This window comes from Cheilinus undulatus, linkage group 23 (genome assembly GCF_018320785.1).
Source record: "Cheilinus undulatus linkage group 23, ASM1832078v1, whole genome shotgun sequence".
Classification (NCBI taxonomy): domain Eukaryota; kingdom Metazoa; phylum Chordata; class Actinopteri; order Labriformes; family Labridae; genus Cheilinus; species Cheilinus undulatus.
Window position 1 is genome coordinate 32,170,634 of NC_054887.1, and position 72,089 is coordinate 32,242,722.

The 72,089-nt window shown below is 38.9% G+C and overlaps 1 protein-coding gene across 1 annotated transcript; it reads left to right on the forward strand.

Annotated features, from left to right (window-relative positions):
- Positions 1 to 13,437: 13,437 nt before the first annotated feature.
- LOC121505822 (tetraspanin-8-like) lies at positions 13,438 to 20,848 on the forward strand. Its single transcript, XM_041781374.1, has 8 exons — positions 13,438 to 13,497; positions 15,904 to 16,023; positions 16,113 to 16,187; positions 16,320 to 16,394; positions 16,553 to 16,672; positions 16,868 to 16,900; positions 18,278 to 18,361; positions 18,966 to 20,848. The coding sequence occupies exons 1-8, from the start codon at positions 13,438 to 13,440 to the stop codon at positions 19,056 to 19,058; spliced, it is 660 nt and encodes a 219-aa protein (XP_041637308.1). The 3' UTR covers positions 19,059 to 20,848.
- The last annotated feature ends 51,241 nt before the right edge of the window (positions 20,849 to 72,089 follow it).

The following is a 72,089-nucleotide window of genomic DNA, read 5'->3' on the forward strand; positions in this document are numbered from 1 at the left end:
CTGCTTCCGCGTTTGAGGACTCATTCCTGCACCACTCTATGAGTTAAATAAAAGAGGCTGTGACTCTGTGAGTAACGCTGTTGTTTTTTTTATTGCATGACTGCGTGGAATCTTTGAACTAAACTGATTTGTCTTGCGTTAAAACTGAACTGTATTACATTTAATTCTGAACTGAACTTGGTTGTTTTACGTTAAACTGCGGTGAATTGTGTTTAAGACTGAACTGAATTAAAGAGGGGTGAGGGGATTTAAAGAACTGAAATCAATGAACTGAAAAAATTAAGAGCCTGTAAAGGTATTTTTGAGTTCTTTGGTGGAAAAAACAGACTCATTTTGCTTTAAGGGTCTTTGTTTCATTATTATTGTTTTTTGTGTGGGTTTTTTTTTTGCTTTCAATTTAATTCAAACTTGATTCTTTAACTGAGAAAGTTGGTACATGTTTTGTTGCTCTGATTGGCCCGTAGAGATATGACAGACAGAATGTTCATCCAGTCACACTCCAAGTTTTTTTCAAAGCCTCTGCCTTTTCCCAGACATTTCCTGTTGAAGCTTTCCCAAATGGACGTGTGAAACAAATCCATCTGGCGTGTCAGGTTAGTAGATCGCAGCATGTTCTTGTCAAAGCTAAAGGCTTATGGGGTATCTGGCGTTGAGCTTGACTGGCTTAGAAGTTACCTGCTTAACAGAAAACAATATGTTGTTTGGAACAGAGCTAAATCCTCAGACAGTAATGTACAGTGTGGAGTTCCACAGGGCTCCATACTGGGCCCACTTCAATTCCTTGCATCAATGACTTACCTTTCATATCAAGTGATGCATTTTTTTTTATTTTCTATGCTGATGATACAAACATTTTCATCACAGATAAAGATGAAAATAAATTTATTGCTTGAATGAACAGTGTTTTAGACAGGATTGACTACTGGTTCAAGTGCAATAAATTATCTCTTAATTTTAAAAGAGTGCTTACATAATCTTCAAGCCTACACATGTGGAAAAAATTGTTGGTACTCCTCTGTTAATGAAAGAAAAACCCACAATGCTCACAGAAATAACTTGAATCTGACAAAAGTGATAATACATAAAAATTCAATGAAAATTAACCAATGAAAATCAGACATTGCTTTTGAATTGGGGTTCAACAGAATTATTTTAAAAACAAACTCATGAAACAGGCCTGGACAAAAATGATGGTACCCCTAGAAAAGACTGAAAATAATGTGACCATAGGGACATGTTCAACCAAGGTGTGTTCTCTAATTAGAATCACAGGTGTCTACAAACTTGTTATCAGTCAGTCGGCCTATTTAAAGGGTGACAAGTAGTCACTGTGCTGTTTGGTGACATGGTGTGTACCACACTAAACATGGACCAGAGGAAGTGAAGGAGAGAATTGTCTCAGGAGATTAGAAAGAAAATTATAGACAAGCATGTTAAAGGTAAAGGCTATAAGACCATCTCCAAGCAGCTTGATGTTCCTGTGACTACAGTTGTACATATTATTCAGAAATTTAAGATCCATGAACTGTAGCCAACCTCCCTGGACGTGGCCGCAGGAGGAAAATTGATGACAAATCGAAGAGACGGATAATACGAATGGTAACAAAAGAGCCCAGAACAACCTCCAAAGACATTAAAGGTGAACTCCAAGGTCAAGGTACATCAGTGTCAGATCATACCATCCCTCATTGTTTGAGCCAAAGTGGACTTCATGGGAGACGATCAAGGAGGACACCACTGTTGAAAACAAATCATAAAAAAGCCAGACTGGAATTTGCCAAACTGCATGTTGACTAGCCACAAAGCTTCTGGGAGAATGTCCTATGGACAGACGAGACAAAACTGGAACTTTTTGGCAAGGCACATCAGCTCCATGTTGACAGACGCAAAAATGAAGCATACCAAGAAAAGAACACTGTCTCTACTGTGAAACATGGAGGAAGCTCTGTTATGTTCTGGGGCTGCTTTGCTGCATCTGGCACAGGGTGCCTTGAATCTGTGCAGGGTACAGTGAAATCTCAAAACTATCAATGTATTCTAGAGAGAAATGTGCAGCCCAGTGTCAGAAAGCTTGGTCTCAGTTGCAGGTCATGGGTCTCGCAACAGGATAATGACCCAAAACACAGCTAAAAACACCCAAGAATGGCTAAAAGCAAAATATTGGACTATTCTGAAGTGGCCTTCTATGAGCCCTAATCTAAATCCTATTGAACATCTGTGGAAGGAGCTGAAACATGACATCTGGAGAAGGCACCCTTCAAACCTGAGACAACTGGAGCAGTTTGCTCATGAGGAGTGGGCCAGAATACCTGCTGAGAGGTGCAGAAGTCTCACTGAAAGTTACAGAAATCGTTTGATTGCAGTGATTGCCTCAAAAGGTTGTGCAACAAAATATTAAGTTAAGGGTACCATCATTTTTGTCCAGGCCAGTTTGTTTTTTAAAATATTTCTGTTGAACCAAAATCTAAAAGCAGTGTCTGATTTTCACTGGTTAATTTTCATTGAATTTTTATTTATTATTACTTTTGTCAGATTCAAGTTATTTCTGTGAGCATTGTGGGTTTTTCTTTCATTAACAGAGGGGTACCAACAACTTTGTCCACACGTGTAAATGTAAAACTCTGCCAGATAATATCCAGCCTATTGCCATAGAGAATACTGTGCTTGAACATGTTCCAAATGTTAAGTTTTTAGGTGTTCTTATGGATGACATCTCATTTGGAAAAAACATTTATAATTTGTATCCAGTAAATCAGCTAAAAATATTCGGATTTTGTGTAATGTGTAAGACACATCTTGTCAAGACAAAATCTTATGGATCTGTATTATAGTATGGTTTATCCTTTTATTTCTTATGGTAATATAATATGGGCCACCTCATGCAAAAGTAATCTTCACTCCATTTTTTTCTATTGCAAAAATAATTTGTTACAATTGTCACCTACTCAAAATGGAATGCTCACACTGCTCAATTATTTAAAAGCCTGCTAATATTAAATATATTTAATATAAATATAATGCAAATAGGCACTATTGTTTTTCAGTGCCTTCATAGTTTACTTCCTGAATCTGTCAATGGCTTTTTTGTGACTAGGTCTGATATCCACCAGTATGATACCAGATCTAGTGATCTTCTCCACAGTCTGCTCTACAGAACCAGCCTTGGACAGTTTTCAATCAGGTTCAGAGGCCCAGTAAAGTTGGAACAGATTTTCTGCCTCACTCCATGGTCACACTTCTATATCTGCCCTCAAAAGACATCTTAAACGTTTTTAACTGCATATAGCAATTTTTAAGTGCATTGTACTAAAGCACAAAAATTATTTTCCTGTAAACTGTAGTATGTTCTTGCTTTTGACTTTGAGAATATAAATTTGTTAGTTTTTGTCTCCTGACAGAATCTAGCGAATGTTTATGTTTAATATTAGGTGGGACCCTCTTTTAAGCCCTTAGGGGTTTCTTTTTTCCCACCTGTGCATTTAATATGTTTCATGTATTCCTTTGTATTATTTTTTAAAATCTTTTTCTTTTGCACAAAAAAGAAAAAAAAAAAAAAAAAAAAAAAAAACTAGAAAAGCATTCACAGAGCGCAGACTGCCGCCATTAGCCCTATCTCCCAATAGTGAAGAATCCTTTTAAAAATTTCTGGATCAGTCCCCATGTGCCCCCCACCACAGCATTTGCTGATTACTCTCTCCCCGGTGGGGTGGAAACATGGTGAGGCAAAGGGTTGGCTTCGCTACAGTTGGACTGTCATGGTTGAAGCATTGCCTGCTGGTGCCAACAGATTCACTGACAGTCTCACCCATGGTCTCACTGGACGACTGGAAGTCATGGCAGAGGGTGAATATTCCTCTATTCCTCCCAGCATTGTGGGTATTCTCGCTACAATTCACTGTCTTTCTCTCTGTTACGCTCTGACTCGTCCCCTCCACCGAGCGTGTGTCTTTCAAACTCTTTAAACTCCTTAACTTTGAATAGAAACACACCCACAAATGCTGCTGGGATTGAACGTACTCATGTCCTCCATCTCCTGGTGTAAAATGGTAACAGCACAGACCTCCGCCATTAGTCCTATTTCCCAATAGTAAAGAATCCTTTAAAAAATCCTGGATCCAGACGGTGATCCGGATCACTCCCAAAATCTATTCAGTTCTTCTTTATGCTATTTCTGACATTCCCTGAAACTTTAATCAAAATCCGTCCACAACTTTTTGAGTTATGTTGCTAACAAAGAACAAACCCACCTAATCTCATAACCTCCTTGGCGGAGGTAATAAAATGTCACTGATCTTCTTTTGGACATTTGTCAATCCAGCAGTCTTCCCCATAATTTAAGTTGTGTGTACTGAAGCAGAATGAGAGAAACTGACAAGAAATCTGACTTTTCAACAATATTCCAATATTTTCAGTTTGTGGATTTTTGTGAGCAGAAAGTTGCAATCATGGAGTTTAAAGGTCTTGAAACAGAGAAAGCAGAAATAAACTTTATGATGATATTTCAATTTGCTGAGCTACACCTGTGTATCGCCCCCTGTCATGAAACTGGATTTGAAGATCGTCCATGAGCGACAGATAAGTCATGGTTGGCTCTCAGTATTCAGGGATTTATTGGTATTTAAAACTGGCCTTGTAAATATGAAACATGTTAATCAGTGCAGCTGAATTTAAAAAGCAATGCAAATAATTTACAGTGCAGTTATTTTTTTTTAACTCTATGATGTCTCTGCTGCTCTGACGCGCATGTTTGCACATACATCCTGTTTGTTTCTGAGGTTGGTGCGAGTGTAGATCTGCTCTATGCGCTGCAGCGCTGTGCAAAACTTCACTCACATTCAGTGAACGGACAGTTTATCACGGCACACACTGCTGCACATCATCACACACACAGCTTCACCTCTTCATCTCTGAGAGCAAAGCAGCAACAAAGCAAAGATGACAAAAATTGACAGATGTCTAAAACATGTCTTCATTTTCTTCAACTCGCTCTTCGCAGTAAGTAAAATCACTTTTTATTTCTATTTATGACTTTTTAAAAACTTTACTGAAATGTAAGCATGCTTTTTTAAGCTTTGTGAAAGTGTTGCTTTGTTTTTTCAATGATAATTCTTACTAATTAATGATAATTAGAGTCTGGAATAAGACATTCAAACAATAAAATGGAGAAAGTAATTTAATGAGGTGTTACATAACACTTTTTCTTCTAATTACTTATGTATTATTCTGAATTTTTGCTTTATTAACAGGGTATATACAGCAATCCTTAAGTTAAATTTAATACCTTTTTTACTACCTTTGAAATGTTTTTAAAACCATCACGACACTGAGTTGCAAGTGTTTTTATCAGCGACCTCTCTAACGTTTATGCAGATTTTGACACATACAGTGGTTAACAAATTTATTAGACCACCCTAACCCTAACCAAAGTAAGGTTTATGCCACAGCTGCCCTAAATAAACAGCATTGGTAATTACCAAAATCATTTCTTATGTTGATGCAATGGTTAATACACCGATATGTAGAAGCTCTTTAACCCAAATCATATTTTTAATGCTAAAATATAATTATTTTTGTTATCCATGAATTTTCAAATTTACTGATTTACAAAAAAAAATGAAAAAGTAGTAAAGCACATTATTATTTCTTGATTATTATGTCAGATTATAGTTATTTACTTGCATTCCTGAAGAGAAAGATGAGTTTTAGTGGTTGAATGTTATGCTTGATTCATTTCTGACTTCTCAGAGAAGCCCAGTGAGCCGGCTCAAATTTGTGTGAATTCAGTTTGAAATCCCTCATTCCTGTTCAAAATGGTAAAACGTTGAGAGCTCACTGAAAATGAAAGCGTCCGCATTAAAGCACTTCATGATGCTGGATGGTCTTTGAGACAAATATGACAGGTGCTCTAATAAATTTGTTAAGCACTGTATGTAACACTATACACAACAGAATAGATTTAGAGACTCACTGATGTTGACCACATATTACACATTTATTTCACCTCGTGAATAAAAATTTTAAAAACGACATAAAATGTGCAGTAAAGAGATAGTTCCAGCACACTGGCTGGCATTCACTGCATGAACTGTTGAGCTGCTATTGATTTTAACATAAACATGTGCTATAGGCCTAATATGAACTCATGAGCAAAAGAATCTTATGACAAGTGTCTTAATTGCACGGCTTTTTCTTCAATAATTTTGTCCATTTTAACCAGTTCCTCTTTTTTCTCTAAGTATCTGATTCTGAGTATTTGGATTTAGTGATTAGCTGGGCCGTTTTTGACGAATGGCCCAGCCTTGTTGATGCCATCAACAAGCTGTTTTTTGAAGAAGGATGCTAATCCAAATCTGATGATGTAACCGGTTTTGTCTTTACCACACGTGAATGACTTTGCGATGTCAGAGTTGGGAAACATTTCTTAAAACAGCTCCACAATTCCTTTGTTGGAGTTCAATGAATGGTGTTTAACTGCAGTATTTCAACACCACACAGACTCCGCGCGCAGTGTTGGTGTGGCGCCAATACTCACCCGGAGGTCTGACGCAGTTGCTGGAGCCGTAACGTTGGCTAGTACCATGGCACTAGTTTGCGGTGGTGGTGGTGGTGCAGCAACACAGAAAGTTGAGAGTGGTAGAGTTAACTGCTTTCGCTGACCACACATTCCATTTTTATGTCTAGTGGATTGAATATGCGACTGAAATGCGTTAGCTCCCATCCAGTTGACGATGTTTTTTTTTACAAACCGAACAATAAGCCTGCTGGTCACCCCCTACTACAGGCCTGAGCCAGTCCTTAAATGCTGGGTCTTCCACCCCGCTGTCAGAAAACTTGCATTTGCATTTGGTTGTCTGGACACTGAAGATAAGCCAGCCAGTTGGCTACTCAGTTGCGCACCCGACGTGTTTACAACCACTGAATATGATGTCATCAAACTTAGCCTACAAAGTTGAGACTTCAGGATTGAGACGAGGATCTTCAATTATGTGCCCAGACATGCTAGCCCACGTTTAAACGAACTAACGCAAACTTTAGCAGATAGAATTTCAGTCAGAATAGGAATAGGACACCTCATAGCCTGTAAAAATAATACCTATTTTTAAAAAAATAATACCTCTAAAACCACATTTAACACTTTTAATGGCCTTAAATTTGGCAATTCTAATTTATCACCTTTTAATACTTTTTAAAACCCCGCGGACACCCTGATTAAACATTATTATGGGTTAAAAACATGAAAAAACGCACAAAAATGTCACAAAATTTGAGAAGACCCTTAAAGAGAGAACTTTGCGACTTTGATAATTAATAATAATAATAATAATAATTATTATTATTATTATTATAATACTAAATTTTATTTAAGGGCGCCTTTCATGACACTCAAGATCACCTTACAAAAAGTACAAAAAAGTGCATTAAAACAGGCATAAAAACAGGAATAAAAACAAACAGTAATACAATAGACAGTGCAAAAGATCAGAGGGAGTAGGAGAGTTTGAACAGATGGGTTTTGAGTCTGGTTTTAAAGAGGGGTAGGGAGTCAGTGTTGTGGAGGTCAGGGGGGAGTGAGTTCCATAACTGGGGAGCCGAGCGGCTGAATGCTTGGCCCCCCATGGTGACAAGGTGAGCAGAGGGGACAGAGAGATGGACAGAGGAAGAGGATCAGAGGGTACGGGTAGATATAGAGATGTTAATGAGGTCAGAGAGGTATGGAGGGGCGAGGTTGTGGATGGCTTTATGTGTGGAGCAGGATTTTGTACTGAATGCGGTATGTGATGGGGAGCCAGTGGAGCTGCTGCAGGATGGGTGTGATGTGATGAGTGGATGGTGTCCTAGAAATGATACGAGCTGCTGAGTTCTGAACCAGTTGAAATTTATGGAGGATTTTCTGGGGGAGACCAAACAGAAGGGAGTTGCAATAACTGAGTCGGGAGGTGACTAAACTATGGACCAGAATGGCTGTGGTGTGAGGGGTGAGGGAGGGGAGGAGACGGTTGATATTTCGGAGGTGGAAGTAGGCTGACTGGGTTATGTTGTTGATGTGTGATGTGAAGGAGAGTGTACTGTCCAGGATGACACCCAGACTCTTTACCTGAGGGGGAGATGGAGGAATGGTCAAATGGAATAGAGAAACTTAGATTTGTTGAGAGTGGATCTGGTGCCAATTAGTAACATTTCTGTTTTATCACTGTTTGAGGAAATTGAATGTGAACCAGGACTTTATTTCAAGGAGACAGTTGGTGAGGGAGCAAGGTGGGAGGGTGGAGTCAAGTTTAGTGGATATGGAAAGCTGGGTATCATCTGCGTAGCAGTGAAACTGAATGTTGTATTTTCGGAGGATGTGGCCAAGTGGGAGGATGTAGATGATGAAGAGCAGGGGCCCCAGGACTGAGCCCTGGGGCACACCTGTGGTGGTTGGGAGTGGGTAGGAAGTGAATGATTTGAGCTGAATGAACTGAGTGCGGCCAGAGAGATAGGATTTAAACCAGGTGAGGGGTGTCTGTGTGATGCCATCAATGAGAAGTCTGTCCAGAAGGATGGTGTGGGAGATCGTGTCAAAGGCCGTGCTCAGATCAAGCAGGATGAGTATGGATAGTAGACCAGAATCAGCTGCTAAAAGCAGACCACTGGTTATTTCAGTAAGGCTGCAGCTTTGACAAGGACAGTAGGAAGGGGGTCCAGTTGGCAGGTGGAGGGTTTTGATTTTTTGATAAGATCAGTAATTTCAGAGACAGAGGGTAGAGTGAATACTGAGAGAGATTGAGAAGAAGGAACAACAGGAAGAAAGGAGGGTGTATTAGCAGGTATGGTAGGAATAAGTTGCTGATGGATGTTAGTGATTTTGTCCGAAAAGAAGGAAATGAGGTTATTACAGGAAGCAGTTGAATACATGTGAGGAGGAAGTGAATCAAGGGGCTGAGTGATACTTCTGAGTAAGAAGAATAAAGTCCTGGAGTCTCCTTCACTAGGGTTGATCAGACTGGAGTAGTAGGTGGATTTGGCTTGGGAAATATAATTTTTATAGTGGGAGAGATGGTTGATATACATGTCCTTATGAATGGATAGACCAGTTTTCCTGCAGAGACGTTCTAGTTGGCAACCTTTGGCTTTAAGCTGTCGGAGAGTGGGGGTGAACCATGGTGAAGAGCGGGTGAAGGTGACAGATCTGGTTTTGAGAGGGGCCAGGTTATCAAGGAGACTTTGAAGGCTGTTGTTGTAGTGAGAGACCAGATTGTCCAGGGTGGAGAGTTTGAGGCTTACACTGAAGGAAAGCAGCGTGTGATCAGAGAAAGGGAGGGCATCTGCCTTACAATCAGCAGGAGTAAGACTGGAGCAGCATATTAAGTCCAGGGTATGTCCTTTTGAGTGTGTTGGGAAAGTAGTGTATTGCTGTAAACCAGAACTGTCCAGACAGGATGTAAAGTCGCAGGTAATGGGATTATTACTGTTGTCCATGTGGATGTTTAAGTCTCCCAGCAGAATTACATTTGAAGAGAGTGTGGTAAGATGGGTGAGAAATGCAGAGAATTCAGTTAGAAATCCTTGTTGGGCTTAGGAGGCCGATAAACTGTGGCAATGATTGTGGGAATAGGTCCAGGAAGCTGTGAGACAATGCATTCAAATGAGTTTGGAGCTGGATTGGTGGGCGGGCCGTTAGGTTGACCCAAAGTTCAGTTGAGACCGCTATTTCAATATGGAAGCCTCCGTTGATAAGCATACATTGCTTAAACTAATACCGCACAAAAAATATGTTTTCATGTTTTTATTGAACAAAACATGTAAATATCCACAGTGCAGGGTAGAAAAAGTATGTGAACCCCTAGGCTAATGACTGGCTGGCCCTCCTTTGGCAACAATAACCTCAACCAAACGTTTCCTGTAGTTGCAGATCAGACCTGCACAACGGTCAGGGGGAATTTTGTACCATTTGTCTTTACAAAACTGTTTCAGTTCAGCAATATTCTTGGGATGTCTGGTGTGCATCGCTTTCTTGAGGTCATGCCACAGCATCTCAATCGGGTTGAGGTCAGGACTCTGACTGGACCACTCCAGAAGGCGTATTTTCTTCTGTTGAAGCCATTCTGTTGTTGATTTACTTCTACGCTTTGGGTCGTTATCCTGTTGCATCACCCATCCTCTGTTGAGCTTCAGTTGGCGGACAGATGGTCTTAAGTTTTCCTGCAAAATGTCTTGATAAACTTGGGAATTCATTTTTCGAGAGGCATCTGGCTGCAGACTTCGAGTAAACCTCTACGCTGGGGCGTTCAGCTGGAGACCTGCATGCTGGGGCGTGACGGTACGTTGCCCGAGCCATGGACCTTTACGCTGGGATGATGACGTATATTACCCGCGACAAAATTTCTGCTCTATCCGCTTGCCCACAGGCTTACCCTAAATCTAACCAGTTGGGTTTTAATGCCTAAATCTAACCAGTCGGATTTGAATGCCTAAATCGAAGCAGTCGGGTTTTAAAAGCGCAGACCCATACGCCCCAGCATAGAGGTCCGCCCCAGCGTAGAGGTCTCTAGCTGAACACCCCAGCGTAGAGGTTTTGTTGAGGTCTGCAGCCAGACTCTCTTGCATTTTTCCGTCAATGACAGCAATACGTCCAGGCCCTGAGGCAGCAAAGCAGCCCCAAACCATGATGGCCCCTCCCCCATATTTCACAGTTGGGATGAGGTTTTGATGTTGGTGTGCTGTGCCTTTTTTTCTCCACACATAGTGTTGTGTGTTCCTTCCAAAAGACTCAGTTTTGATTTCATCTGTCCATAGAAATGACACCGCAGGTTGTTCCTGATGAAAAACAGTTGGGAAAAAATGTTTCAGAGGGAAAATTAGTTGAGAGTTCCTCCTGCAGCTCTTATCTTGTTCTGTAATATGTTTCATTTTTGTTGTTTAATGTTTTACTTATTGTAGATTTGTCAACGCAAATATTAGGATGTGCCAGAAACTTCTGTTAGTCTTTAGCTGACACTCTAGGATTCTTCTTCACCTCATTGAGCATTCTGCGCTGTGCTCTTGCAGTCATCTTTACAGGACGACCACGCCTAGGGAGAGTAGCAACAATGCTGAACCTTCTCCATTTGTAGACAGTCTGTCTTACCGTGGACACATGAACATCAAGGCTTTTAGAGATACTTTTGGAACCCTTTCCAGCTTCATGCATATCAACAATTCTTGATCATGGGTCTTCTGAGAGCTCTTATGTGTGAGGCATGGTTCACATCAGGCAATGCTTCTTGAGAATAGCAAATTCAAAACTGGGGTGTTTTTATAAGGCAGGGCAGGTTTAACCAACACATCCAATCTCATCACATTGATTGGACTCCAGGTTGGCTGACTCCTGGCTCCAATTAGCTCTTGGAGAAGTCATTAGCCTAGGGGTTCACATACTTTTTCCACCCTGCACTGTGTTAACATGTTTTGTTCAATAAAAACATGAAAACATATTTTTTGTGTGGTATTAGTTTAAGCAAACTGTGTTTGTCTTTTGTTGTGATTTAGATGAAGATCAGAACACATTTGATGACCAATTTATGCAGAAATCCAAGAAATCCCAAAGGGTTCACATACTTTTTCTTGCAACTGTATATCTGTATGTCTGTGTCTGTGTGTGTGTGAACATCCAAGAAATCATGTCTGGCCCTCGGCTTTCTGTCCTTGAAAGATTTTGGCCCCCAGGAAAAACTAATTGGGGAACCTTGGCATAGGGCCTCTTCATCTGGAGGGGAGGAGGGCTCACTTTGAATGTCTTTTTCCTTCTCTCTGCACATAAGACCAGTAATGTGTATACAAAGTCGGACAAACATAAACTTTAACTTAGCATCACACATTCAAATGTAATTAAGAACTGCTTCTTTTTATGCAAATATGTCAAACTAAATTACAAATTGCAATTTTTTTTTATTATTGTAATAATATATTTTTCACCAGAATATTTCCCTTCTTTCAAGGCACAAAAGTACTTTTATTTTTGCACTTGGCATGGTTGCAAACAGCTAAAAACTGGCCTTTTTTGAAAAAGAATTTATTTATGCACAAGTCCCTACTTGTTCCTCAGTGGGAGTTCTCCAGTACTGCATGATGTCATCTGCATAGAACATTCAGTGCCAGTTTCATCGTCTCAGAATTCCAGATGGTTGCTAGGGAATGATTTCTGCACTATCAAAACACCAGTTTTTTTTTTTTTTTTTTGCTGTTTTTGGTTGTGCTAACCCTTCAACTGGGACTAAACAATCCTGAGCTACTTTTGAATCCTGAAAGTGTTGGCATCTTCTGGTAAAAAGTTTGAAAAGCTCACAGAGAAATGACGGCAGACATGGATTAACGCTTTGAGATCCTAGGAAGAGAAAACACCGACACATTTGTTCTTAAGGACCAAAAATTTACCACTGAAAACAACTGAAAATGCAATTTTTTTTTTTTACCCCGCATTTATGTCATCATAAACTGAACCATTCCTTTATGTTAAAATTTCATTTTGGACGACTAGCTTTCTTTCTTTCTTTTTTTTTTTTTTGTAATCTTTCCACCAGATGGCACTACTTTCTATCCAAAGCATGCCACAAAATTTCACATTTCTTACTGTTTTCTGTAAGGGTGCCTCACTCCTGAAATGATGGGTGTGTGTTGCTGTTGATGTTTGATAATGGTGTGTGTTTTATTTGATTTTTTGTGATTTTGTACCATTAAAACAGAGTTGTGTAAATGTACTGGCCTTTAAAGGGTTAAAATCTCCAAAATATAATTAATATTTGTTCTGGCTTAGATTGTTTTAAAAGACTGACTCATTTAAAGTGGAAAACAATATTAATATATAATATTTTCACAGCTGATTTTAGGAAGCTGACATTTTTTTTGTCCTTAGAATGAATGCATTAGGATGTTAAAGGAACTTAAAGGGTTAAAAGCCTCTGTCTAAAGTCTAGACAGACAGAGTCAGACAACTCAGATATGGTCTGTTGCAACCAAGAGGTCTGGTTTGGTTCAGTAGAGTCTGCTATGGTAGACCCTGATTGTGCTCATGTTTCCATGGCTGACGTCTGTCCAGTCTCACTCGCTGAGATGAGAAATCCATCTCTGTTTTGAGATCTGGATCATTTGGCTCAGCTTAGTCAGAAGAGCCAGTCTGTTGGCTCTTCCCCAGGCTCGGTTGTTTTACTCCACAAGGTTTTGTTTCATTTAAAGGCCTGAACAAGGGAGAAATGCTGCTAAAGAGGCTCAACTAGCCTCCTTAGATGTTATTTACTTCATGTACCCATCTGACTTCAATGAAAACAAACCTATTTCATGCTATATATGTACAGTTGGAAATATTTTTGGAAAGACTTTGTCCAAATCTATCTCTTTTTTCAGAAAACATACAATCATTAGCTGTGTGGTCTTTTTCTCATTGTGTTAAACCAGTTTCACAACGCTGATTTATCTTGTGTAATGTGTCCACAGATCCTTGGATGTGTGCTGATCTACGGGTTACTTAAATCCAGCGCCCAGGTAATCAACAAAAGCACCTCAGTACATTTTCTCGCAGAAAACTAAAACACTGTTTTCAGATTATCTCATGATGATGTGTCTGCGTTGTCACTTTTGGGGGTTAATGACTATTCCTTCCATTTTTTGATCAAATAACATAAACTTCAGTAAGAATAGGACGAGTTAATTTGAGCTTCCCTTCAGTGTTTGCACTCTTTTATTCCACCAACTTGTTAGTGATGGAGTCCAGTCTCAAGACCAAGATTGTTCTCAAATACTCCAACACAAATCACAAGAAGAGCAGAGGAAATAAAGAGAAGATGGCGAGATATAAGGTGAAGAACAAAAGAAAAATCTGCCTGGGATAAACCCTGCAAATCAGAAACAGAAGTACTGAAAATTTTTTTGGTAACGAGTCCCTGAACATCACGAATGTGGGCTGATGTCCTCTTGGACTCTGGTGCAAAGTCGTGAGCTATTGTCATGCAGACCAGGGGCCTCATTTGTAAGTAACGTTTGGGATTTATAAAAAAAACAACTTGACGGGAAAATGTGCGCACACACACGCGCCTGCCCACACATAGCCTTTATTATTGAATTGATCATGTTCTGTCATTGTGAAACAAACCCTCCATGTTTTTATGACATCCATTCACATAAACAGTAAGGCGGACAGTAACCATGCTCCCAAAATGTGCCATACAAATAAAGTTTTACATTTATAATAATTATAATTAAAATGACATGATTAATGACGTGATCACTTCTGGCGCATTTGGTGCATCCGTGTCCCCCTCCGCCTCCGTCACCACACCGCTCAGGAGGGATTCCCCAATGATCCCCGCCAGCTTGTCGTCTGTGGGGGTGAGCTCCGGTGTGCCCTTTCCCCCACCTGTCACACAGACACTCTTTCTATGGAGAGCGATGCGCCTTTCCGCTTCCACTTTTTTGTCGGACCATTTCTTTTTTACTTCAGCCGCAGTCCGACCCTCTGAGGCAACGTTATTTACAGCATCAGCCACATGCTTCCACTCTTTTGCCTTTCTGGCATTAGTGATGCCCCAACTGTGCCCACCAAATAAGACTCTGCGTGTGTCCACCTCTCCTATTAATATTGTGACCTCACATTGACTGGAATTTCTTTTTTTCGCTCGTTTTTCGTCTTGGTCCATCGTGAAACTGATATCATTGAATATTCATCAAGGGCGTTCACCTGACCTTTAATAGGCTCCATATGGGTGGGGCAAAGCATTCCCTGATGTGCGACAACTTTAGAGTTGATTGTGATTTATAAATGGAAACAGGCGTAGGACGTGCATGTGCACTCTGTTATAAATCTGAAAGTTTTTGTGCGCATGCATTTCCTGTCTTTCCGGCGTACGCCACCTGTAGTGATCTTTCCTATGCACAGTTTTATAAATGAGGCCCCAGGTCCGTAACGTAGAGCTGAAGTAGATAATATAGGCGCAACTTCACCAACTGCCAAGGGGATAAAATATTGATGGAAATCAAAAGCTCTGGAAGCACTTGTAGCTCTGAAAATAAGTTTATTAGACCAGTCTAATGAAGTTGTTCTGTGCAAGCCATAAATGCTGTGGTAAGAGATTCGTAGATGGAGTGCAAGCAGTGGTGAGATCTCCCAGTCCAAGCATACCCACGTTAGCAAGAGGAGAGAGGACAGGAGCACACCAAGGGAGAGACTTGCAGCCTGTGCCTGTTATCATCGTGCCAACTAGTGACTAGTTTGCCGCCTCAGTTAACCCATCTTTGCCACATTAAACCTTTTATCACGGTTTTTAGCCTATTTCTGCCACTTCTGGGACAATATTGCCATCGCTTAACCGTTAAACCACTTTGCATATCTTTTTTTGCCACTTTGAACCATTGTGGCTAATTGATGCTCATTTTTTGCCCATTTTATCTAATTTTTAACCACTTTTAAACCATTTTCACCCTTTTAGCCTATTTCTGCCACTTTTACATAAATATTGCCACCACTAAACCTCTTAACCACTTTTTATACCTTTTTTTTTGCCACTTTAACCCATTTTGGCAATTTTTTTCCCCTTTTTATCGAATTTTTCACCACTTTAATCCATTTTTGCCACTTTTAAAATCCAATTTCACCACATATTCCTTGCATTGTGGAGGGGGCAGCTGGGAGGATACCTGGAGGGATGGGGAAATGCTCCCATACCTGACCTGACCTGGACTATGGCAATGCTTTATACAGTCAAAAATGAGTTTAAGGGTTCTTTAGAGCTTGACGATTCATCTGTAAACACTATCCTACGTTGCTGTCACTTCAGTGATTTTTCAGTCTCTTTTGGGAGGAATTCAAAGGTTGAACAATACCTATCTCTTTAAACTATAGTTATAGTCTAAATGTGTGTTTTTTGTTTGATCCTCATCCTTTCATGCGACCAGCTGTCGGCGTTTGAATCCTCGGGCTTGGGTAGGGTTTGGGTGTTCGCCATTGGCGTGATTGGTGTCTCCTGGCTGGGAATCTATGCTGCATGGTCAGAGAAAACCCTCTTCCTCAAAATAGTGAGTACAAGATTCCGAAAAAAAAGTGGAACTATGAAAACAAAAATACATCATATTTTCAAATGCTTCTCAACTTCTTATTTGTTCAGTTCGCAGGCTTCATGGGTTTTGGAATGGTTATCATGCTGATCTTTGGCATTGTTGTCGTGGTCGAAAAGAAACAGGTTGCATTCTGTCCAAACTTTTCCTTTCCAATGTTCTTGTAATCCACCCTAACAATACTCAAAATTCCTGCATCTATTGATATCTCTCTACAAACATTTTGATGCTATTATTGTTTTTTTCTCCTCTGATAGACAAAGAACAGCATTGACAGCGCTGACCTTGAAAGTGAGAAACTGAGGACAGAGCTTAATAAGCTACAAGAAGTTGTAAGGGATTTTTTCATTCCTGTTGTCTAGCTTGCCAGAAACAGCTTTTAATGGACTGTTCAAGGATGAATTCTGTTGATCTTTCATTCTTTCATGTCGATGTCCGTTCATCTTCCGCTGTGTTCCCACCCGTTAAACTCTGGCCATCATGGTTGCAGGCCCAGTGCTGTGGAATATCCGGCGCCTCAGACTGGGGTGATAACATCCCTCAATCCTGCGAGTGCAACAAACAGTATGGATATAGTTTTCCATCATCTTCATGCGTTGACAAACCTCAGGTAGGCCAGTTGTTCATTACGTACACATAAAAGCCTTTTTCTTTGAATGTATGCACAAAATATTTTTAACTCAGGGTAAAAATAGGTTCTGAAGCTGTTTAACGTGTCACATTTCCATTACCTCGTTTTTCATCACGGATAAACTTTTAAGTGATTCTGTTTTGACCTTTTTTTTTTATTATTATTATTTTTCAGGGAACAACGGGTCCAAACAAAATCTGGGGACAGGTATTTTAACCAACCAACATCTTATTGACAAACTAACCACTGTAACCTACTAGCTAATTTAACACTTCTACCAGTAATACAGCATAAGATAGAGCTAGCAATCAATCATCCAAGATATGATCAAACTGAAACGCAAACTTATCATCCAACCAACAAATGACATCCCCACCAACATACCAAGGATATCTAGTATTCAACCAACCAACATCCAAAAGAACCAACACACTCACCAACATCCTGACTTACCAACCTTTCAACTTTCTAAAATACCAACCATCCAGCATTTTAATATGTACACTAATATTCCAACCAACAAGCCAGTATACACACCAACAAGGCCTTCAAGCTACCAACACTGAATCATCAGCAAATCCACCTACAACCCAACATGTCTCAAAATTCATCAAACCATATCCTCACTAGCATACTGCCACAATAACTACGATCAAACAAAATAGGAACCAACCAACATACTCACTTACTAACCATCCAACATACCCACAAATCTATCTGCCAACCAACATACCAGGAGACTAACCAACATACCAACCAATCAATCTGCCTACCAGTTAGTCAGTGTAACATACCACCTAAATAACCTCCATACAAACATACAGACCAATCAACAAACTAACGAACATAGCAAACACTAAACCAACCATTATACTGACACATACACCAGCGTACCAACACACCAATCAACCAACCATCATTCCAACCACGTAACCTTCATACCAACATACCTAACAATCAGTCTGCTAACAAACTTGTCAGCTTATCAACCAACTTACCAGTAAAACATCCAGCATACCACCTAAATAACCTTCATACCAAATTACCTACAAATCAACCAGCTAGCCAACAGACCAACTAATTAGCCAACCATTATACTGACATATATGCCAGCTTACCAACACGCCTACCTACCAACCAACATACCAACTAAACAACCTTCAACCAAACATACTTATGAATCGACCATCAAGCCAACATTCAAACTGACAAACCAACCATTGTTCCCACCAATCAACCAGCCAGCGTCCTTACCAATCAGTCTACTTATCAACCAACATACCAGTAAGCCTTCTAACATACCAACTAAATAACCATCATATTAACATACCTAGCAGTCAACCATATAGCTAACAAGCTAATGAAACAACCTTCATACCAACATACCTATCACTTAGCCAGCTAGCCAACATGACAACCATCATACATGCTGACATAACAACTAAACAGCTAACATTTTGGCCAATCAGCCAACAAGCAAACCAAGTTACAAGCACAACCAACCAGTCAACATATAAACTTACAAATTAACCATTGACCAATGACGTTTCCCCATAGTGACCCTTGTCTCTTCTCGTTTTGCAGGGCTGCAAAGACTTCATCTTTTCCTCTATCAACCTGTTGTTCAAAATCGCCATGGGGCTCTGCTTTGGATTTGCAGTCACTGCAGTAGGCCAAACAGATTTTTATGTGCTGAAAATCTATTTTAAACATAATTATCCCTTGAATCCTCTTGTGGACTTGGAACAAGCCTCTCTTCACCTCACTGAACTAGTGGATTATGTGACTTGGACAGACCACTGAAATTATAGCAACATTGTGGGATAAAAATATTGTATTGTTGTACCAAAAATGGCACTTGTAATAAATGTGGTTTATTTCTAGCTTTTCAGGGGTCCAGCACAACTGATTCAGTGCCTTTGTTTGCAGCCATGGTTAGCCAGTTTTTGAACAACCCATTTCTGTTGTAAATTTAGCATTTTGATAACTGAAATTAAGTGTTCTTTTTAAATGCATATCATTACCAAATCGTTCCAAATTGACTACTATAACTGATGATCAGCCTTAAAAACATTGGTCAATCCTGATCCAAGCTATTGGATATTGGATCATCTTCTCCCTGTTACCTTTAACATTTTTTCATGTCACCTCGATGAGTTTACCGTGGGTGGATCTGGTCAGAGAATGGCTTGGAATTAAAACTGTTGTACCCACATTGACCCTCCATTCCTGGTATGTGCTGATGATGATTTTATCACACCTTTCTTAACAGCTGCTGGGCCTTCTGATCACCTTGCTGATGATCCATCAGGTTAACCAGCCAGACGGCATGGGAGGAACAATCATCGCCATGAGGGACTACTGAAGCCCCCTGCCCGACCTAAACCTCTGCATTGTAAATGGAGGACTCTGTCATCAGGATATGACATCTTCTTCTACACTTCTTTTTTAACAATGTTTTTGCCCTTTAAGAGCATGACAAGGAGAGGAGGAGGCAGGACGACGATGAGGCATTCAATGTGGAAGGTTTATTTTTATGAATGTTGTATGTAACAGAGACATATTTTAGGAAAAAAAGCTGCAGCTCTTTTAACCAGAGGAGGTCATTAGAAATTAGATATTCACCATGTGCCCTTATGCAGAATAAAAAAACAAAAAGATGTCTTTATATTTTTGCATAACTGAATTAATGAGGCAATCTCATGACCAGTGCTAAGCTTAGCTTTAATAGAGTCTGGTTACACTTGTGCCACAGTGACTTCTGTAATCTGATTGCAGTTGGATCTAAAAACACTGTAATATATACTATAATATATCCATGGCACCCCCTGGTGTCCAACTTAAGATGCTCTTCATAACCTTTTGATAGAAGATAGAAAGTACCCATAGCCATGTGACAAGGACTTATATTTCTCGCCAAGAAATAGGAACTGGCCTGGAACGTAGCATGTACTGTGAAATAATGATGAAAAAGCTAAGCTAACAGAGCTTTCCCAGCTATTCAAATGCTCATTTTTATCTTAACATGCCTTTAACTCTTCATTAAATATATGAATATGCAGTGCATTCAGGAAAGTTTTCAGACCCCCCTTCAATTGTGCAATTTTGTTGTTTTCAGCCTGATGCTACAGTGGAAAATTTCATTTCTATTCTCATTAATCTACAATCAATACCCCATCAGGACAAACAATAACAGAATTTTGGAAATTTTTGCAAATGAATTGAAAATAAACTGAAATATTACTTTTGCATACATATGTATTTGGTCTTTTTGCAGTATGACATTTTTGCAAAAAGTGAAAGGGGTCTGAATACTTTCTGAAAGCACTGTATTTCAAACTGCCATGTTGATCTGCATGCACTTAAACAAACTGCGCTATATTTCATATCAATCTGATTAGTATGTAGTGTATAAGTGTATTTTACCAGAATACAACAGCGTGGTACTGTTAGATCAGTGCGTTCCTTTAATCATCACTGGACATCAACATCAGCAAATCAACATCAAATATTTCAGGTGGTGGACATTTGCAAAGATGGATGTGATCGAGATTCTGATAGGAATGAATGGACTTCCAGTTGACTTATGTATGTAACCATGGAAACGGTGGAAACAAAGGGTTAATGTCCTTAAAACAAATGAAAAATGATGTGACATGGAGACCCCCGTTTATAGCCATGAATCTGCTATTTAATGCAAAAGATGCACAAGAAATCTTTGGATATTTTCAGCCTTAATCGTTGCCTTCCGGGGTTAAAAGGTCGAGTCAGAGGACCATGTTAGCTGTCTTTGTATGTAGAAATCATAATGCCATTGTGTGTCCTTGTAAAGCACTTGAGTAATGTGAAAAGTCTTTGCATTTCTGTTGTACATTCAGAGACAGTTTCCATGACGTAGACAAAGGGAACAACTGAAGGTTAAAAAAGCTTCAACTATTCAATAAAAATATTGCAAGTTGCAGGAGTCGTCTTGCAGTTTGCTTTAACTCCCAGCTTGAAAAGTCATGCAGCTTGAGCCTCATCTTTTCTCAGCGTAGGACCACTAACCAGGCTGCTGTATCTGATCATAACTTTAAAAGCCATAAGGGAAAAAGTAAAAGACAGGAACTGTTGAGTTATAAAATCTGTTCTTGTATCATTTCAGAATAAAGTGAATTACCCAGAAGTCTTCCCCGTGAGTTATTATGTAACTAGAATTTTCTTCACCTTTGGCAGAGGTTGATTCAACAATGACTCCGTTTGCATGGACTCAAGTATCCTGGTTGAATCATATCCTGGTTTTTATCATATTCTGGATACTGTGTTTACATACGGACAGAGAAATCCGTTCATTTATATTCCTGTATACATGAGAAAACTAGTATCCCAGTTTCTGATCACTGAATCATATCTGCGTGGATAGTTGTGGTGTTATTCTACAACACCAGACGAGGCAAGTTTGAAATTTGAGAAAAATTGGATCACTGTTATTTTGGGTTTAACTCAGTTAAATGGTGCAGAAATGGTATCCACCTTGTTCCAACAACAGGAGAAAACAAAAATAATCTCGTTTATATTAAGAACGTGTGCTTACTGGTAATAAAGCATCTGCAGAAAAGAGACTGGGAGGATGGCAAGGAGTGAAAGAGATCTCAAATGAATAAGCTAAATATAGCTTGATATTTCAAATTATTATCACTATTAGGGGATTAGAATTACTATTATTACTATCAATTTTTCTGTTGATTAACCCCTAAGGACCCAGCCTAACACAGATGTCACATGACCTTTAAATGTTAATTCATGAACTTCTTGTGTGAAACACATTCAATATTCTGATGTGGTCATTTGACTGGCCGAAGCTGTAATAATCATATTTCATATTTTTAAATATATATATACAGTGCTTAACAAATGTATTAGACCACCCTAACCCTAACCAAAGTAAGGTTTATGCCACAGCTGCCCTAAATTTACAGCATCGGTAATTACCAAAATCATTTTTTATGTTTCTGCAATGGTTAATACACCAATATGTTGAAACTCTTTAACCCAAATGATATTTTGAATGCTAAAGTATAATTATCATTACTGTTATCCATGAATTTTCAAATTAACTGATTTACAAAAAAAAAAAAAAAACTGAAAAAATAGTAAAGCACATTAATATTTCTTGATTAATATGTCAAATTATAGTTATTTACTTGCATTCCTGAAGAGAAAAATGAGTTTTAGTGGTTGAATGTTATGCTTGATTCATTTCTGAGCCCAGTGAGCTGGCTCAAATTTGGGTATAAAATTCAGTTTGAAATTCCTCATTGCAAAAAGTGGCATAAATGAGCAGGAACAGTGGTGAAAAAGAGTTAAAAAGCCCAAATTCATTGAATCCAGCACATGCGCTGATGTCATCAATGAATCATGAAAGGGGAGGGCCCATTCACTTAACTGAAAATGACTTTTGTAGTTAAATTTAATTGATTTTTGGCCTCTGCTGTATAAATACAAATGATTAGGACAACTATGGGTTAATCATGTTAATAGAGTAGATAGTAGATAGTAGATACAGACTACTGTATAAGACTAGCATACTGCAGCCAGAAAACAAAAGAAAATGGGAAAGGAACTTGAACTAGTTCAATTTAATTGTGAACTTGCACATCACTGCTGGCAGAAACCTTCCTCATTATGCCTTTATCTGCACGAACCCGTCTGTGCTCTGAATCAGCCACAAATTTCTTCACAGTACGATGATCACGACTAATTTTTCACAAAATATCTAATGTTTTCATACCTTGTCCAAGTCATTGCACTATTTGACACTTTACAGCAGCAGAAATCCTTTTTCTTTCCCGTATTGCTGAAACCTGCGGCCTGCTTAATAATGTGGGACGTCCTTAAGTAGTTTTCCTTTAACTGGGCTCACCTGGAAACTAATGATCACAGGTGTCTGAGATTGATTTCAGTGATCCAGAGAGCCCTGAGATACAATACCATCATTGATTTTTTTATTGAAAAACAAAAATTTGAATGTTTATGACACTAAAATCCAATTTGTATGATAATTTGGAAGGCGGTGTCGTCAGTTTACTAAGATTGTGAATGCTGGATGTGTTTCAGGTGATGGCCTTCGCTGTGAGTCTGGCTTTGGGCCTGGAGAAATACTGGAGGACGCCTCCAGTAGTGAGAACTGTGGATGACTATAACAGAGTGAAATACCAACCTAAACCCTACCAAACATGACCTCTGACCCCTGACCTACAACCATCACTTCTTATTATACTGCTGGTAATGAATGCAAGAGTGTAAAGAAGCTGCGCTGTCCATGTTGTAGGGGGTTATATTTAAAAGTAGATATTTATTTTTGATAGGACCACTGAGCTTCATATGTGAGCGGATGCTTTTTTAAATTTAGTTTAACGGGTAATTTAAGTGTCATTTTTTCACCGTGAGCTCGGGCGGACATCAGCTTTGTTTCCACACTGTAGCGTCACTGCAGTCACCAGAAATGTCACATTACAGCTACGAATCGTTGATCATCTTCCAGATATGTACAGCCAGCTCAAAGTAAAGCCGCCTCAGACCTGCTCTTCCTGTAAAGGTTCTTTATAAAACATTTGATATGAACTGTTGCTATGCATAAAAGGAGTGCTTTTTTAACTTTTAGGAAGTTTTTGAACTCCTGCAGAAACATGCCCAAATCTGGTGTTAAATCATATAAATGAAATGTTAAGGAACAGTTTAAAATCCAGTGAGAATAATTTATTTTATTTGTGATTCAGGGCAGATCTGTTGTAAAAGATGAACATAAGGAAGAATAATCCTGCTTTGTTAATTTTATTCTGTAAACAGCACAGAGCAATAAAGTTTATTTTGAGTGGTGCTTGTGTGCTGTGTGTGTGGTTGTACTTCCTCCTGCAGCCACAAGGTGGCAGTATTTATACAACTGAACCTCCCTGCTGAGGATCGACACCAACTGGCCGTTTCATCACAACCACGGCCATAAACTCCACTTTTATCCTCAGGTCTTATTGGCATGGACAGAAGAGATTAATTCTATCTTTATATATTTTTATGGAAATCAAAGAGGGCAGTGGAGGAATAATTTCTAATGTGATGAAAGTTTAAGGAGCATTTAAGTGGACTGACTATAACTGGAATTATGCTTAAAATACCAGAGGAAAAGTTATTGCTTAATGCAGGCTAAAAAACATTCTCTTCCAAAAAAGTTGGGATTTTGGACATAGGAAAAGTTGTTTTTGTGTTTTCAGTCGAACACAGGTTGAAAAGGATTATCAAATCACGGTATTGTTTTATGCATGTTTTACTATGTCCCAACTTTTTTGGAATTGGGAATATATTTCCATCTGTGATTAAAATTCCCTCAGTAGAAATGATGAGTGACAAATTTTGATATTTCTTTTCATGTTTTGTACTATACTTTGATTTAGAGAGGTACTCAGTCAAAGTCATGAGAAAGTTGTCAGACTCACTTTTTTCCAATTTTCTTATATTTCAGCCTGATGCTACAGTAAAAAAAAAAAAAAAAAAATTTTTATTGTCCTAAATCTGCACTGGGTTTGGCGGGTGCCAGGAGAACAGTACTTGTCTGACTGCATTGTGCCAAGTGTAAAGTTTGGTGGAGGGGGGATTATGGTGTGGGCTTGGTTTTCAGGAGCTGGGCTTGGCCCCTTAGTTCCAGCAAAAGGAGCTCTGAATGCTTCAGCATAACAAGAGATTTTGGACAATTCCATGCTCCCAACTTTGTGGGAACAGTTTGGGGATGGCTCCTTCCTGTTCCAACATGACTGTGCACCAGTGCACAAAGCAAGATCCATAAAGACATGGATGAGAGAGTTTGGTTTAGATGAAACTCGTGGCAGTTTTGTTAATCTAATGGGTTAAAAATAGAAGGTACAACAGGGTCTTAAAAGGTATGAAAAACTATGAAATTTAATGTCAGATTTTCTGTAAATACCCCAATAATGCAACAAGCTTTGCACACCTGGATTTTTTTACGGTAACTTACCTGTTCCATGTCAGAATTAAACGATTGTAGAGGAACTGGAACTCTTCCACTTTCACGTTGTTGACTATTAATATCAGTTAGTATGTTTCCTGGAGATGAATAGGTTTAGGGTAGACCATGGAAATTTACCACCAGCTGCTTCTGTTTCTCTGCTGCATGAGAGCGTGTGTGTGCACCTGTGTGTGTGTATGTGTGTTTTTTGCTCTCAAAGCTTCCTGTCTCTGTCCTGTTTCCCTCTGATATGAAACCATGGAGTAGGTGAGCTCTAACTCCTGTGCCAGTAAAACCAGCTCTGTGGAGCTGTGATCTCACCGATAAACCCGTCCTTAAGGCATCGTCTAAATATCCCACTGCTCCACACAGTTTAACTGTTAGTCCAGGTGCAGCATCTATACCCGTAACATAAGAACCCCGCCGTTTACACCTGAACTCCTCGTTTGAAGACGAACAAAGCCACAGATGCAAACAGAAGCTCAGGTTCATCATCTATTTCAACAACAAGAGCACAGAAAGTTAAAATGATGACTGTATCAGGTGGAGGATAGGAGACAGGCGCCCGGTACGGTGAAACACTCTGCACAGGTAGGGCTGCCCCCCCTGGACCCCTGAACAACCAGAGAATGGGCCCTCTACAGTTAGGATCCATTAAACATGTCATGTGTGGTTTCCTCATTTTGGAGGGAAAAGTGAAAGTGTGTCACGCTCGGGTCTGACATTGTTTCAGTGTGCCACTTTTTCACTCCTTTTTCCACCACTAACAATCTATTCTGACCCTGTTTTTGGACACTTTGAACAATTCTGCCACTTTTTTGCAACTTTCAACCCATTTACACATTTGTTTTTCTGCCTCTTTGAACCTGTTTTGTAAACTTAAAAATCAATTTTGCATCTGCTAGAGCAAAAGGTGCCCATTCTTGCCACTTATACCATATTTGCAACTTTGTGCCACCTATAACCCATTTTGAAAATATTTCTTCTGACACTTTTAAACAAAATTTTGCCATGTTGAACTAATTTCTACTATTTTTCGCTTCTTTTAACCCATCTACCACTATTAACCAATTTTTGTCACTTTTCGCCGCTTAAAATACCTGTTTGCAACTTTTTACCTAATTTCTACCACATTTTCACCAGTTTTCACAACACTTTCATCACCCTCTTGCCTCTTTTAACCCATTTTTTGCCACTAACTGCCACTTTGAACCTGCTTTCTGCTGCTTCAAATCCATTTTTGCCAACTTAAACAACATTTTGCTATTTTTAAACAACTTTTTTTGCTACATTTCTACTCAAGTTCACAACACTTTTATCACCTTTTAACCACCTTTCACCCCTTTTTGCCACTAACTGCTAACCTGACGTGGGAAAGCTTCAATAGTAAATGTTTGAGAAAAGGCAGAGGCTTTGAAAAAAACTTGGAGTGTGATTGGGTGAGCGTTCTGTCTGTCACATCTCTACTGGCCAATCAGAGCAACAAAACACGTGACGTAGCCGCTATCAAGCTGTGCGTGCGCAGCTGCTGAGGACACATGACAACTGTAGACATGTAAGTACTCGACTTTTTTCGTTTTTGAAAAGAAAACAACTCACTGCAGCTCTTTGTTCTTCGTTTAACAAAGAAATGTTGTCAAGTTTGGACAAAACTGGCGCTTTAGCAGCATCCACGCTAATCTCTTCCTCCATAACTGCACCAGCTCCTGCTGCTGCTTGCTAACGTCACAACTGTGCTGCACCTGAAAGTACTGCCCCTCATCGCTGATTGGCCCTGTCACTTTCTAAGCAGGCCCAGACGGTTCAGATGGGAGCTTTGCAAGATGAATTCGCCAGTGAAAAACAAGGAAGCGGGCGTATCCATCTGCTTTGCAAGGTTAACTAATTGCCACTCTCAACCCGCTTTCTGTTACTTCAAATCAATTTTTGCCAACTATAACCCACTTTTTGCCACTTTTAACCGGTTTTTGCCACTAGCTGCCCCTTAAAATACCTGTTTGCACCTTTAACAACTTTTTTGCCACTTTTTTTTACCAGTTTTCACAACACTTCTATCACCTTCCTGTCTCTTCTAACCCACGTTTTGCCACTGCCACTTTTAACCTGCTTTCTGCTGCTTCAAATCAACTCCTGCTAACTTCAACATTTTACCACTTTTAACCAATTTTTTTTGCTACATTTCTACTGAACATGCTTTCTGCTGCTTCAAATCAATTCTTGCCAACTTTAACAACCTTTTGCCACATTTTTATGAATATAAATATAAATATTAACTAGATTTTTTCTGTTTTTACAACTCTTTCGCCACTTTTACCACCTTCTTGCCACTTTTGACCCGCTTTTAGCCACTAACTGCCACTTTTAACTGCTCTCTGCTGCTTCAAATCAATTTCTGCTAACTTAAACATTTTACCACTTTCAAACCATTTTTTGGCTACATTTCTACTCGTTTTCACAACACTTTTACCACCTCCTTTTCTCTTTTAACCCACGTTTTTCCATTAACTGCCACATTTAACCTGTTTTCTGCTGCTTCAAATCAACTTTTGTCACTTGAACCCATCTTTACAAGGTCTGTGCCATTTTTAACAACTTTTTGCCACATTTTTACCCATTTTCGCTAGACTTTTGTCAACTTTTAACCACATTTAACCCATTTTTGCCATTAATTGCCACTCTGAACATGCTTTCTGCTGCTTCAAATCAATTTTTGCCAACTTTAACAACCTTTTGGCACATTTTTACAAATGTAAATATAAATATTAACCAAATTTTTGGCCCCTTTTCTGTTTCTACAGTGTTTTTTTCGCCACTTTTACTACCTTTTTGCCACTTTTGACCCAGTTAGAGAGGCCATCAGGTTCTTGCAAAATTTCCTTTTAACTCCTTGAGTGTCATTGATGTATATTTATGTCATTTAAAAGCCAATGCTCGAGAGCCATTGAAATATATATACTTCAAAGTGTTTTTTCGGCGGCTGGCACAAGAGGGCGCTCTCACGCTCCCTGTGAGTAATTTTGGGGCTTCTGGCATACGAAGTCGGATCACAGAAGAAGGTAGATCAGAGCCACTGAGATCAGAACAGGAAGTGGAGATGCAGGGGTGGAGGTAATCTAAGCTAGAAGTTCTGAAATATTCAGTATCAGCACAAAATGCCCCCCAAAAAACAGAGGGATCAAATGGGCAGTTTTGCCAGTGGACGCTGGGAGAAACTTTAAACTTTTGCCTGAGAAATCGCTTACTCACTGAAACGACAGCGAATCCAGAGATCAGCGCGTTCATTCATCTTGGCCGGCCGAGAGGCTAAAGAATGCCGCCAGGTCTCCCCCGTGCGTCGGCACCCACTGGCCAGCTGGATGCATACAGCAACGACACTTCAGAGACGGACTTTTCTGACCCAGACTCTGGGGAATGGCTGTCAAGTGAGCGGAGCGGATCTTGTTCTCCATCCCAGAGCGATGGAGTTAAGTTAACGTTAGGAACCCACTGATTATTCAGACAAATTTATCTAATGAAACCATCACTCATGTTCCTGTGATTTCAGAAGCAGACTTGAGAGAAGAGCAAGCCCCATGCAGCTCTAAAACACCGTCTGTTGGCAGAAAAGAGGTAAGAACCAAAAAAAATTCTATATTGTAGATTATATATAATATATATAACATATTATATTACTTCTATAATTTACAGGCAGTGCCAAGGGACACGCAAGCAGGAGAGGACGTGGGCATATCTGGGGTCCCGTGGAGGCCGTCCAGTTGTATTGTGAATTATTTTGTGTTTATTTTACAATAAATTCACATTTGTAATACAATTTTTAGATGTCTTTCATGTCATTGAAGGCAAATTATAACATTCAAATCACTGTTCTGCTTGACAGACTCACAAAAATTCATTTTTCTCAGCTTTCTAGAAAAAAAAAGTGGTCTTTTTGGTGAAACTAGCCGCTATTCAACTTCAGATAACTCAAGAACGGAACAAGGTGCACACAAACGTTTTTTCCATGATGAAATAGAGAGTTTCTTCTTTCATTTAAGCTATTCTGTGTTTTCAGAGTCATAGTACAAAATATTCTGTGGGTCTTGAAAGATGACCCAAAATGGCCAAAAATGCTGGCACAAGCCGCTTTCTATTTTATAAAAGGGCTGGCACTCAATGAGTTAATCATTCATTGAATCATTCATGCGAATCAATGCAAGACGAAGAGCTGATACCAGACCACAAAGCCTCAGGGTTTCAGAAGTCCTTCTAAAACGTCTTTTTTTTTTTTTTTTTCGAAGAAAAAAGCACTCTGCATCATCACCACACTTTTGTGAAGAGTTTCCAAATACACTGTTTATGCGAACTCTCCCTCACAGAAACTCTTACCAACCACCAAGATCAGTTACATTTAATTTCTCCCTTTCTGAAATGAGCAGAAACGCCCCTGAAAAGACATCTGGATGGAAGCATCTGTTAGTCCAAAACCTGTATGCACCTCTTAGTACTAATATTACCTTCGCAGATGTGCAAGTGGCCCATGCAATGAACAATGATACACCCCCACACTACTACAGATGCTGGCTGTAGCATATAGCTGCCAAATTCTACGAAACAGTACTTAACTATTGTAATTTGTCTTAGACTTCCTGTTGCACATAAGAATGTTTTTTTGTGGTTTGAGGTTGAAACAGTCAGTCCCCCTAGATTCCGGTGTGAATGCTTCTCTCTGGTTTGAGGCCGGGTTTACTGCAAACGGCCCGTAGAAGAATAGGCATACATCAGACTAGGGCTGTCACGGTATACCAGTACTGACGTAGATCGTGGAATTAAAAAAATAACATTTCAGCATCATGTAAAAAATGTGCATATGATGATATTGTGTAAATGATCCAGTGCCACTTGAACACAGTTTGTTTTCTACATCCGCCCGAGTCCATCAGTGTGACAGACCTTCAACTCCTGCACCCCTCTAACTTCTGCACCCCCCGTTCGTGAAACCGTCCAGCCTCACCTCGCCACTCTCTCTCTCTCCACACGCGCCCCCAGCACACGCACAACGGGCGTTATACTGTCCGCAGCGCTATGAGAAGCGTTAAAGCTTCTGTGCATGTTAAAAGAAATTAGACTGTGCCTTGTTTACAAACTTAAAGTTTTAATACCAGTAAAATTTAAGTTCAGACCTGATCCCAATGCAGCCCTCTAACTTGGTTCTTTTAGTAGAGCTAACAGTATAGGTCTCATTAAAAACAAATGTTTTCTCAAAAGCCCTGAATCTTTAACTTTGGTAAAAGTTTGTTATCTCTGATTACTGATGAATGTAAAAGAACTATCTTGGATTTTAATAAACAGATTGACCCTGCTGATCACAACATGGAAATTTCATTCTTGTTGCCAAACTGGGGGAAAAAAAAACACCCAAATCAGATATATATTTTTTTACTTTGAAAAACTTAAAGGCACATGCTACAGAATAAATAAAAACCTTACTATTACTGTATCTGCATTTTTTAAGAATTACGACCCTCTGCAGTAACACAGCAGTTGCAGTACCTCCTTAAGCTGGGTTTCCATTACAGTTTTTCTCAAAATAAAAGCCATATTTCTTAAATTTTGATTAAGTACAATTGCGCTTTGAATGCGTTTCCATTGAAGGGAGTTTTGGGCATACGCCTTGCAATTCTTGTAAAATCTCATCTCGCATGAATCTGCTGCAGGGAAGCTTGACGCTCAAAACCTGTTGTGTGTTGTTACGGTTTTGGTTACATCCACGGCGGTTTTCTTGATCATGTTGAACAAAAGACGGAGGCAAAAGATGATAGTTCAGAGGTAAAGTCTGTATGTATGGCAAAAGTCACACATAAGGGTGTAAGTATGATGTTAAGAAAAGTCTTGTCTCTCCTTCTGTCCATATGTACTGCGCCATGTTGTCTTGGAGTGACTGGTCATGTGACACCGTGACTTGTAAATGCAGAAAAAGTGTTTCCATTACACTTTTGTGATATATTTATATATCGCAACGCCTAAAAAACCTCCTCATGAGAGCATAAAAACTTTTTAGCTATATTTTAGGTTTTTTTTTTTTAATTCAGGTGTTTCCATTACCAGTTTTTTATTGCGCTATTTAGATTTTGCGCATTTCCAAGTGTAATGGAAACCCAGCTTTAGACAGGTATTTTGAGTGTAATTCATCTGCCAAAAGAGAGAACACAACATCAATAAAGTTAAAGATAGATTTGATTAATTGTCCCATTACTACTGAAATTTTCATTGATATGGTGATAATATTGTATTTTTGCCCATGATAATCACGAAGTGAAATTCTGATATTGTGACAGCCCTACATCAGACCAAAACAGAACTTCTGTGTTCTGTTTAATTTAGGTTGAAAAGGATTTGGAAATCATCATATTCTGTTTTTATTCACACTTGACACACGTCCCATCTTTTTTGAATATGTGGTTTTTAAGTTCTAAAGTGTTTTTGCAGTAAACCTTTATTTTTCTGAATTTTATACATTTTCTCATTTCAAATTCTCATTTTAAAGTGAATTTCTTCTTAATGGAACTGTGAATGTTTTGCAGAGACATGAGCATGCTCTCTCTCCTCAGGGTTAACTGTAAATAAAACAGTGGCCGAAGAATAACATCACCTCCCGGAGCTTAGCTCTGGTAAACGGTACTACAGAAGTTAAACAAGTTAATGACATGATTAATTCAAAAATATACAGAGAATATAATCATTTATCTTTACAAATAAAGTTTTTATCCAAAGATGAATTACTGATGAAATCTTTTAGAGCTTTCTTGTGCTGATGTCAACTTTCCTCTGTAGGCTGAGGTTGGAAACAGCCGGATCCTGAGAGGAAACCACACTTCGTATGAGAGAGATGATTTTGACATGCAATGTAAAACACAACATCCAATTTACTCAGAAACAGTGAGTTGACATTACTCAGTTTTTTGTAAACCTGTTCTAAATACTAATTATAAACAGGTTACTTGTACTTCTGGGCTATAACAGCTAAAGGGTTCAATTTACACTCTAAAAAATATTACTGCACTTTACTCAATTAAATCAGAGAAAATTTTTTACACTCAAAAATATGAAGTAGATTTCAAAGCTTTGGAATGAAGTAAAACAGATCATCACTTGTATTTTCAATTATGTACTAAATTGAGTTGGTAGAATTAGCAAATTAAATTAAGTAAATGTAATTGAAATATTTTGTAAACCATGCAGAAAAAATAAAGAGGAAAAACAGACAAAAAATTAAGTACATACAGTTCAAATTTTCTGTTGAAACTGATTTTGTCAAAGCTTTAAGCAGTGGAAACAGGGCTTGACATTAACTTTTTTGCTGACAAGCCACAGCGGCTTGTGGTTTTGCAAACGTACTAGCCACTCGGTATTTCCACTAGCCACACTTTTGGTGTTTGGAAACTATGAGCTACAGTTGAAACCAGAAGTTTACATACACTATATAAAAAGGCACATAAACTTTTTTTTCCTCATCGTCTAACATTAAATCAGATTAAACTTTTCCTGTTTTTGGTCAATTAGGATTACTAAAATTATTTCTATTTGCCAAATGCCAGAATAATGAGAAAAGGATTTTTTTAGACAATTTTTATGACTTTCTTTAAAGTCAGAAGTTGACATACACTAAGATTACTATGCCTTTAAACAATTTGGGAAAGCCCAGATGATGATGTCATGTCTTTGGACGCCTCTGATAGGTTTATTGACAACATTTGAGTTAATTAGAGGCACACCTGTGGATGTATTTTAAGGCACACCTGAAACACACTGCTTCTTTGTGTAACATCATGGGAAAATCAAAAGAAACCAGCCAAGATATCAGGAAGAGAATTGTGGACTTGCACAAGTCTGGTTCATCCTTGGGTGCAATTTCCAGATGCCTGAAGGTGCCACGTTCATCTGTTCAAACAATTATACACAAGTATAAACACCATGGGAATGTCCAGCCATCATACTGCTCAGGAAGGAGATGGGTTATGTGTCCCAGAGATGAACGTGCTTTGGTCCGAAAAGTGCATCTCAACCCAAGAACAAAAGCAAAAGACCTTGTGAAGATGCTGCTGAAGCTGGTAAGAGTGTGTCATTATCAACAGTCAAACAAGTCCTGTACCCACATGGGCTGAAAGGCCACTCTCCCAGGAAGAAGCCATTACTCCAAAAGGAACATAACAAAGCCAGATTACAGTTTGCAAATGCACACAGGGACAAAGACCTTAATTTTTGGAAACATGTTCTGTGGTCTGACCAAACTAAAATTGAACTTTTTAGCCATAATGACCATCGTTACATTTGGAGAAAAAAGGGGGAAGCTTGCAAGCCTGAGAACACCATCCCAACTGTGAAACATGGGGGGTGGCAGCATCATGTTGTGGGGTTGTTTTGCTGCAGGAGGGACTGGTGCACTTCACAAAATAGATGGCATCATGAGGAAAGAACATTATGTGGAAATACTGAAGCAACACCTCAAGACATCAGCCAGGAAGTTAAAGCTTGGGCGCAAATGGGTTTTCCAAATGGACAATGACCCTAAGCATACTGCCAAACTGGTTACAAAGTGGCCTAAGGATAACAAAGTCAATGTTTTGGAGTGGCCATCACAAAGCCCTGATCTCAATCCCATTGAAAATTTATGGGCAGAGCTGAAAAGGCATGTGCGAGCAAGGCGGCCTACAAACTTGGCTCAGTTACACCAGTTCTGCCAGGAGGAATGGGCCAAAATTCCTGCAAACTATTGTGAGAAGCTTGTGGAAGCATATCCAAAACGTTTGACCCAAGTCATACAGTTTAAAGGCAACGCTACCAAATACTAATGACATGTATGTAAACTTCTGACTCTCAAGAAAATAATAAATAATTGTCTAAAAAATGATCTCTCTCATTATTCTGGCATTTAGCAAATAGAAATAATTTTGGTAATCCTAATTGACCAAAAACAGGAAAAGTTTAATCTGATTTAATGTTAGACAGTGAGAAAAAAAAAGTTTATGTGCCTTTTTATATAGTGTATGTAAACTTCTGGTTTCAACTGTATATGCCAAATTTGGTACAAAGGGTATGATATGACACACATGCTCGACTTTCCCTCATTAATATGATCATCATCAGCTCTCCTCTTAATAAAGCACCTCTCACTGTACACAGCACACTACAGAGATGTGTCATACTTCACTGTTAGAGACAGTCATCTAAGACTCTTAGATTTTTATTTTCTTCAATGGATATTAAGTTTATGCTATTAATAAAATACTGTTAATTGGCTGTTTTGTGGAAAAAAACTACAGCAGATTACAAAAACATTTCTAATTTTCACTCTGATAAATCTCTACCAGAAAATGTTAAGTGTCAAACTTCTCCTGTCCTCTGCTCTATTCTCCTTTAAACTGTATGGTGGAAATCTCTTCATATGTGTTTCTTAAATTTATCAAAACATCTGTTTAAATAATAGATGACATATTTGGTGCATGAAGCTCACATTTGGAGAACATTAAACAACTGTAATGTCTGATGTTTAATATTAGAAGCAAAAAAATCACTGTTTAGTTGAATTCTCCTGGACTCCAAAGTGATTAGTTACAGACTTTTATCCTTCTATGTTTCTCACTGCCACAGTGAACTGATTCAAAGTTTCACAGTTTCTCTCATTTTTTATAGCTGTTAGTTATTAAATGGCAAATCAAAATAAAAACATATCAAAGGTTTTAATAACGTTTTGATCATGCACGAATTTGCGGAGGTTTTATCGTTTAGATCGCCCTCAACAAAGAAAGAATATAAATGGAGTATTATTCGAACAATATTCAGACACACTGCCCGCCCTGGCTCGCATGAGCGACAGAAGCTGGGTTTCCATTACAGTTTTTCGCAAAATAAAAGCCATATTTCTTAAATTTCTCTTCGAATGCGTTTCCATTGAAGGGAGTTTTGGGCATAGGCCTTGCAATTCTTGTGAAATCTCATCTCGCGTGAATCTGCTGCAGGGAAGCTTGACGCTCAAAACCTGTTGTGTGTTGTTACGGTTTTGGTTACATCCACGGCGGTTTTCTTGATCATGTTGAAAAAAAGACGGAGGCAACGGATGATAGTTCAGAGGTAAAGTCTGTATGTATGGCAAAAGCCATGTATAAGGGTAGAGAAAAGTGTTTCAATTACACTTTTGCGATATATTTCTATATCGAAATGCCTGAAAAACCTCCTCATGAAAGCGTAAAAACTTTTTAGCGATATTTTAGGGCTTTTTCAAAATTCAGGTGTTTCCATTACCAGTTTTTTATTGCGCTATTTAGATTTTGCGCATTTCCAAGTGTAATGGAAACCCAGCTAGTGACACACAGCTGGAGCGCCCACAAACGGTGCTGACGCACTGATCCTCCATGGACAGAGAGAAGCTTTAAAACAGAAGGAGAAAGTTCAGGTCTGAGTTTATCCTCAACAATCTGAAACATTTTCCCTCAACAGATAGAAACCTTCAGTCTACATTACCAGCACGTTAGCGTGTGCGTCAGTAAATGTGTGTGAGTGTCGCATTTGTGTGTGTCACACAGCATCAAAGCCCTTGGCACTGCGTAAAAACAAATAGATGAAGAGACCAGACACTTTTCTGTTATTTTGGAGGGAAATTTGAGCCTTTATTTGCCAAAGGCCTCTCTGTAACAAGGCTAAATCATAAGGGCTAACAGACATGCACAGTCAGAGTGAAGCATTAGTTGTGACACTGATAAATTCCACCAGCCATCGTGGCTAGTTAGAGTCACGCTGCTACCCGCCACGGCCAAAATCCACCCGTCATGGCTAGTTGGCGGGTGTAAATGTCATATAATGGTGCGCACTTTATCCCGATGTGAAGAATGAGGGTCTTGTTTGCCTGTATAAGCCTTTAGAGTCATTTCTCTGTGAAGAATTCGGCCGAATTTTCCTTGAAATCTTAACTGAAGTGACGTCGGGTACTACGTAATGCGCGCACCCCCTTGCTCTGTTTATACCTGACAACAACGTGTTGAATGGAGAAGGCTGCTTATGCGAGTAAACGACCAGCGAGCTTAGCCCAAACACCCACACAAACTCAGCGAAAACAGAAAAAACGAAGATAGTTTTATCTGCTGAAGCCCGTCAAGCAAAAAGAAAGTGTGACCAACAGTGGAGCATTTGAGAAATGGAGGGGGGCTACACTCGGCGCTCAGGATAAATACCGATCCAGAGATGGCCGTCTTTCTGTTGAAAAGGTAAGGCATCCCTCAGGACCATGAAATACAATGTAGTGGGTTTTTTTTTTGTTATTTAACCATATGCTACATCACACTAGCTTGCTTACCAAGATGCTTTCCAAACAACAAGAATGTCACGTGGCTCATTTGGTGTTTTCCGGATAATACTGCATCTTTTTGCACAATGTTGTTGTAGTTCACCTAATGGCCAGCGGTGTCGCTACACTGATATTTTTCTAAATCCTGCACAGAGCCCCTTTAACCTATTTTCACCCCTTTTTGCACCCATTTTAAGTACATTTGTCTATTTCTTATGCCCATTTTTGCAAGTTTTCCCCACTGCTGCCAAGTTCTCTGCCTTAGTTAACCCATTTTGCCAGTTTAAACAAGTTTTTCCCACTTCTAAATCCCATTTTACCAAAGTCTCCACCAATTTCTGCCACTTAAATCCCCTTTTACCACTCCTTATGCCTATTTTTTGCCATTTATTGCTGCCTCTCTTATCTATTTTTTCATCCTAACCCTTTTCTTCTACTTTTAAAATCCACTTTCACCTCCTTTTCCACCATTTTTTGCCATTTTAACCCATTTTAGCTGTTTTCAATCCATTTTAATTCAGGTTTTAAGAAAAACAATGCAGATTTTAGACTATCTACTACAGCACAAATGAATAAAAAAGATATTTGTTTCTTTGTTAAGAATTGTTTTAATTCAGGTTTAATATAAAATATGGTTATTGCAACTTAACTGTAGATTGGACCATGATTTTGATGGGCCCCAGAAAGCCCTCCCATTTATCCCCCCTTATGTGCGGCCTTGTCTGCACATGACTATTCTTCATTGTGGCTGTGTTGAACCACCTTGAGGTACAGTGGGGGTCCCTGGTCTCTGGCACCCTTATTTTGGGGGTCATGAGCTGCAAAGGTTGAGAACCACTGATATAGACCACCAAGCTGTAATGTTAACAGTTGTACTGATGATCTTGATGAGCTTTTAAATACTATTACTAAAGAAAATAAAACTTGTTTTATATGAGGTGATTTTAATATTAACCTAATGCAACTCAGCTTCAACTCAGAAAAATGGGCAAAAACATTGTTAACAAAGAAGTGAAGAAGAAGTGTCATATACTGATGACAGAGTCCTCCATTTACAGTGCAGATGTTTAGGTCGGGGCAGGGGGCTTCAGTAGCCCCTCATGGCGATGATTGTTCCTCCCATGCCGTCGTGCTGGTTAACCTGATGGATCATCAGCAGGGTGATCAGAAGGCCCAGCAGCTAGGAGGACAGAGAGCTTATTAGATGTAAAGAAAGGTGTGGTAAAATCATCATTAGTACATACCAAGAATGGAGGGTCAATGTGGGTACAACAGTTTTAATTCTAAGCCATTCTCCGGCCAGATCCACCCACGGTAAACTCATCAAGGTGACATGAAAAAATGTTAGAGGTAACAGGGAGAAGATGATCCAATATCCAATAGCTTGGATCAGGATTGACCAATATTTTTAAGGCTGATCATCAGTTATAGTAGTCAATTTGGAACGATTTGGTAATGATATGCATTTTAAAAGAACACTTAATTTCAGTTTTAAAAATGCTAAATTTACAACAGAAATGCGTTCTACAAAAACTGGCTAACCATGGCTACAAACAAAGGCATTGAATTATTTGTTCTGGACGCCTGAAAAGCTAGAAATAAACCACATTTATTACAAGTGCCATTTTTGGTACAACAATACAATATTTTTATCCCACAATGTTGCTATAATTTCATTGGTCTGTCCAAGTCACATAATCCACTAGTTCAGTGAGGTGAAGAGAGGCTTGTTCCAAGTCCACAAGAGGATTCAAGGGATAATTATGTTTAAAATAGATTTTCAGCACATAAAAGTCTGTTTGGCCTACTGCAGTGACTGCGAATCCAAAGCAGAGCCCCATGGCGATTTTGAAGAACAGGTCGATATCGGAAAAGATGAAGTCTTTGCAGCCCTGCAAAACGAGAAGAGAAAAGGGTCACTATGGGGAAACGTCATTGGTCAGTGGTTAATTGTTAATTTGTTAGTTTATATGTTGACTGGTTGGTTGCGCTTGTATCTTGGTTTGCTTGTTGGCTAAAATGTTAGCTGTTTAGTTGTTATGCTGGCATGTATGATGGTTGTCATGTTGGCTAGCTGGCTAAGTGATAGGTATGTTGGTATGAAGGTTATTTGGTTGGTTGATTGATTAGTATGACTTGATTGATAAGCTGACAAGTTGATAAGCAGATTGATTAGTTGGTATATTGGTTGGCTTGGTTGTCATGTTGGCTAACTGGTTGGTTGGTAAGAATGCTGGTAAGCTGGTTGATTCATAGGTATGTTGGTATGAAGGTTATTTCGTTAGCATGTTGGCTACCTGGTTGACTGCTGGGTATGTTGATATGATGGTTATTAGTATGTTATCTAGTATGTTGGGATGATGGTTATTTAGTTGGTATGTTGGAAGGCTTACTGGTATGTTGGTTGATAAGTGAGGTTGATTAGCGGATTGATTGGTAAGGACATTGGGTGGTTGATTGGTGGGAACAATGGTTGGTTTGTTAGTTGGAATGTTGGCTTGCTGGTCGATTCATAAGTATGTTTGGTTGAAGGTTGTTTAGTTGGTATGTTGGTTGGTTGGAAGGCTTGTAGGTAAGCTGGCATATACAGTGCTTAACAAATTTATTAGACCACCCTAACCCTAACCAACGTAAGGTTTATGCTACAGCTGCCCTAAATTAACAGCACTGGTAATTACCAAAATCTTTTTTTTTTTGTTTCTGCAATGGTTAATACACCAATATGTAGAAGCTCTTTAACTCAAGTGATATTTTTAATGCTAATGTTAGCTTGATTAATTTCTGACTTCTCAGAGAAGCCCAGTGAGGCTCAAATTTGGGTGAATTCAGTTTGAAATTCCTCATTCCTGTTCAAAATGGTAAAACGTGGAGAGCTCACTGAAAATGAAAGAGTCCGCATTAAAGTACTTCATGATGCTGGATGGTCTGTGGGACAAATATGACAGGGGGTCTAATACATTTGTTAAGCACTGTATGCCAGTGTAATGGTTGGCTAATTAGTTGGTCTGTTGGCTAGCTGGTTGATTTGTAGGTATGAAGGTTATTTAGGTGGTATGCTGGATGTTTTACTGGTACGTTGGTTGATAAGCTGACGAGTTTGTTAACAGATTGATAGGTAGGTATGTTGGTATGAAGGTCATGTGGTTGGAATGATGGTTGGTTGGCGTATTGGTACGCTGGTATATGTGTCAGTATAATGGTTGGTTTACTGTTTGGTTTGTTGGTTAGCTTGTTGATTGGTCTGTATGTTTGTATGAAGGTTATTTAGTTATGTTACGCTGACTAACTGGTCAGCAGATTGGTTGGTTGGTATGTTGGTCAGTTTCCTGGTATGTTGGTTGGCAGATAGATTTGTGGGTATGTTGGATGGGTGATAAGTGAGTATGTTGGTTGGTTCTTATTTGGGTCCGAGGACCCCTTCTAGCAGGAGCTAGTTTTGTTTGCTGACTTTTTGCATTTTTGTTAGTTCCTACCTTGACTGGTTTATTTGTGTGTGGGTTGACTACATGCTAGCTAAGCTAGTATGGTTCTTGTATCTTGACTGTTTTCTGTTTTGATTTAGTTTTATAAGGTAGTATGATGGTCAGTTGTATGTTTGGATGCTGGTTGGTCTATAAACATGTTGGTAAGTTGGCTGGTATACTGGTGTTTCTTTTTTTTTTTTTTGATTTGGCAAACTACGGGATGGGTCGAGGGTCACACAGACCACGCATGCATTAATCACGCGACAAAAAAATAGTGACATTAAAAGTAATTTGAGTTAATGCGATATTAACGCGTTAACTTTGACAGCCCTAATTTTAAATAGTTGAAAGGTTGGTAAGTCAGTATATTGGTTAGTGTGTTGGTTCTTTTGGATGTTGGTTGGTTAAATACTAGGGCTAGTAACCCTTTCAGCTTTTTCCGTTGTTCCTCATTTTCAAAGTAAGCGCTGTCAATGCTGTCCTTTGCCTATAAGAGGAGAAAAAACAATAATAGCATCAAAACGTTTGGAGAAAGACATCAGTAGCTGCAGGAATTTTGAGTATTGTTAGGGTGGATTACAAGAACATTGGAAAGGAAATGTTTGGACAGAATGTGACCTTGTTCCTTGCGACCGCAGTGACAATGCCAAAGATCAGCATGATAACCATTCCAACACCCATGAAGCCTGCGAACTGAACACATCAGAAGTTGAAAAGCATTTGAAAACATCATGATGTAGTTTAGTTTTCATAGTTCCACTTTGTTTTTGAATCTTGTACTCACTATTTTGAGGGAGAGGGCTCTGTTCATGCTGCATAGATTCCCAGACAGGAGACGCCGATCACGCTGATGGCGAACACCCAAACCCAAACAAAGCCCGGTGTTCCAAACACTGAATACTGGTCCACCGTGAAAGGATGAAGCTAAAACAAAAAACACACATTTAGACTATAACTGTAGTTTAAAGAGATAGGTATTGTTCAACTTTAAAATTCCTCCCAAAAGAGAGTGACTTTACATCACTGAAAAACCACTGAAGTGACAGCAACGTAGGATAGTGTCTACAGATGAATCGTCAAGCTCTAAAGAACCCTTAAACTCATTTTTGACTGTATAAAGCATTGCCATAGTCCAGGTCAGGTCAGGTATGGGAGCATTTCCCCATCCCTCCAGGTATCCTCCCAGCTGCCCCCTCCACAATGCAAGGAATATGTGGTGAAATTGGATTTAAAAAGTGGCAAAAATGGATTAAAGTGGTGAAAAATTAGATAAAAGGGGCAAACATTTGCCAAAATGGGTTAAAGTGGCAAAAACAGGTATAAAAAGTGGTTAAGAGGTTTAGTGGTGGCAATATTGCTCTAAAAGTGGCAGAAATAGGCTAAAAGGGTGATGATGTTCAGGGACTCGTTACCAAAAAATTTTTCAGTACTTCCTTTTTTGATTTGCAGAGTTTACCACAGGCAGATTTTTCTTTTGTTCTTCACCTTATATCTTGCCATCTTCTCTGTATTTCCTCTGCTCTTCTTGTGATTTGTGTTGGAGTATTTGAGAACAATCTTGGTCTTGAGACTGGACTCCATCGCTAACAAGTTGGTGGAACAAAAGAGCGCAAACACTGAAGGGAAGCTCAAATTAACTCATCCTATTGTTACTGAAGTTTATGTTATTTGATCAAAAAATGGAAGAAATAGTCATTAACCCCCCAAAGTGACAAAGCAGACACATCATCATGAGACAATCTGAAAACAGTGTTTTAGTTTTCTGCGAGAAAATGTACTGAGGTGCTTTTGTTGATTACCTGGGCGCTGAGAATGATGGAATGAATCGTCTCGTAGATCAGCACACATCCAAGGATCTGTGGACACATTACACAAGTTAAATCAGCGTTGTGAAACTGGTTTTAAACTACAAGAAAAAGACCACAATGTACAATCAACCTTGCTCTGATAACACAAATGTATTATCCGGGATAATTTCTACTGGCTCATGATTGTATGATGTTTTCTGAAAAAAGAGATGGATTTGGACAAAGTCTTTACAAAAATATTTCCAACTGTACATATATAGCATGAAATAGGTTTGTTTTCATTGAAGTCAGATGGGTACATGAAGTAAATAACATCTAAGGAGGCTAGTTGAGCCTCTTTAGCAGCATTTCTCCCTTGTTCAGGCCTTTAAATGAAACAAAACCTTGTGGAGTAAAACAACCGAGCCTGGGGAAGAGCCAACAGACTGGCTCTTCTGACTAAGCTGAGCCAAATGATCCAGATCTCAAAACAGAGATGGATTTCTCATCTCAGCGAGTGAGACTGGACAGACATCAGCCATGGAAACACGAGCATGATCAGGGTCTACTGTAGCAGACTCTACTGAACCAAACCAGACCTCTTGGTTGCAACAGACCATATCTGAGTTGTCCGACTCTGTCTGTCTAGACTTTAGATGGAGACTTTTAACCCTTAAAGAGTTCATTTAACATCCTAATGCATTTATTCTAAGGACAAAAAATGTCAGCTTCCTAAAATCAGCTGTGAAAATATTATATATTAATATTGTTTTCCACTTTAAACGAGTCAGTCTTTTAAAACAACCTAAGCCAGACCAAATATTAATTATATTTTGGAGATTTTAACCCTTTAAAGGCCAGTACATTTACACAACTCTACTGTTTTAATAGAACAAAATCACAAAAACTCAAATAAAACACACACCATTATCAAACATCAACAGCAACACACACCCAGCATTTAAGGACTGAGGCACCCTTACAGAAAACAGTAAGAAATGTGAAATTTTGTGGCATGCTTTGGATAGAAAGTAGTGCCATCTGGTGGCCAGATATAAAAAATAAAAATTGAAAGCTAGTCATCTAAAATGAAATCTTAACATAAAAGAATGCATTAGTTTATGATGACATAAATGCGGGGTAAAAAAATTGCATTTCAATGGGACCTTTTTGGTCCTTAAGGACAAGTGTGTCGGTGTTTTTTTGCAGCTTAGCCATTTTTGGCTAATTTAAGGAACTGAGATTACAATTCTACACATTTTTAAAAATGAATATGCTCTTGAAAGTTTCACCTATATTCATTCAACACAGCCAAAATGGCTTGAAAAAAAGAAACTGAATGGCACAAAATGTTCATAGGATCTCAAAGGGTTAATCCATCCCTGCCACCATTTCTCTGTCAGCTTTTCAAAGTTTTGTGTACACACACACCCACACACAGAGTATGGCTTAATTAGCTACTTTAGACAGAGGATTTAAGTGATCTAAATAGGTCAGTCATAAATATGCTGTCCTTGAATCCAGTGAGATTTTTTTTTTTTTTTTTTTTTTTTTTTTTTTGCATTTTTAATGTTTCTAAGACACTAAGACACGTAATACACTATATACATGGGGTACCTAGAAATTAAATAAACATATTTAGGGTTTCATTGCTTTTTTGTGTTTCATTCCATGCTCATAATATTCTATTTCCAATTTAGATTGTTAGGTTATATCTTAACTTTCTAGTCAGTTTACATGTATGGGTATAATATTTATCAAACAATATAAGTAAATTAAAAATAAAAAGCTTTTTACAGTTTCCATTTCCATTGTCATAATAAAAAATGACATCCTTTTCTTTGAACTGAGCTTTGAGGCCGGTTTCTACGTTATAGAGTTGCTCTTCATCCAACCAAAATTAACGACTATGGAGACACTCATTTTTTCCCAACTCAACATGGTTATGAGAAATGGAACGCAAACAACTTTTTATTATTATTATTATTATTCAACACAAGGGGGTCATACAGAGTATTATCTGAGAGTGCACATAAGATATAAAATAAAATGCAAACACCAACTTATTATTCAAATTACAGTATTAACACAAAGAGTCATCCAAAACAACAACAAAAGAGAAAGGTCATGCTTGCTATAATTTTGCCACTTTTAACTCTTTTTTTTTTTTTTTTTTTACTTTTTTGCCCATCTAACCCACATTTTCTCATTCTTCACTCCCTTTTCACCAATTTTCTTTCATGTTTTATCCCCTTTGTGCCACTATTGCTGCAACTTTTCATCGGTTGTGCTACTTTTTATCCCTTTTTATTACTTTTTTCCACCATTTTTGCCCCCTTTAACCCATTTTGATACCTGTTCCTGCTTTTTTCCTCTTTTACCCATTTTTGCCACTCTTTCCACCACTTTACTTGTCAATTTCTGTCCCTGTGTGCCACTCCACAACCCATTTTGACAGTTATCACCCATTTTTGCCTCTCTCTTTCCCCATTTCACCACTTTTTCTGACCATTTTTGCAACATTTCCACCACTTTTAACCTATTTTTTCAAATCCAGTTTTTAGATATTTACTAATAATGGCTGACAAGGGAATTTTAAACAGATCAAATATTAAGTCGTTCTAAAACTATTTCAATATTAATCATTTGGATTTAACAGCTGTAAAGACCTTTTCTGAATTTAATGATCTTCTGGGAGCCGGATGGGAAGCTTTGGGCCGCCAGTTGATGATTGGTGGCCTACACTGTAACGAAAGTCAAAGGAACTACACGACCCATGTTAGGGGTATCAGAGATATATAAAAAGGAAAGCTATATTTTTGTTTTGCAAAAGTTTAAGGCTGATTTTTATTTTTTGCAGGAGACACACGCCTTCGCGTCAGACTATAAGTTTTTGGAAAAACCAGTGGGGAGATGACATTGGGATGTCTTATGGTAGTAATAGATCTGTGGGTGTTGCTACCTTAAAAGGCAACTTTACAGGAAAAATTTTGAAAAGTAAAACGCATATTTTTGGAAGATGGGTAATATTAGCTGTTGAATTAATGGACAGTGTTTTTGTGGTGGGAAATATTTATGGCACCAATAACAGTGTGAGTAATAAAACTTTATTTCAAGAATTCCAGGAAGATATTTCTGAGATTATGATTTCATTTCCTCAGGCCAGATTAATTTTAGGGGGTGACTGGAATACAGTTCAAAATCCCGTACTGGGCTGTATACCACCCCGCTCTGCACGAGTGGACAAGAACACAGAGTTGGAAAATATGTGTTAATTTAAATTGCTTTGACATTTGGAGACATAGGAATCCTGTTAAAGTGGACTTTACTTGGAATACCAAAGATCTGAGTAAACAGTCCAGAATTGACTTTTGGGTAATATCAAGAGATTTAGAAAAACAAGTTACAGAGACAAATATTGAGCCCTCTGTTCTCACAGACCACAAACTTATTTAGCTATCAGTAAGCCCAAATAATATAATACAAGGTAAAAGACCTAACACAGGTTATTGGAAATTCAATAGCACCTTGCTAAAGACAAACAAGTTGTAGGTTCTACCAAATCAATTATTAAAGATAGTTGGATAACAGGTAAGACTTTGAGCTCACATTGTGGACAGTGGGAGTTGATGAAATATAAAATTAGGAGACTGGCAATTCAGAGAGGTAAGGAAATAGCAAAAAGTAAACGCATAAAAGAAGATAGTATAGTCAAAGATATAATCATGATACAAGAAAAGAACCAAATCTCTCAAGATGACAAAATCAATCTTCAAAATTTCAGTTAGAACTAGATCAGTTACATGAAGAGAAGGCAAAAGGAGCTTTTATAAGATCCAGAAGGAGATGGATGGAGGAAGGAGAGAAGAATACTAAATATTTGTTTAACTTGGAAAAGAGAAATGCGGAACTCTCCTCCATTCATAAACTTAATATTAACGGTCAGACCTCAGTAAATACAAAGGAAATCTCTGATTATGTGAACAATTCTATGAAGAGTTTTATGCTGAGAAGCTTCGTAACGTTGATGAAACCTTTTTCTCCTCTATAAGAAGTGTAGTAAAAACGTATTGATGAAGACTCCAAAAAAGCATGTGATGAAAAAATAACTGTTGCTGAGATTAAAAGATGTAAATCTAAACTGAAAGAAAATAAATCTGGCAATGACGGATTAACCAGTGAATTCTACAAAGAGTTTAAAGATGATATCCCAGACTTTCTGTTATGTGTATTTGAAGAAGCTCTTGAGGCTGGTAAACTAGGACTGATTACTCTAATACCAAAACCAGATAAAGATTTGTTACTCATTGAAAACTGGAGGCTTATAACTTTAATCAACAGCAATGCTAAACTACTTTCACTGATCTTTGCTCAGAGGCTTAAACCCTGCCTCAATACAACTATTGATGAGTGTCAGTCTGGTTTTATGAAAGGACGGCTCATAAGTAATAATGTTGGTTAAATTTTAGACCTGACTGATTACAATGATCTGCTTGAAGACAACAGCTACATCCTCTTTGTAGACTTTTATAAAGCTTTCCACACAGTAGCTTAGATTTGTTTGGCTTTGGTAATGACTTCAAATCTGCGATCCAACTGTTATACAAAGATTGTAGAAGTTCAGTTTGACTGTCCACAGGCACAACTCAGAGCTTTAATATATGTAGAGGAATTAAACAAGGAGATCCTGCTGCACCTTTTTTATTTCTGTTATGCAAATCATGTTACTTCAACTTTAGTGGTATTAAATTAGCCAGGAAAGAAATCAACTGTTGCCAACTAGAAGATGACACAACAATTTTTCTAAAAAATGGAAATGAAGTAAAAAAAAAGCCATTGAATGCCTGAACATGTTTTCAGAGGTATCAGGGTTAACTGTTAATATTGGAAAATGTGATTTGTTTGCTTTAAAAGAAAAGCCTAACGACTTCCTCGAAATCTGTGGGATCTCTATTAAAGATGTGGTCTCATATCTGGGTATCCAAATATGTAAAAATCTAAAGGAACGGGCAAACATGAACCTTAATCCTCTGATAAAAAAGTGAAAAAGAAATGTGATCTTTGGTTGTTAAGAGATTTATCCCTGAATGGACGTGTTTTACTTTCTAAAAGTGAAGGTCTGTCACCACTGGTTTACCCAGAAATGGTCATGGACGTTCCTCAAGAATTTATTAAACAGATTGACAGGAAACTGTTTGACTTCATATGGAAGAATAAACCCCATTATTTATGTAAGTCATACTCTGAAGGAGGTTTAAATGTTAGATTTTGGCACAACCAACACAGTCTTTAAAATCAACTGGTTCAAACGATGTATAAAAGAAAAAGACAAATTATGGTTTATTATCCCAGAACTTTTGTTCAAGAAGGTGGTGTTGAGTTTTTGCTGCACTGTAATTTTGATGTAGACACGGTTCCTGTCAATCTGTCTGATTTCCACAAACAAGCCTTAATGTCCTGTTAATGATATATAAACACAAACACAGATCTTTAATCTGGAATAACAAAGACGTCAGATATAAAAATAAAACACAGTTTTTTAATGGTTGGATGGAAAACAACATTCTGTTTGTCATGCACTTATTAAACAGAAGCAGACACCTGTACAGCCACACAGAATTTCTAATGAAATACAAAATTCCTGTCACCCCTAAAGAATTCGCCATTGTATTCGATGCAGTTCCTAAAGGATTATTAACACTACTGCCAGGGGGAGGAGAACACACAATATTCATCAGAGCTAACTGTAGACGGTGTACAGTTAACAAGCAACAAATGTACCAATAAACACTTTAGGAAACTGTACCACCAAATCTCAACTCTTCAGTCAAAATCCATCTGGAACTCCAAATTTGAAAATATGAAATGGAAATCTTTGTGGACTTTTAATCAGAAATACTTTGTTACAAATAAAATTAAGGAAGTGTCCTTTAAAATAATACATTTGATCTATCCAACTAGTCCAGTTGTTGCAAGATTTGGAGTTGTGTAGAGAAACTGTGTGTTCTGTAACTAAAACGGTTAGCCACTTATTCTTCGAATGTCTCCATAGTCCATTATTGTGGTTAGAGATAGAGCGATTCTACAATGTTCAGACTGGCTCCAATGTTCCACTTAAAGAAAAGTTAGTTTTATTTTTTTTAAATAATAATGGAAATAGAAACTATCAAAAGAGTTATGTTTTGAACTTATTTATGTTGTATGGTAAATATTATATTCATAAGTGCAAGTGGAGTCAAAAGCCTCCAAAAATACAATGTATAAAGGAAATTGAATATTATATGACCTCCTTACATGGAGTTAAAGACAAAAGAGCAATGAAAGCTCCGGACATCTTTGAATCCTTCAATGTTTATTGAATTTCAAGGTACCCCAAGAGTTCTGTGTATATATGTACATTAGTATATAATGTATGTCAGGGTTGCCAGCTTTGGGTTCCTGGCTGGAGTGAGATTTTGTTCATTATACATGCGCGGACTCAGTGATGGCGACTTATTTAGACTCATTTCACCATTAGGGTTTAAAAAGTATGTGTCTTACACAGGCCCTAACACACACACACACACACACCCCTAATAGCAACAACTACTGAAGGATATGACTGTGATAAACAATAATTTACTGTGCTTCGTTATTTGCCAGCAAACCTTGAATAAAATAGCTATGGACCACAGAGGCCATGCCCACAATGCCATAAATTTAATTGGGGATAAAAACTTGTTAGGTCGGCCACTTCTGAAATCTTGGATGGTGTTGTGAGCTTAGTTCACCTGCGATGGTCTCATTTCTGAAGACTGTACCTGAGTTTTACCATCTTTATTTCCCTCTCTTCTGACGATGTCCCATTCCTGCTGCCTCTGTCTGCTAGCTCCAGTCCCTCGTCTCTTCCTCTCTCTCACCTTCTTAAAGTATTTCAGTACGCTCATCTGCAGTAACACAGTTGGTAAGTCTTTTCTTCAAAACATACATGGTGGCTACTTTATCAATTGCACAGAAAAACTTCCTACTAGCGTAGCAAAAGAGGACGTTTGGTCACATTAACGTAAGCTAGCTAATGCTAACTGTTAGCCCGTTCAGCTATTATCCTTACAGAGCATTTACTCCAGCAGGACTCAACCTTCATCTACCCAGGAGCCACATTGTATTAAAAATACTATTGCAATCCAAAACCAGGCCTTTGATCAATCTATCCATAGTTGAAATAAAACAGTGAACTGGTGGATTATTGTGTTCAATGGGATGAAATACATAAAAATGTCTGTACAGAAGAAAAGATATTTCACTGATAATAAGCAGATGTTTGTATTTATATAAGCTCCACCTGGACTACAGTCTTTAAAATATCAGAATGTGCTGACTCAGAGCTATAAGGAGCTTTTCAAAGAGCTGATGAATCATGGGAGTCTGTTTGGGTATTTATTTCCATGTTGTGACATTTACTGTAGTTCTGTGACTCTGTTGACTTAAAGTTATGCTTTCTATTTTTTCTCCTCTCATTATTATTGCCTTTAGTTAAAGGGGGAGGGTCCCCATAGTGGTCTTTGCCCTGGGCCTCCAAATGGCCTAAACCGGCCCTGCCTCACACCTGCAGCTCCCCCTCACAGATCCTTCTGTCAGTTTGTTGCTTTCATTTTTCTGTTTCTGCCCTTTTGACAGTATTCATCATTAGCACGTTTAAGATCAAATAAAACACCCACGTTTGGAAAAGTTTTACTCAGTTTTACATTGTTTTAAGATGTGATCCGTGCGTGTTTGGCTCGTTGATGATGATGCGCATCGCAAAAGTCATCATCAAATACGAGCATGAGAGAGCATCGGCAGGAAGTGACTGAAGAAACGTGTTACAGGACACAGGACAGCACACCTCTGTTAACTTACGGAAGAGACGCGCCAGCGGACTTCCTCTGCGCTCTTTTACGCACGGTCCTCCGTCCTGGGCACACCCGACATAAAACACAAGTTTTCATTTGAATTTGTAAGTTAAAGCCTGTCTTCTGTCTGTGGACTTAGATTTATTGATATGACTTATTGCAATGAGTCTTTACTGCTGACAGTTTTCATATTTAAAGAGGATTTCAGGAGGATTTTATTTAAAGGAAGCCTTAAAAAGCTGCAACTGGTCACTAAAGAGCCACATGCGGCTCGAGAGCCGCGGGTTGAGTATCACTGATTGATCCAAAACAATTATTATATAGTTAGTTAAGCCCTGGGCTCTGTTGTATAATTAAACCATGACATGAGACGCTGACTGATTGTTTACCATGGTACAACTGCTGCTGCGATCTGCCGCTGCTCTGAAGCGGCTGGACGTCAACTCCCGCCCCTCTGTGCTGTGATTGGCTAGTTACTCACAGGCCTAGGCCCGCTACCTTGAGCAGCCGTCCAATCAACACGGGGATAAACATTTCACACCAATCAGAGAGTGATGTGAGAGCGCCAAAGCGTTTGATTCTAGCGTGAGAATAGTTTGAGTGACGTGTGAGCGCGAGACAGGAGGAGGAATCGTGAGAGTTGGTAACCCTGATGTATATACTGCATAAACACGGCTGAATTTTATATATCGTTATGTATTTATGTAATTGTATGGTGGGCATGTATCAATTAAAAAAAAAAAAAAGAAAGAAAGAAAAAAGAACTACACGACCCAGAAGCCAACAGCGCTTCCGGCCGCTGCTTTCCGCCGGAATTCAAAGAAGAATATCGATGGAAGGAGCAAAGACCGGCGGAGAAACCGATGTGGTGAAAATCGATTTGCTACGGAAAGTCAACAGTAACGACCGGCAGGGAAGCAGCGAGTATTACTGAACTCCAGGAGAGTCCAGTGTGACGGCGATAACACGTGTTAGTCTTAGTCAAGTTCACCAGTGAGTCAGGGACCGGTGGTCTCAGGAGGCACACGGTTCCGGAAAAGAATCAGCTAATGCTGCTTCCATTTCTACTGGGAAGTCGGAATTCCCGAGTTCCCAGTTGGAAATTTCATCTGGAATGCCCCCTGAAGTCAGATTTTCGAAGTCGGACTATCTTTTTTTTTTTTTTTAAATATTATTATTTTATTATTATTAATTAAAATGAAACGACATTACATAAAGGCATACATACAAACATAATCATGACAGACTATAATAATAACTTAAAATAAACCAACGTAAACAGAGGCACAGCAGAGACATGATATATAATAAATATACACATAATAATACACTGAGGCTTACCAAAGCAACAACAACAAAAACTCATTTATGAAGGACTAAAGAAGTTTTTATATATTTCTAAGGTTTTTGTGCATTCTCTGTTCCAGCCGTTAAAGATCCGATGGAATTATTGAATTCTATTAAAAATACTTTGAAGACGGGGCGGCTGTTCGTTTTGTGGATGTGGTATTTTCCCAGTTTGATAAATAGATTTATGAGAAATTCAAAAATTTTTTTGCGCTTAAAATTAATTACAATACTTTGATAATTGATGTTGATTATTTTGGAGTTTTTTTGAATAATAAATTGATCCAGTTGTTTCCAGAAGTTGTTTAGGCAGAAGGTACAGTTTGGAGATTTATCTATCATTTTGGAAATTTGTAAGTTGGTAGGATAAATATGTAGAATTTTCCATTGTATTTGTTGAACTTTGTTGTCTTTACAGTATTTGAAAGTTAGACGCCAGGCTGCATCCCATTCTGTCAGCAAACTGAGCGGACCGGTAGGCCCTGCCAGCAGGGTCGGACTCTTCTAATATATTTATGGGTGCACTTTCTATATTTAATATCAATTCCATTAATTAAGAGATGTTCATTTGTATAACTTGGTATTTTTAAGACCTTTTATTAGAGCCCTAATACCTTTTGGAATTTCATTACATAGTTAAATTCTTGAGAAGTTATAGGAAAATTAAATTTGTTAATAAAAAGCTCATATTTCATAACTTCTCCTCCCTCCTCAAACAAATCTTGTATAAACGTAACATTTTATCCCTTTTTTCAGGTATAGTGACCTGTTGTGTTTGGTGATAGATTCATTATTCCAAATAATTGATTTGTGGGGTGAGAAGTTATGAGTATGGTAGAGTTTCCACAGAAGTTTGAAGGCATTATAATGACATTTTAAAACAGATTGTAACCTCCTATCTCATTAAAAATATTGGTAGGAATAAAGTACCACAGTGAGTCCGGTCTCCTTAAGCATTCTTGAATCCATTTTATCTTGAAGGTTTTATGTAACTCTTCAGAGTCCTCCAGCGTCCTTGGGTTTAGTGAATAATCCTTTTCTAATGTGAGGGCGATGATTTTTCCAAACCAAGTCTGTGAAGGGTTTGTTGATATCTCTACATGTAGCGCTGCTGACTTCTAGTGACAAGGCCGGGTAAACAAATCTGGAGACACCGTCTGCCTTGGTCAGGAGGGTTCTTCCACATATGGAAATGTCTCTTTGTAACCATAAACTAAAGATTGATGTAGTCTTTTTTAGCTTTGGGGCAAAATTTATTTTTTTCTCTTTCCTTTTGGTCCTTTTTAATATGAATCCTCATCTCTGGAAGTTGGGGAATTAAAAAAAGAAGAATCCTAAGTCATAATTATGTGATAAAAAGTGCTCTGTACAAATACATGATTGTTAATCATTCTGTTTTATGATCATAGTATGTCTGGGCTTCTGTTTGCTAATCTTTTATGTTTGTCTTTTAAAATTTTTTCTTTTTTACCTAACATAGGAATTTGGCATCCTGAGCAAGGACACTGTCTTTGTGACAGATAAAGGCTCAAACGTATTTGACCACTTGGATGAGAAGGACAACCCAGTGCACAGCAGCATCATCAAGCTGTGTAAGGACACAAAGACCCTTGTCACACACTTCTGTGGTGTTCTATGGTGCATCCCTATATTACCACACATGAAATGTTCCTGTTGCCATATCTTTTTAAATAAAACTGCACAACATAAAGTAGTTTACAAAGGAATGGGGAGAAGATCAAATTAAATTCAATGTGTTTCCTAAAGACTAAACGAAGAAAAAAAAATGGGAGCGGTACAGGAGCGGGAGTCATTTTACCAGGAGTGGGATGGGACAGGATTTTTTTTCTGTGGGAGTGGGATGGGACAGGAGTGAAAATCCACTCCCGTGTCACCCTCTATTCAGGAGTTGATGATCTGTTACATTGGTGGATCTATTCAAAATGTTCAGGGCTCCTGACGGTGCCCCCCTCAGCGTGGCGCCCTAGGCCAGTGGTTTTCAAAATTTTTTTGCCCAAGCACACCTAAGGTTAAGCTAAAATCTCAAGGCACACCATATTCATATCAATACAAAACAGACTTTTAAATAATATCACAGTCAAGGTGGCTCATAAGGGGGATAAAGGGGAGAGGTTTCTGGGGCCCAGACGACTGGGGGTGGCAAAAGTGGGCAAAAGGTGCCTGAAAGGTGGCAAAAATTGGTTAAAGTGATGATAAAACATAGCAAAATTGGGTAAAAAGGGGCAAGACAAAGTCAAAAATGGTCAACAACTGGCATAAGGGGCCAAAAAATTGGTTAATAGTTGCAAAACATTTTAAAAGGATCAAAAAGGTGACAAAAATGGGTTGCAAGTGGCCAAAAGGGTTAAATGTTGTTAAAAGGTGGTTAAAATGGTTTAAAAGTGATTAGAAAATGGGCAAAATTAGGCAGAAAAGTGGCCAAACAATGGGAAAGTGAGTGAAAATTAGCAAGAAGGTGGCAAAAATGGGTTTAATGTGTCAAAAGGTGACAAAATAGGTTACAAGTGGCAAAAAAGGGTTAAAGTTGCTGAAACGTGGTAAAAAGTGATGAAAAAATTGGCAAAACATGTCCAAATAATAGCAAAAGTAGGCAAAACCCAAAAAGGTAGCAAAAATGGGTTAAATGTGGCAAAAAATTCCAAAGAAGTAGCAAAAAATGGGTCATTTTTTTAAAGTTGCAAAATTGCAAAAAAGCAGCAAAAATGGTTTAAGTTGACAAAATTAGTGGCAAAATTGGTGGAAAAATTGTTTACTTGGTTAAAGTAGCATGAATAATGATAATGTCAACAGCAATTTCAACTCAATAATAGCTTGCCAAATGAGGTAACTGTTAGCCAGGATGCTAGCACCAATGCTACTGATCCAACACACACACTCATCAATAAATCACAAATGGGGAGGGTCCGTTCTCTGGGTTTTTTGGGGGTCCAGCCAGATTCCCAAGGCACACCATTTAAGAACCACTGCCCTAGGCAACCGCCTGTATCGTCTATGCCCAGAAACGGCCCTGCAACTAAGCATCCCTGCTCTGCCCTGACAGAGGAGATGGCAGGTTAACAAAGGGGATACATTTTGGTCATTTTGCTAACAAGGGGGACGCCATCCCCCCTCAAACCTACTGATCACAACTGTTTCTGTAATATAAGAACACTATGTCTAATATGTATAAGCAAATTAAGACTTCCTTTGTTGTCATGCCCTTTATAGGTGGAAAGGCAGAATTATCTATTAAGAGGAAATGTAGCTCTTTATAAAGAGGATGATGATTTATCTATTTAGAGGAAGATACAGTTCTACATAAGTGTTACTGAATTGTAAACGGAGTAGAAATTGTTCCATGAGTAGGAAACATTTCTAAAAGAAATGAAAAACAGCTCTGAAAGGACTAAATATCATTTAGTATAAAGAAAAACAGCTCTATAATGAGTAAACTGTGGTCTGTGTTACTCTGTAGTGAGTACAGTTGCTGTAGCGTTGTTTTTATTTTGTTTATTATGGAGCACATAATCATCATTTAGAGTTAAATAAAAACACGTTTTAGAGTAAAAGCAACTCTGAAAACGTTACTCTGCAGAGTAATTTTACTCCAGATAGACTGGGACCAGATGTCACATTTTTCAGAGTAAAATTTTATTCAGTTTGAGTAAAATTTACTCAGGTAAATTTACTGTGTAGGCAAATATTGGCATAAATTGGTGAAACTAGCAAAGATAGGCATATCAGATGGTCGAATGGGATTAAAACGGGAAAAATGGGCATGAAAAATGGTAAAAAAAAAAAGGGGGGGGGGTTTAAAGTAGCAATAATGGGTCAACAGAGGCAACATAAGTGGCAAGAATGGTTTATAAGTGGCAAAAACAGGCAGACAAAAAAGTGGCGGAAAGAGTTTAAAACTGACAAAAAATAGGTGTTAAATGACAAAAAATCGGTTAAAACTGGTGGGGAAAAATAATGAAAATGGGTTAAAATTTGACAAAATTGGTGTAAAGTGGCAACAGTGTCATTTAAAAAATATTCTTAGTCTTTTTAGGGCATCTGGAGACCCCCCTCTCAGTGTCTCGCAACCCCCAACCCCAAGGTTGAAAACCACTGGTCTCAGGGCCATTGCAATGTTGGGACAGTCTGAGGTCCTGAGTGCTGCGGAACAGGTTTTCATTGCTCCATTCAGCTTTACCTCAACCCTGACCAGTCTCCCAGTCCCTACAGCTGAAATTCACCCCCACAGCATGATGCTGCCACCCCCATGCTTCCATCTAGCCACTCTGCCCTAAAGCCCAGATCAGTGGAGGGCTGCAGGGATGGTTGTCCTGGAACTTTGTCCCAGGTTCTTGGTCTCCTCTCTTACTCGGGTCATTCTCCCTTGTTTGCTCAGTTTGACCATTTCTAAAACTCTGCTTTTACTTTGTCATAATCAGGAGAGTAGATGGAAAAGAATAATGCTGCAGACTGAAACTCCTGTGGTGGTGCACCTGCATGCTAACCAGGGCCAGACTTAGACTGTTCCTCTTTCATATGAAGGTTTCAAACACCACACCTCAGGACTGTGGTAACTTCTCTGTTTCAGGTCAGAATGAAATGATTGTAGAAGAACTGGAACTCTTCTACTTTCACTTTGTTGACTGTAAATAGTGAGGATGTTTCCTGGAGATTAATAGGTTGGGAAAGCCCCACCTTAGACCTTGGAAATATACCACCAGCTGCTTCTGTTTAGACAAAAGATTTCTTATGAATCCAACTCTGCTGCACGAGAGTCTGTGTGTGCCTGTGTGTGCCTGTGTGTGTGCTTGCTCTCAAAGCTTCCTCTCTCTGTCCTGTTTCCCTCTGATATTAAACCATGGAGTAGGTGAGCTGTCGTGACTCCCGTGGCAGTAAAACCAGCTCACTGATCTCACTGATATACCCGTCCTTCAAACAAAGCCGAAGGTGCAAATAGGAGCTCAGGTTCATCATCTATTTAAACAACGAGAGCACACAAGGTTAAAATGATGACTGTATCAGGTGGAGAATAGGAGACAGGCGCCCGGTACGATGAAACACTCTGCACAGGTAGACCTGCCCCCCTGGACGCCCGAAAACCAGAGAATGGGCCCTCTACAGTTAGGATCCATTAAACATGTCATGTGTGGTTTCCTCATTTTGGAGGGAAAAGTGAAAGTCTGTCACGCTCGGGTCTGACATTGTTTCAGTGTGCCACTTTTTCACTCCTTTTTCCACCACTAATAATCTATTCTGACCCTGTTTTTGGACACTTTGAACACAATTCTTCCTTTTTTTTTTAAAATGTTCAACCCATTATCACAATTTTTTTCTGCCACTTTTAATTTTTTTTTTTTTTTAATTTTTGCAACTGATTGCCACTTTTAACCCTTTTGTCTGAACTTAAAAATCAATTTTTGCCACTTTTAACCCATATTTGCTACTTTGTGCCACCAAAAACACTTGTTTGCAACTTTTAACAACTTTTTCCACTTTTAACCCACGTCTTACCACTAAGTGCCACTTTCTGCTGCTTCAAATCCATTTTTTGCCAACTTCAACAACATTTTGTCGCTTTTAACCCATTTTTGCAACTAACTGCCACATAAAAATACCTGTTTGCAACTTTTAACAACTTTTTTGATACTTTTAAGCTAATTTTTGCCATTTTTTGCTCATTTTCACATCACTTTAATAACCTTTTTAACTGCGTTTAACCCACTTTTTGCCACTAAATGCCACTTTTAACCTGCTTTCTGCTGCTATAAATCATTTTTTGCCAACTTGAACAACTTTTGCTACATTTTTACCCATTTCACAACACTTCTATTACCTTTTAAACACCTTTAACCCTTTTTTGCCACTAACTGACACTTTTAACTGCTTTCTGCTGCTATAAATCAATTTTTACCACCTTTAACAACTTTTTGCCACTTTTTTTAAAGATTTATTTCTGGGCCTTTTCGTACCTTTATTTGATAGTGGAAGGACAGTGCATAGACTTGGAAACAGGGAAGAGAGTGGGGAGAGACGTAGTGTAAAGGGCCACAGGCCGGACTCGAACCCGGGCCGCCCGTGTACATGGGTAGCGCCTTAAACCACTCGACCATCTGCACTCCCAACTTTTTGCCACTTTTAACCTAATTTTTTGCCACATTTTCACCAGTTTTCACAACACTTTTATCACCTTCTTGCCTCTTTTAACCCTGTTTTTTTCCACTAACTACCACATTTGATTGGCTTTCTTCTGCTTCAAATTAATTTTTTGCCTCTTTGAACCCATCTTTACAAGGTTTTTACCACCTTAAACCAATTTTTGCCACTATAAACCAAGTTTTTGGCCCTTTTTTCCTGTTTTTACAAAGTTTTCACCTTTTTTATCACCTTCTCGCCACTTTTGACCCATACTTGCTTCTATTGCCACCTACAGCTCATTTTCACAATTTTTTGCCACTTTTAAACAATTTTTTTTACCTCTTTTAACCCATTTTTGCCACTGATAACCAAATTTTGGACGCTTTTTTTCCTGTTTTACAAATCTTTTGCCACTTTTATCATCTTCTTGCCACTCTTGACCCATACTTGCTTGTTTTTGCCATTATTCAGGTTTAGATAAAATCAAGGATTACCTTTAAAATGAATCATAATTTTCCTGACCCCCATGGGCCCCCAGTTTGGCAGGGCCCCAGGAAACTCTCCCCTCTATCCCCTTTATGGGTGGCGTCATTATTTGGTATATAATTGGATGGTAATGGTCATTACCTAAGATCCAAGAAAGAAGCACAGATAGAATCATTATTTTTTATGATGATGACTGTGGTGATGATAAAAATAAAAATAAATAATAATAATAATAATGATAATGATGATGATGATGATCATGATGATATATGCAAAAATGCCTGACTTTCCCTTTTAAACAAAAACTATATTTTAAATGTATTTATTCATTTATGTATTTAATTTGTGTTTAATTGTTACCAACCATTACAGTCACTGAATGGCACAGTCAGTATTTTGTTTTTTTCTGTCTTTTCATTAACCTCTTTGTCTAAACTGCTTTGTATTTCCTCATTTTCTCTCCACTTTTCTGTTTTATTCTTTTCTTAACATTGATTTTAACTTTATATTTCCTTTTCTTTTTCATTTAATTCCCAATTCTGTTCCTTTAAACTATACCGTGTAGATGCAACAGTGTCTGAAACTCCTGCAGTGGTGCACCTACATTCAGAAATGCTTCTAAAACAGCATTTCTGAAACACCCTCAGAGCACTTTGCATCATCACTTTTCTGAAGAACTTCCAAATGCACTGTTTATGCAAACTCTACCACACAGAAACTCGTAAACAGTCCTACCCATCCGCCTACTAACCACACTGGAAATACCCCCGCTTATAGATCAGTTACTTTTAATTTCTTCAGTCAGTGTTACTATGTGACCATGTCATTGCTACAATATTAAAAATTACAGCCCCTGTGATCCCTCTTCAATGCCATTCAAGCAACAGACCAGCTGCCTTCCATTGTTGCCATTTCCTGGCTTAAGCTTAAGATTTAGTGCAGCTGGCAGTTAGCCAGACGAGTAGAAAGACTTTTCTTTCTCCCTTCGACGTCACCTGGATAGGAGAGCTGCAGAAAGCCCACCAAAACCAGAGAAGGACACAAAACTCTTCACCTGCTGCTAGATGGATGATAAGAGTCCTACTCTTGTCCTAAAGCTTATTATGGACTTTTCACTTGCTGGAACCGTGGAAGGAACATTAATAAGCTTACATCTGCTCACTTCTGGTTCTAGTTGGACATCAAACTCTAGTCACAAAGGGATCAAAAGTAAAATTTTTGTAAATGCTTTGTTGTAGTTTATTTCTAGTAGTTATTTATATTTACTTATTCATTGTTTATATATATATATTTATTCATTTTTTCTGATTGATGCTGCTTTGTTGACTAAATTTTATAGTAGAATTAAAGAGAAGTTGTCTGGTTATTGTGCATATAAATTCTTCTGTTTTGCTGGGTTGAGAAGGTCAGTGTACAATCTCACATCATTGATAAATTCATGTACCAATATTTGTTAATAATAAAAATAAAAGTATTTAAACTCGATCTGGAGACTGACTTTTGCTTCTTTTTGGTTGCTGTTGCCTGTCTCCGGGGTGATACCCTGTTATCTTTTAATCCTGATTAATAATTATATTTACTTGAATAATTATCAGAATTATTAAGTACTGCAATAACAAAAATGTAGCATTAAAACCCCAACATTTGTGCAGAATTTGAAGGGCCAAATCGTGCTTCTTGTACAACTTTAATTGTACATTTTGCAGGGTTGTTGATGGTGTATTTTATGCTCCATATTGCTCCATACTTTTCAGTATATGGGAGACAGGTCTGGGCTCTTTTACTGTGAAGCCATGCTGTTGTAACTCCTGCAGAATGTCTCTTTTTGAAATGAGCAGGAACCCCCATCAAAAGACATCTGGATTGAAGCATTTGTTGCTCCAAAACCTGTATGCACCTCGTAGTACTAATACTGCCTTCACAGATCTGCAGGTGACCCATGCAATGAACACTAATACACCCCACACTAGTGCAGATGCTGGCTTTAGCATACAGCTGCAGAAATCTACTAAACAGTACTTAACTTTTGTAATTTGCTTTAGACTTCCTGTTGCACATGTGAACATTTTTCTGTGGGTTGAGGGTGAAAAGAGTGAGTCTTCCTCTTCCTTTTCTTCTCTCTGTTTGAGACCAGGTTTACTTCAGTTAGCCCCTAGAGGAACAGGCATACATCAGACCTAAATCGAACTTCTGTTTCCTGTTTCATTTAGGTTGAAAAGGATTTGGAAATCACCATATTCTGTTTTTAATCACACTTGACACACGTCCCATCTTTTTTGAAAATGTGTTTTTTAAATTCTAGAGCATTTTTGCAATAAACCTCCTTTATTTTTCTGAATTTTATATGTTTTCTCATTTCAAATTCTCATTATAAAGTAAATTTCTTCTTACTGTGAATGTTTTGCAGAGACATGAGCATGCTCTCTCTCCTCAGGGTTAACTGTAAATAAAACAGTGGCCGAAGAATAACATCACCTCCCGGAGCTTAGCTCTGGTAAACGGTACTACAGAAGTTAAACAAGTTAATGACATCATTAATTCAAAAATATTCAGAGAATATAATCATTTATCTTTACAAATAAAGTTTTTATCCAAAGATGAATTACTGATGAAATCTTTTAGAGCGTTCTTGTGCTGATGTGAACTTTCCTCTGTGGGCTGAGGTTGGAAACAGCCGGATCCTGAGAGGACACCGCGCTTCTTGTGAAATAGATAAACTTGTCATCGACTAAGAGATAAGAGGCTTTTGTATCTTTCTTAACATCCACTCTGGGATTTCTGATACCAAATGGTTGAACTGAATGTTTTGTATGAGTGCATCTGAGTAAGAACTGAAAATAGAGTCGCCTTTATCTGGACGCTCACGAGTCCTGGCATGCATTTAAGACCGCCCTGATGTCATCTGCATTAGTCCGCCAGTTAGCAAGACGTGTCCAGCCTAGCTGAAGAGATTGGCACTTTTTAGAGATTTGGATCATTTGACTTAATAGAGGCTGATCTCTCAGCTCCTAAAAGGCTCTTTGTTTTGTAACCGGTTTGACTTTTTTATGTCTGTAACACAAAAGGCTGGGAGGGAGGGGTTTAGACCCGCCCACTTTGTCCCTCATCAGCCACACCATCATTCAGCCTATCCTGCTTTTTAGATCTGATCATTGGCCATAATGTCAGAATCAAAGACAGACTAACATGGGCAAACCCATTACCCACAATCCTATAGTGCACGGGTGTCAAGCTCATGGCCCGGGGACCACATCCGGCCCGCAAGATCATATATCATATTTGTATTCTAACTGGCCCACCAGTATGAGGTCTGCAGATTTTCTCCAGTATAAAATGTCAACTTCAACTTGATTATTTAAAATATCCTTGTTAGGCCATAAAAATCTGAAAAGTAAAGAAATTTCATAAAAACACAAAATGTGAGGAAAGAAATTAATCTGTTTTTTTTTCACATTTTCAATTTTGCATCTCAAGATTACAACTCAAACTTATGGTTTTGACTTTTCAATTCATACTTTGACCTTTTTAACTCAGAATTTGGATTTTATCTGTCACATTTTTATCTTTTACATTCCAAAATTTAAATTTTAAGTCATATTTTCACCTTTTTAACTCCTTACTTTGGCTTTTTAATCCTATATTTTGACTTTTTAAAACATGATTTCAATTTTTTTCTTATATTTTGACATTTTGAATGAATAATTTGTAGTTTTTATATCATATTTCAACCTTTTACACTCCCAATTTATAATTTAGGTCATATTTATAACTTTTTAAGTCATCATTTTGAATTCTAGCTCATATTTTGACATTTTCATCTCTTAATTTTTGGCTTTTTAATCCCATATTTTGACCTACCAGACTCACAATTTAAATTTTAAGTCATATCTTCACCTTTTTAACTCCTTACTTTGGCTTTTTAATCCTATATTTTTTATTTTTTTAAACATGATTTCAAATTTTTTCTCATATTTTGACATTTTAAATGAATAATGTGTAGTTTTTATATCATATTTTGACCCTTTACACTCCCAATTTTTTAATTTAGGTCATATTTCTAATTTTTTAGGTCGTCATTTTGAATTCTAGCTCATATTTTGACATTTTCATCTCCTAATTTATGGCTTTTTAATCCCATATTTTGATCTTCCAGACTCACAATTTAAATTTTAAGTCTTATTTTTTACTTTCAAACTCATGATATCAAATATGATCTCATATTTTGACCTTTTAAACATATAATTTCAACTTTCTCCTCATATATTTGCTGTTTAAAAACATTATTTTTCTATTTTTAATATTGTGTTCTGATCTTGTCAACTAATAAACTGGAATTTTTATCTCAGATTTGAGCCTTCAAACTTAACATTTTTACATTTTTTGACTTTCTAAATGATCTATCATCACTGCTGTTTTTTAAAAATATTTTATTACTGGTGAAAATGAGGTTGACAGTTTATGATTAAATGTTGACCCTGTTAGGCCCTCAGGTTAGACCTGAATCCAGAATCCGGCCCCTGCTCTGAATGGGTTTGACACCTCTGCTATAGTGTCACAGCGATGTCCTGCTCACCCCACCTACCCATCTTCAAGCACCAAACTTCTGTAATTTCTCAGGAAAACATGATTTAAATCGATAAACAAAGAGAGATGTGATTATGTAGCAGACATTAATTTATATATTATCCACTTAATTTTAGAAATTCACTGTGTGCAAAACAACAAAGACCAGCAGTGGGTCTGGACCTAAATGTGGGTATCTGAGCCAAATGTGTGCCAGGAAAAAAAAGAGGGCATAAAGTGGCTATAAAAGTATTCAACCCTTTAGGTATTTTACCCTTTAACTGATTTTTAAAAATCAGTCATGGCTGATATAATTTGGCTTTTCGACCCCCCAAAAAACTACAAAAAAAAAAAAAAAAAAAACCTACAAAAAAAAAAAAACTTTTTAATTTCAAAGTGAAAACAGATTTCTACAAGACAATGCCAATTAAATAAAAATCTGTAATGAAAAATTAGGGACTGGATAAATATTCACCCCTAATCCAACATAAGTTCAGCCAATTGGAGCTAGTAGTCTCACAACTGTTGAAATGGGGATCACCTTTGTGCAGGGAATGTGTCTCTGTTATTGTAGTATAAAGACACCTGTGTCTGGAAAGTCCAGTCACTGGTTAATCAGTATTCCTGGCTACCATTACACCATGAAGACAAAAGAACACTCCAAGCAACACAGGGAAAAGGTTATTGAACAGTACAAGCCAAAAACATTTCCAAGTCTCGGAACATCCCCCAGAGTTCAGCTAAATCCACCATGAAGAAATGAAGGAATATGGCACATGCGTAAATCTGCCTAGATCAGACTGTCCTCACAAACTGAGTGGGCGTGCAAGAAGGAGACTAGTGAGAGAGACCACCAAGACACCTATGACTACTCTGACTAAGCTTCTGCTGCTGAGATGGGAGAGACTCTGCAGACAACAACTGTTGGCTGGGTTCCTCACCAGTCAGAGCTTTATGGGAGAGTGGCAGAGAGAAAGAGACTGTTGGAGAAAACTCAGATTCAGTCTGGACTAGAGTTCACCAAAAGGCATGTGGCAGCATCATGCTGTGGGGATGCTTCTCAGCAGCCAGACCTGGAAGGGAAGATGTATTTTCTAGTAAGGCTTTGAGCCAAAGCATACAGAGAAAGCTACACAGAATGTTCTGGAGTGACCAGGTCAAAGCCCAGACCTCTATCCAGCAGAGAATTTGTGGCTGGGCTTGAAAAGAGCTGTTCACACCTGATCTCTGTGCAGCCTGATAGAGCATGAGCAGTTTTGTTCAGATGTGCAAGTCTAATTTAGACCTATCCACACCAGTGTTAATTTTGGCATCTATTTTTAATTTTAGTCTTACCCCGAATTTCCATATACAGCGAGCGCGCCGTGCACTAAAGCGCCACGTGTTTGCTCCAACCGAAAGGCAAGCAACCTCACCCGTTGGAAGTGAGTCTGGAGCACTGCACCACGGTGCGCAAGCCCTGATCAGCAGGAAGAGATCACGGGAGAACTGCAAGTTCACACAGGAATAGTATGTCAACAGCGGACTATTTGACCTTTTAGGGTTAATTTATCATCCTTTCCAGTATAAGTCCATGATATTATTGCTTCCTCCATTGAGTGAGTATATTAGGAAGTTAAAAGGTTAATGTTTGCTTAAAGGATCTGTAGTTTTATGCAAAGTTCTTTGGCTAAATATCCCCAAAAGTTAACTTTTCCTCGTCAATGGCGCCATTGTAGCTCTGTGACCCACTGACCTCTTGTGACCCTTTGCTCTCGCTGCAGGATGAGACGTAATGTTGATGAAGTGATGATTTACGATCGGGAGTCCGTGCATTGTGTTTTATTTTGAAAGAACCAGATGTTCTACGCGTGCAACTTCCATGGTTGGTGCTTTCTGAACGACAGTGAGCCTGCCTGGAGCAGCGGAGTGGCGCTCCAGGCACACGCCGCTGCCTGTCTGGAGCACCGGATATGGAAATGCTCTGATAGGCTAGAATGGGAGCAAAGTGCTCCGCAGTACGATTCGTCCGTGCGCGGTGCGCACGCTGTCTCTGGAAAGTGGGGGTTAATTTTAGTCTTTAAATGAAATGCATTTTAGTTTTAGTCACATTTTAGTCATTTTTATCCTTTTCGTTTTAGTCTAGTTTGAGTTGACGACAACTCAAAAACATTTCAGTCTAGTTTTAGACCATAAAAGTCCTCACATTTCACTCTTTACTTTTAGTCCAATCATTTGTTTTCTTGCCTAAATCTGGTACCAAATCATGGTCGTGTGTTCTCTGCACTCTGCTAAACCTGGGGTCCCTGCTTTCTACAGCTGAGAGGCAGAATAGATACAGCAGCATTTTTTTTTTGACAGATTTACAGATTTTGAATGTCCAAGGAAAATTACATTACATTTTAATCTAGTTTTAGTCATCTTGACCAAAACTAAACTTAGGTTTTTTTTTAGTTTTAGTCATCACAGATCTATTTTTGTTAGTTTTAGTCTAGTTTTTGTCTTGGAAAAAAGGCTGTCGATGAACATTTTCAGTCAGAGTTTTAGTTGACGAAATTAACGCTGATCCACAGACTCAGAGTTGTGATTGCAGCCAAAGGTGACTCCAAATACTGACGTAAAGGTGGTGAATATTTAGTAAGTTTCAATCGACATTACCTTGTAGAACTCTGTTTGAGAATTATAGTCAGACAGCAGAACTCTGGTCCAAGAATCAGTTTAAAAGTGCTGATGATATAAGACGACAACAGTTCATGCATAACTAAAACACATGGAAATTCACTTTTCTCTATTTCTGGCTATTACGAAGCACTTTGTATTGTATCTGTTCTTGTATAACCATAGCCTGACCTCAAACATCCACCCAGCTGGGGTTTTCACTTCCTTAAAATCAGCTCTGATTGTTTGCATGGTGCAGGAGGGCTTGAAGTGAAAGTGCAGTTTTTAACCAGTGCAGAAATTAAACTAAACCGAAACCTACTGTAAATATTCTTATCTGGAAAGCTTGTCTCATCATTTTCCTCCTAACTCCAGCAGTTTATTTCTCCTCTGAAGGACACGCATTCTGAACATGTCTGTAAGGGTGAGGTTTCCTGCTCACAACAATGAGTCTTGGTTCATGAGTTTGAATGTTTTCCAAAGTCTGGCACTCAGAACATTTGTTTTTTGTAATCGGATCAAAGAGCGCTACAGTAATGAGCCATGAAACACAGAAATAAATAAGCATTTTAGCACGTCTGGTTCCCTCGTCTTGGACTCTATTAGATAGTCACGTGGAGTACACACTACAAGATTTTTGGCCTGATTCCCTCTCTCCAAAGTAAAATAAGCAAAGGCCAGATTATCTGATGGTTGTCAACACTATCTTGCCAGATTTCCCTGCGGTGTGTTGAAAGTGATTTCACCCTCTTCGATCTGCTCTGAAGAAGGCTGGAGGCTCTTCAACTTGAGATTTCAAATATTAGAAATGTTAAATTTGTATGACCTGTTGTGTGGAGGAAACACAGAGGTCAGCAAAGCAGGCACAAGCAGGATTGGGATGGGACGACAGCCAATCAGGAAGCAAGTTATCTGAAGGAAACAGAACAACAAAGGCATGGCAAGGAAAATTAATGTGGAGCATAAAGTTAGATGGGGCAGAGATGGAGGACACACACACCACAATCCAGTTTTGTTTTTAGAACCGTTTCCAACAAAGATAACAAATATTGGAAAATCTGGCTGACAGAGAAGCTCAAAGTCTGAGCTGACTTTCCTTTGGAGGAATTCACTGATAGAGAGCAGGCACAATCTATCAAAGATGACCCAGCAAGAGCACAGACCGGCAAGGCTGAGGCTGAGCTGCACCTGGAGACCCCACACAGTATCCTAATGGAGGCGCCAGATCGTCAAAAACAGGCTCCAGCACAGGCAAGTGGAGCAGGGAGATTCACAGAGCCAGACTGTGGTGATCCCAAAACAAGTGCCCCTTAACCAGATTGAAATAGGTCAAAGGCCCCCACTGGAAACCAGCAAAGCTAGGCCTCCACTGGTAGCTGGCAGGCCCCTTACCACAGATGGCCCTCTACTGGTTACCAGAAGGCTTCATACCCAAGCTTGCTCTCCACTGGTAACCAGCTAGGCCTCCCCTGGTTACCAACAGGCCCAATCTTTCCAAAGTCAGACTCCACCAAGTTACTAGCAGGCCCCTCACCACAGCTAGGCCTCAACAGGTTACCAGAAACCCCAGCCTTATCAAGGCAAGGGCGCCACTGATAACTGGCCGGCCCTTTACCACAGCCAAGCCTCCACTGGTCACCAGCAGGCCCCTTTTCAAGGTTAAGGCCCAACCGGTTACTGGCAGGCCCAGACTTATTAAGGCAAATCTGTTACCAGCAGGCCCCTTATCAAAGCAAGGCCCCCACTGGTGACCAGCAGGCCCAGTCTTATCCAGGCAAGGCCTCCAGAAGACCCTTTACCACAGTTTGGCTTCCACTGGTTACTGGCAGGCCCCTTTTCAAGGTCAGGCACCAAATGGTGGCTGACAGGCACTTCATCAAAGTTGGGCTCCCAGTGGTCAGTGGCAAGCTTGACCTTACCAAGGCCAGGACCCTTATTGAGGACAAGAAAGACCTCATCAGGGCCAGGCCTGACAGTCCCCCCATAAAATCCAGGCCTCCAGTCATAGTTGGCAGGACTCACCAAGCCCCCAGCTTGACCTCATCAAGCATGATCTTGATGAAGTCGAGCTGGGGACTTGGCTTTGCTTGGGGATAACTTCTAGGGGACTTGCCTTGATGAGGTCCTGCCTGACCTCAATAAAGGGCGTGGCCTATGTAACATCAGCCCTGCAAAAGACCACTGAGAGCCCAACTGTGATAAAGGGCCACCAGTGGTCAAACCAAGGCCATGCCCCTTATTGAGGACAAGAAAGACCTCATCAGGGCCAGGCCCTCAGAGGTCAGTGGAAGGCCCAGCTTTAAAACGGTCTGGCCCAAACCTACCAAGGATATGCCCTAACTGGTTACTGACAGGTCCCCCATCAAATCCAGGCCCCAAGTTGTCAGTGGCAGGACTGACCTTATCAAGGCCAGGCTTGATGAGGTCAAGCTGGGGTCCTGGTGTTGCTAAGGGGTAACTATTAAGGGACAGGCCTTGATAAGGGTCCTTCTTGACTTCAATGAAGGGCGTGGTTAAGGTTACATCAGGCCTGCCAATGACCACTGGGAGCCCAACTTTGATAAAGGATGGGAGCCAAGCTGAGGTACGAGGTCTCCTTGGAAGCCTAGTCTCAATGCAAGTCTGTAAACAGAACAATCTGGACTTAATAACTTGAGCAGAATCTAAAATGCATTCTGTCACTGTCGGTTTCCTTTGTTTAATGGAGGTGTGGTCGGAGCAGATGTCAAGGTTGGTTTTGGTTGTGGTAGCAGAGCCTAATGTCTTTTCATGGGCCCCATAATTCCCTGCAGGTGAGGACATATGAGGTGACTGAGCAGTAGTTGTTTCATATGTCATTTATTACTTGAAAGCATCACTGGCTTTGGATTTCACTGCCCGGAGGTCTGAACAAACCTACCTCAGTACTTTCACCTTAATTCAATGCAACAAGCTGAGACGAGTTTGGTAATTCACAGAAAGCCACAACATGGAGCGGGAGCAGGCGAGGCCAAGGAGGGAGAGAGTATCTGTTAGATGGGCAAGGAAAATTTCTAATTTACTGGAAATACCGGTTCCTTTTCTTGAGGTTTCCCATCATGTTAGATAACCTCATATAACCTAGCTGCACTCAGGGCTTTTTTCATATTTGGCATGATTTTTCCACTCCATATGCTCATATCATACAACCTTGTTTCTTTTACAGAAAGACAAGATGCTCCTGCCCCACAGAAAGGAAGGCACACCCAGTGCAGAAATCCCTAAGCCCACTTAAACCCTTAATAATGGCCCAAACCATGCAGTATGATCAGCAGGAGAAAGACAGAAATTCACAAGAGTTGTCAAGTAGGAAACCCCCTTCTGCAGCATTTTGGCACTTCTGGATGAATGTTGACATTTACTAGCCGAGCCCACCCCTGCCCATAGCTACCGACTGCATCTACAGTCATGGACGAAAGTATTGGCACCCCTGGAATTTTTCCAGAAAATACACCATTTCTCCCAGAAATTGTTGCAACTACAAATGTTTTTGGTATACACGTGTTTATTGCTGTTATGTGCATTGGAACAACACAAAAAATCAGAAGAAAAAGACAAAATTGACATCATTTTACACAAAACTCAAAAAATGGGCCGGACAAAATTATTGGCAACCTCAACTTAATATTTGGTTGCACAACCTCGAAAAAAAAAAAAAACACCTGAAACCAATCTCTTCCTATAACAAGCTTCAACAAGCTTCTCATACCTCTCATCTGGAATTTTGGACCACTCTTCTTTTGCAAACTGCTCCAGGTCTCTCAGATTTGAAGGGTGCTTCTTGCAACAGCAGTTTTGAGATCTCTTCATAGGTGTTCAATGGGATTTAGATCCGGACTCATTGCTGGCCACTTCAGAACTCTCCAGCTTTGTCTCCAACCATTTCTTGGTGCTTTTTGAGGTATGTTTGGGGTCACTGTCCTGCTAGAACACCAATGACCTCTGACGCAGACCCAGCTTTCTGACACTAGGCCCTACATTGCGGCCCAAAATTTCTTGATAGTCTCCAGACTTCATGATTCCTTTCACACAGTCAAGGCACCCAGTGCCAGAGGCAGCAAAACAACCCCAAAACATGTTTGACTGTAGGTACTGTGTTCTTTTCTTTGTAGGCCTCATTCTCTTTTCTGTAAACAGTAGAATGACATGCTTTTCCAAAAAGCTCTACCTTAGTCTCATCTGTCCACAAAATGTTCTCTCAGAAGGATTGAGGCTTACTTGGGTACATTTTTGCAAACTCCAGTCTGGCTTTTTTATGTCTCTTTGTCAGCAGTGGGGTTCTCCTCGGTCTCCTGCCATAGCGCTTCATCTCATTCAGATGACCACGTATGGTCCCAGCTGACACTTTTGCACCCTGAGTCTGCAGGACAGCCTGAATCTGTGTGAAAGTTGACTGAGGATGTTTATCCACCATTCCAACTATCCTGCGTTGCATTCTTTTGTCAGTTTTTCTCTTCCAACCACATCCAGGGAGATTAGCCACAGCTCCATGGTTCTAAACTTCTTGATTATATTACGCACAGTGGACAAAGGAATTTCATGATCTCTGGAGATGGTCTTTAACCTTGAGATTGTTCAGATTATTCCACAGTTTTGCTTCTTAAGTCCTCAGACAATTCTGGGCTCTTCTTTCTCTTCTCCATGCTTGGTGTGACACACACAGACACACATCACAAAGGTTGAGTCAACTTTTAGACATTCTAACTGGCTTCAGGTGTGATTTCTAGATTGCCAGCACCTGTTACTGCCACAGGTGAGTTTAAATGAGCACCAAATGCTTGAAATAAAATGATTTACTCACAGTTTTAAAAGTGGTAAAAGGGGATCCAAAAGTTGCTGAAATGGCGTTAAAGTGGCCAAATAGGTGCATATTTAGTAAAACTGGAGTTAGCTGAGGCAGAAAAAGACACAAACTGGCAAAAACTGGCATATCAAATTGTGAAATGTGGCTTAAAAAGTGGCAATAATGTGTCAACAGAGCCAACAATAGGCAGAGAGTTGCAAGCTTTGATTTAGAAGTGGCAAAAAAAGGCAGAAAAAAGTGGTGGAAAAGGTTTAAAATTGACAAAAAATGGGTTTTAAGTTGCAAAAATGTGTTAAAATATTCAAAATTGGTGGGAAAAGTGATAAAAATTGGTTAAAATTAGACAAAATTGGTGTAAAGTGGCAACAGTGCAACTCAATAATGTTCTTAGTTTTTTTAAGGCATCTGGAGACCCCCTCTCAGTGTCTCGCGACCCCCATGGGGGTTCTGACCCCAAGGTTGAGATCCCCTGGTCAGATTGTTATGAGTTCAAAGATCAAGAGCCAGCAATAAAAAGGTCATGTTAGTGCCTGTAGCAAGGGTTACTTACACATCTGTAGACAACATTTATACTGAGATGCACATACAGGTTTTGGAGCCACATGTGCTTCAATCCAGACGTCTTTTTCAGGGACTACCCTGCCTGTTTCAAAGAGACAATGCTGAGTTGCATACTGCAGGAGTTACAACAGCATGGCTTCACGGTGAAAGAGGGCAGGGCCTAGAATGCCCTGCATGCAATGCAGTAGAAGAGAATTCCCGCAATAATTAACTCCCAGATGTTTACAAAGTTTTATAATAAAAAGTGACCAAACATTGTGGGAGTCATGCTCCTGTTCCAACTTTTTTGGAGCATGTTACATGCATCAGACTCAGAATATGAGCAGCAATCAAGTTTATTAGGTTAGGGTCAATTATTTTGTCTTTTGCTGTACTCAAGATATGAAAGTCACTGCAGTTTGATTTCACTCACGTTTTGCACATGTCCCCACTCATTTGGAATTTGGTATTTGTTTGTGTGGTGCATCAGTGTGGGAGCCTCGTTCATTAAGTGTCTTGTCCTGTCATGTTCCTTAGTGCTGTGTTAGTGTATTCTTTAACGAGCATGCCTGTGATAAATGGGAGCCTCCTCTGTGTGGGCGGACAGTGAGGAAGAGCAGCTGCTCACAAACCAGATTACTGATATCTGCTGGTACACTATGCAGAAACTCCCCTCAAGCATAACCACAAAAAACAACCCACACAGGGATTCAGCTTGCTTTTCTACAACTTTAACCATTTTTCTGCTTTTCACAAATTTCTTGCCATGTTTTCTTTGCTGCATTTAACCAGTTTTTTGCCCTTTTAACCATTTTTCCACTTTTCACTACCTATTACATACATATACAATTTATTTTTCCACTTTTCCTGTTTTCTTTACCACCTCTTTAGTCAATTTAAGCCATTTATGAAGCTTCTCACCAATTTGTGTCACTTCTTTGCAACTTCTGTTTGCCACTTTTGATCTGTTTTGCAAGTTTTGAGGATTTTTTGCCATATTCACTCATTATTTTGCTTCATTTTCCCAATTTTTTCTGCCACTTTTTGACCATTTATGAGATGTTTTAATACTTTTCAACTGTTTTACTATTTTTTGCCACTTTTGTGCCACCTTTAAACTTTTATAAGAAAGAGTCTTGTTTTTTTTTTTTTTTTTTTTTACCAATTCTTTTGTTGATTTAACCCATTTCTTCGGCTTTTCACAAATTTTTTGCCACTTCTTTTTGCCACATTGACCTTTTTTTTGCTATATTAAAATTTTCTTCCCATTTATTTGCCACACAAAGCTTAATTTTTGCCACTTTTGGGCCATTTTTACTCCACAAGCCAATTTTTCCACATTCCTATTTTCTTTACCACTTTTTTTTGGCAATTCAACCCATTTTCGATGGTTTTCACAAACTTTTGTCACTTCGTTGCAACTTCTGTTTGCCATTTTTGATCAATTTTTGCAAGTTTTTGGAATTCTTTGCCATATTCAATCATTTTTGCCCCCTTTGCCCAGTTTTGACCATTTTTGAGATGTTTTAGTATTTTCTACTTGTCTGCTCTGACAAAATCAAAATTAGATGTTAATTTAAAAAAAAAACATCCTGGTTAGACACATAATGTACAGTGGTGTATGAGGGCCAACCTACAAGATTAAAATATGAGGACAACCTGTTTATCTCTGGTCAAAAAGGTGAAAATTTGGGTGGGAAATAAATCCAAATTTTTGAGATTATAAAGTCTTATATTTACAAGATTTCAGAGTTTTAAGAGTCAGGAATTAACAAGGAAAAAACTGATTTTTAGAGTTTATAAAATCTTAGACTTTCACATCAGGAACTGAAAAATTTCAAGTTTTTTTTTAAATCATGATTTTACAGTGTAAAGTAAAAAATCAAATCAAGAAACCAAACTGAAAACCGTGGTCAGATTTTGACTTTGGCGCATTATAATCTTAAAAATTCTAATGCAGGGTTCAGGCACATTTGCTGCTTTTAAAGTCATGCATTTGTTTCTCATGAATTGACTTTTAAAACTTTAACATTTGTTGTTTTTTTTCTTGAACTTAGCATTTTTTTTTTCCTAGAGTGGCCCTAACACACAGTCGTAATATACGGTAGATTAGACAAAGATCTTTAGTCTATATCAGCCTGTTATGTTTGGATTTTGTCAATGAAAACAATTACAATTGATGTGTACTTTTTCTGAGTGGGTCAAAAGGGGGCGTGGCTTTCTAAGATGCGAGTAGGGGGGGCCCTTAGGAAAAAAGGTTGGGAACCACTGCCCTAAAATAACAATGTATGTTTTTTCTGGATTTAATGAAATCTTCTGGGGGCCGGTTGGGGAGCTGTGGGGGACCTGATGTGGACCCCAGGCCTCCAGTTGATGATCACTGTCCTCTGACCTGAACTTTTAACCTCCAAAATCCAAGCAGTTTATCATCCTT

Excerpts from the sequence above, each read along its gene's own strand:
- LOC121505822 (XM_041781374.1), top strand. The coding sequence starts at position 13,438 with ATGTGTCCACAGATCCTTGGATGTGTGCTGATCTACGGGTTACTTAAA. Across the intron at positions 16,024-16,112 it reads AAACCCTCTTCCTCAAAATA|TTCGCAGGCTTCATGGGTTT; the intron begins GTGAGTACAAGA and ends TTATTTGTTCAG. Across the intron at positions 16,395-16,552 it reads TTAATAAGCTACAAGAAGTT|GCCCAGTGCTGTGGAATATC; the intron begins GTAAGGGATTTT and ends TCATGGTTGCAG.